Below are 72,089 nucleotides of genomic sequence, written 5' to 3'. Positions count from 1 at the left end.
TGGAATCAGCCTCGATAATTGGAATAAACCTCGATAATCAGAATCGGCGTCGATAATCGAAATCATCCTCAACAATCAGAATCGGCCTCAATTATCAAAATTAGCCTCGACAATCGGAATCAGCCTCAACGATTGGCCTTGACAATTGGAATCGACCTCGATAATCAGAATTGACCTCGACAATCAAAATTGGCCTCAACAATCAGAATTGACCTCGATAATCAGAATCAGCCTCAATAATCGGTTTAACAAAGCGCCTAAGGGAAGGTCACATTGTTGACATTTAACCATCATTGCCCATCAATGTGCACATTTAACCAACATCGCTCCTAAGGAGTGGCCCACATAGAGCCAAACGTATAGTGGGCTCATGGCCTTGCATAAGGGACTAATATACATCGCTATAGGCCTCACTCATGGGCCACATATACACCACAATGGGCCTCGGCACATGGGCCATAAATACATCACATCGGGCTTTATCACACATCATAAAGGGCCATATCCCATGAGCCTCAAATATATCACAATGGGCCTCTACTCATGGGCCCTAAATACATCTCAATGGGCCTCAACCCATGGGCCCCAAATACATCTCAATGGGCCTCAACCCATGGGCCCCAAATACATCAAGATGAATCGCAATAATGGCCCGCACCATCTAGACCATTTGATCCATTTTTAGAAATCATTTTAGAGTATTACCCAAGAATGAATCCTATCAAAAGATCATCTGGACCATACCACAAATAATAGTGGAGATAATGATTTGCACCGCTTAAATTTCCATGGCCCACCATAACGTTTATTTTCCAATCTGTTCATGAGGTCATAAGGACCTGAATTAAGAGGGACATCAAAATTTCATATTGATCCAAAGCTTCTATGACCCCAAACAGTTTTCAAGGGTGGACATTCAATATCCACTGATTTTTGCAGTGTGGTCCACCTGATAGACGGATCTGTCTCATTTTTAGTCTCAAACCTTAAGATGAGCTTGCTAAATGGGTGGACGGTTTGGATGGAACACATCCATCACGGTGGGGCTACTGGCCTCCAACAGATGGACGGCCCTAATATAACACATGAAATAGTGGGGCCTACAGAATTTACTGACGTCACCCACAAGCTAGATGGTTGTGGGACCCATAGCTCTTGATGACGTCAATCTAGCTCAATAGTTGGTGTGAGGTACCTAGCCAAACCATCCAGCAGGTGGGTCCCACATGGGGCCTGCCACGTACACATAAATATGTATAGTATTATATTATTAATATTATTTTATATCTCTTTTTTAAGAAAAATCTCCAGTGTCCAGATAGATGGAGGCCTGGATAGAATACATATATCAATGTGGCCCACCGTCCAAGCAATGGACGATGAGGATCCACACGCACATCATGGTGGGCTGCTGTACTTGTTGACGTGATGTAGTAGTGAGACTCATAGAGTTTGCTACCATTAATACTGCAGCAGTTGTTGCTGATGGGGACCATGTGGATGGATGGAGTGGATTTGAAACACATACATCAAGGAGGTGTCCCACTGTCCAGAGTGCTGGATGGTGAGGATCAAACCCATACATCATGAAGGTGGGTCCCACATCCATCCCACGGACAGACGGCGTAGATAGAACAAATACATCACGGTGGGCCCCTCCACGGCACCGTCCACAGATACAAATACATCACGGTAGGCCCCTCCACCGCACTGTCTAGCAATGAACGGTGCAGATACAGATACATCACGGTAGGCCCCTCCACAACACTATCCAGCAATGGATGATGTAGATACATATAAATCAAGGGGCTCCACTGTCCCAGCTGGACGACTAGATGAAACACATATATCAAGTGGGCCATACAATCATCCCAAAAGAGAGAGAGAGAGAGAGAGAGAGAGAGAGAAAAATCGAATAGTGGAGGGACCCCACCACTATGGGCCCCTCTCGCTTACAATCACATACATCAAGATGGGTCCCAACATATGTGGGCCCTCTAATCATTAAATCCAAACAAAAAAATCACCCACCATTCGATCTCCTCTTCCTTCTTCCCCCTATAGCCTCTAGAGCTCCAAGGGAATGATATCAACGGTCGAGATGATCTTTGGATGGTGAAGATGGGAGGTAGGAAGGTGGGCCACACTTGCTTCTCTCATGGAAGGTTGGATGTGGGTTGCTTGGAGAATGAGGGAGAGAGAGATGAGAAAGAGAGGTTATAAGAGAGAGAGATGGGTGAGTGATGGGTGTACTTGGTTGTAAGAGAGAGAGTTGACTTTGGGGAGGGTGGTTGTACTTGGGATGGGTGTTGTACTTTGACTAGTGATGTGATTGATTTGACATATTTCTCTCGGGTTTGCAAATATGCAATGTTTCCTCAAACTAAATGTGGGCCCACATCTCCTGGCCTAGGTATCGCTTCGGCATGTGAGACGCGGTGTCGAAACCTTGGCGACGACGCGGTCGCTAGGGTACAAGTCTCGGGTCAAGCTGACTCTGAAATACGGGATACGACTCAGGGTTGCGCACAAATACTGGTTACAAATCGCGGGTTGTCGGAATCCGACCGGGAGGACCATAGAAGCCTATGAAATGGTACGGGCTAGGATACAGGTCTCACAGCCCATGAAAATCTCAGTGAATTTTTTGTTTGTGATAGCTCGTGAAAATCACAAAGTGGGTTATTTTTTGATAAGCCTGTAAAAATCACAAAAGGATTTTATTGTGGTAAGCCCACAAAAATCACAAGGAACTGTATAAGGTTGTTAAGTTGAACCCATGAAAACCTTGAAATTCTGAAAGCCAAAATTACAAGGGTAGTAATTTTGAGAGTGGAGTAGGTGTGGTTGTTTAAGCACCAAACCACTATAACACTTTGTGCCTTATGGTGAATGTTTATTTCTTTTTGGTGGTGAATGTTATTTATTTCATTATTTATGGTGAATGTTGTATTTAATTTATCTTCTTTTGCTAGTTTGAAAAATTGATTTTAAAGACATTCGTGAAATAAAGTTGTCCTGCCTAATATTTTAGGTGAAGGTTGTCCTACAAATGATTTGGAATCAAGTTTCAATACTTGGATGATTGAGATTTTATATTGTTTATATATTTCGATTATTTAGCATTGTCTTATTCACCCACCCCCCCCTAAGACATCGATAGCTCATCCTTTCAAGTGGTTTCAGAGCGAGGTTGCTCTTTTTGGGACTTACCTCCTAGAGGTAGATCCAAAGTTATAAGATATTAAATTTTGATAGTTTATCTATTACCAAGACACCTCCCTTTGATGGCTCAAACTATTCATATTCGAAAGTCAGGATGAGAATCTTCCTCAAATCTATTGATGAAAGTGTGTGGCAAGCCACTGTGACACAATGATCCTTCATATGATGGAAGTAGTGGCTGAAAATGGAACCACGTCCATGAAGATGATATGGCTATGTAGGTAAAGAAATTCTATTGAATTTTTAAAAATAAGGAAAAAAAAACATATTTTCAAAAATCATTTGATAAAAGAAAATGAAATTCAAACTATTGAAAATTTAAAACAAAAGACACTCAATGTTTCAACTATTCTGAATATGGGCATCTAGCTTCTAAATGTCTTAAAAAGGATAAATCGAAAAAAAAATGCATGATAGCTACTTGGGATGAATCATCAGAATCTGAAACTAATTCAGAAACTGACAAATCAGACCAGAAAAATGCAAATAATTGAAAGCCTTTATGACTATAGCTAGAATCACTTCTTTAGATGATTGTGAGATGCCTGATTATGAAACTTCAAGAAGTGACTATGAAAATGAAGATGATCTTTAAGATGCATATGATGCCCTATATAGAGAAAGTTATAAGATTGCGGCTAAACTGAAAATTCAAAAAGAAAATTATGCTAAACTACAATTAGAACTTGAAATGGTTATTTTAGAAAAATCTCATTTTTCTGATTATTTTGAAAAAACTAAGTTAGATTTGAGTTTAGAAATTTCTAAATTGTGAAAACTTAAATCTAAAAATGAGATGTTAAAACTTGAATTTTCATCCCTTCAGAGTTCAAAGGACACTTAGAAATATACCCAGGGTGACTGGAAACTTGAAAAGTTGTTTACCTCCTCTCGACGATGTGGTGACAAGTTTGGACTGAGTTATATTAGAAATAACTTTTTAAAATCTAAGGATTCTGCTCATACTTTTGTAAAAGAAAAGTCCTCGAACTCTAAAGCAGAAACTTTAAAAGAGTCAAAGTATAAAAAGAATTACTTCAAAAATATAAAACCCTTTTAAGCCTCTAATATAAAAAAAACAGTGCCAACTGCCACAAATATCAAATAAATAATAATATAAATCCTCCTTTAGTTAATAAATTTGTGGACTTGCTCAAAGAGCTATTGAAATCCAACTCAGGTAAGAATGGAGTATATAGAAACTAGGGAAATCCTAACTCCCAAACACTACGAAAAACAAGAGACCCTCATAAACCTAGAACAATATTGAAATGGTTTCCAAAGGTTAAGTGTCTTGTTACCCACATAGCTTTCAAAGCAAGTGGTCATTTAAGATGGTACCTAGATAGTGGATGTTCGAGACACATGACAAGTAATAAAGCTATACTCTCAAACATTAACCAAATTGATGGCGGCTTAGTTATATTCGGAGATGGAAGCAACTGCAAGATTATTGGCTAAGGTAATGTACAACTTTCCAACTTACCTCTCTTCGAAAATGTTTTATATGTTGAAGGGCTAAAACATAATCTGGGCATATCTCAAATTTGTGATAACAAACATAGTGTAAAATTTTTAGATCACGGATGTGAGATAATTAATGATAAAGGACATGTAATATTAAATGGTCGCGAAATGTCTGAAAATTACTATATAATTAATGACTTCTGCTTAACAAATCATTCATGTTACATGGTCTAAACATACGAGACTGGACTATGGCATCCACGTCTTGGACATGTAAATTATAAAGATCTATATAAGTTGAGCAAAATAGATCACTTATGTGGCTTGCCTAAATTTAAAAAAGATAGAAAATAAAGTATGTGGTGCATGTCAGATAGGCAAGCAAATTAGGAGTAGTCACAAGAAAATGAAATCCTTAGGCACAGCAAGACCTCTTGAACTACTTCATATGGATTTAGTCGGACCAAATAGAATGAAGAATATAAGTGGAAAATTTTTTTTCCTAATTGTAGTTGATGACTACACTAAATATTTATGGGTAGCCTTTTTAAGAGAGAAGTTGGATGCTTTTGAACTGCATATAGACTAAAAAGGAACTATCTGTGATCAAAATTAGAAACGATCATTGAAGTGAATTCAAAAATAGTAATTTTGAGAAATCCTGCAATGAGCATGGAATATTGCATGAATATTCTACTCCTAAAACACAAAATGGGGTTGCTGAAAGAAAAACAGAGTTTTATAAGAAATGTCTAATGTAATACTAAATAGCATGAATTTGCCTAAATATTTATGGGTCGAAGCTGTTAATACTGCATGTTATATAATTAATTATTTTTACATATAACATCTAAAAACAAAACAACTTATGAATTATGATTTAACAAAAAGCCTAATGTTAAATATTTATGAACATTTGGAAGCAAATGTTTATTTTACGTAACCATAAAAATTTGAGAAAATTTGAAGCTAAAAGCGATGAGGAAATATTCCTTGGTTATGCTTTAAACAATCGAGCATACCGGATTCTAAACAAAAGAATTGGGGTTATAGAAGACTCGATAAATGTAGTAATAGATAATCAACACATCACACCCGGTTTTGATCAAGATGATGACGATAATGATATCAGCTTGGTTAATCTACCAGAATCATAATCTAAATCAAATAATACTACGTTAAGGTTAGTCAAAGAACATCCGATTGATCAAATACTTAATGACTCTCACACTGGTGTTCAGACCAAAAGACAACTTGAAAATATATGCAATCATGTTTGCTTCAATTCCCATATCGAACCGGCTAATGTAAATGAGGCACTAGCTGATGAAAATTGGATATTGGCCATGCAAAATGAGTTAAATCATTTTGTTAGAAATGTTGTATGGTATCTGGTTCCCAGACCTTCTGACAAACATGTGATTGGAACCAAGTGGATTTTTAAAAATAAATATGATAAAATAGGTAACATTATAAGAAATAAGGCATGACTGGTTTTACAAAGTTATACTCAGATTGAATGTATTGATTACGATGAAATCTTTGTGCTAGTTTTGCATCTTGAATCTATTAGATTATTTATTTTCATTGCCTGATCTTTTCGGAAAAGAGTTGATCGGATATAAACAGTGGGCCCTATAAATAGTCATGGATTGGCCTTATTTTTAGGACCACCTTGGAAGGATGCATCTGATTGTTGGTGTGGATGTCCAACATAGATTACCATGTGCCCACGAAGCTCGACTTCATGGGAGCTCCCATGAGGTCGACTTCACAACAACTCTTACCTACACACTCATATTAATGGTAGATTTATTTTTTATTTTTTTTAAAACAATATTGGAGTGGAGATTTTAGCGATCCAAGATACCATCCTTTTTCCATCTTCGATGGTTGAATATTATTTTTCTCTTTTTTGGTTTTTTTTACATGCATAGTCATAGGTGACAAGATGGTCACTTCCTGCTTGTTTTTTGGCTTTTGCTTTATGCTTTGGGTGCGGTGCTTTTTGTGAATAAAATTGTAGTCATCATTATTTTAAAAAATAAAAATAAAAATACTAGCATACTAAAATTAATATGACAAATTGAAAGATTAAAATCTCATCGTTTATACTTTTTTTGGAGTGGGAAAATTCAAAATTTTAACATTTATTTGAGGTTTATTATTATTATTATTATTTTGTCCTAACTTTTTGTGCTCTTTGAAGGTGTGCTCTATGTGGGAATTAGAGCAGCTATCATCTCCCATCTCCATGCATAAGTGTTTGGTACAAAATTCAACATTGGAAAAGTGGGAACTTCCAGGTATGAGGAGTTCACTTGATCTTAAGAGTCCTGTAATTAAGGAAATTTATGCAATTTCGCCCCTATATGTGAGTTCTACCACACTATATTTTGGTTTCCTTTTCCTTTATTAATATAAAATAATGTTATCTTTTGACAGTCAAGTTCCTCTACTTTGTAAAGTTTTAATAGGTAATGCACCCATGTTTTCAATTGGAACAGACCTTGACAAACATGAGTCTTTATAACAAGATATTTGGAATCACAATTCTCTCATCTTTTGCATGGGGAGATTAGACATTCTTCGGAAAAGAGTTGATCGGATATCCCCGATTCCAACCATATTTGTTGGATCTGATTTAATGTGAACTTCTTTTCTCATTACTTCCCTTTTTTTTTCCTTACTCATTTATCTTCTCCCCTCTTTTCACTCATTTTTTTTCTTAAATTGTCTCCTCTTCTTTTTCCTCTCTTTTTCTTTTCCTCTCCAAGAATCTAAGACCACTCAAGACAACCCCTGAGCCCCCTTTTGCAAGTGGGTGTGACTTATATAGGCAAGGCTGACAAGAATCGGATTCCCATCATTTGGATCCTGAGACCTCATTCAATTGTTAGTTTCATAGTGTAGGTGACTCCGAGCTTTATGCCGATGTACAATGCTCATTGTTTTAATGTATTTATTTATTTATTTTTGTTATCACATGACAACGCATGGTGCTATGTGTAAAGCTCTAATTGACTGTTGGTTGTAGACAGGAATTAGATTCTCATCGACACCATCTCCCTTGCTTTTTTATTACTCATGTCCATGGAGGTTGTGACGATGCTCCCAACTAACTAAATTAAGTTTCTAGGTGTCCTCATATGTCAACCGAGTATCTTATTTTGAAGTTCGATTCAGTTCCTGCGAAGTAGTTTTCATCATCTCAACAAGGTGTTTACAATTTTATTAGGGTAAAATGGTGTGCCCACATAGGTTTATCAGGTGCTAAAGAGGATTCCACTCTAAAGGTGAGGCCTACCCATTGAAAGAAAGGGTACATGTAAGAATTCTATAAGATGTGCCTAATTGAACAATGGTCTAGATCTAGCTAAGGGTTGGATATTGTGATAGGGTATACCGATGGGCCCCATTAAAGTTGTGATTAGTCTGAACACGTGTAGGGGTGGTATGCTTCAATTGTGTTTGTCCTGATTGGAATAGGGATGATCAAATATTGTGGAGCCTAGAAGGAGAGAAGTCTTGATGGATTTTAAACTCCTCTCTATTACAACTACTTAAACTCGGCTAAGTCACCAAACCTATACAAGTCTAAAGATAGTGCTTCTCTAAGGATGTAAGGAGCGAAAGAAACCTACAATCAGGTATTAAAGATGGCTCTCAACTACTATAGATTTCAGCTCTCAACTAGTATAGATTTCAGTGAGATTATTGAATCCCATCATTGATGCACTGTTCCATTATTTTCATTTCCGTATTATAGTCTACGGTGCAAACTACAATCAGCCGCGGGCTACATTTTTAGGACAAGTTTACTCTTTTTTAACCAATGTTGGACTAATGTTGTGAGGACCAATTATAGACAAACATGTCCATTCAGCACAAGGGAAGGGTTCGAGTACCCATAGGTGGTGAAATCCTGGTGTGAATTCGGGGAGTGTGTGGAGTGCGATGATAATAATAATAATAATAATAATAATAATAATAATAAATAAATAAATAAATAAATAAATATACAGTAGAAACATGAGGGGCTTACGTAGTACTAAAGAAATGTCGTCTAACTGATGTCTTCGTTATATCCAACCAGTATCCGATGAGTGACCTCAAGTTACCTCCGTTGCACAAAATTCAAAATGAAAACTTTGGTGGGATGCAATCCAAGAAGTAATTTGAGAGTGAACCATTGAATGTTGATTTGAATTAAGAGCCCACTTAATCCATGTCATTTGGACCCTTAATCGGATCTGGATGAAGATTGAGGCACAAAATCAATGTGTTCCCCAACTAATGAGTTTAGATTCAAAGGGCTAAAATAAGCTCAATCATCTGATGGACGGGTTGGATGTCGAGATTACATTGCGTCGTAGGCCCACATATGCACGGTACACTGTAAGTTTTCTTTGGGGAAATTGACCATACTTGCCTCGAAATTTGGCCAAATTACCTAGAAAGCTACGTTATTCCATATATTACAAGAAGGGCCTTCTAACATGCTTCCAAAAATTACTTGGACCAAAATGCCCTTGTCCTTGTTTTAGTAGTTGTACGGTTTTTTAGGGAAAAAGAAGTTACGTCGTATTTAATGCCAAGAAAGTGATGCGTACAGAACTCTTTTTTGCGTGCGAGCAAAAACTAAGCTCGTGGGGCTAACATTGATGTGTGTGTATAATCCATGCCACCCATCCTTTTTGCTGTGTCATTTTAGGGCTAGGGCCCAGATATCAGCCTAATCCAGAGCTTGTGTGGGTCACATAATAGAAAATAATGGTGATAATGTAACCCACTATTGAAACTTTTCAGGCTCACTGTGATGTTTGTTAAAAGTGGACACTGCCCAAGTCAGGACTTTTTTGGGCCCACACGAAGCAGGCCGACAAGGTGGACGGAATGGATCACCTCATTATGGGCCTTAAATTATAGTACCAATGGTTTGGTAGAAAGGGATGTGAACACGTTCAAAACCACGATCCATACAACATGACAACCACGACCCATATAACATAGCAACTACGACCTATGCAAACCACGACCCATGCAAACCACGACCCAAATGGGCCCACACTGATGTATGTGTATAATCCATTCTGCCCATCCTTTTTGCCATGTCATTTTAGGGCTAGGGCCCAAATATTAGCTCGATCCAGTGCTTTTATGGCCTACAAAATAGAAAATAATGGTGACTGTTGAAAGTTTCCAGGCTCACTGTGATGTTTGTTAGATGTGGACATTACTCAAGTTGGGACTTTTTGGGCCCACGCCGAGCTAGCCGACAAGGTGGATGGATCGGATCACCCCATTGTGGGCCTTAAACTTTGGTACTAATGGTTTGGTAGAAAAGGAATTGAACACGTTGAAATCCATACAACATGACAACCACGACCCATATAACATGCCAACTACGACCAATGCAAACCACGACCCAAATGGGCTGCAGTTGTATGGATCGTAGTTGTCATGTTATATGGGTCTTAGTTGTCCTGTTATATGGGTCTTAATGGTCCTGTTATATGGGTCTCAATTATATGGATCACAGTTGTCCTATTATATGGGTCGAAGTTATCCTGTTATATGGGTCGTGGTCGCAGTTGTCCTATTATATGGGTCTTAATTATCCTGTTATATGGTCTCAGTTGTATGGATCGCAGTTGTCATGTTATATGGGTTGTAGTTATCCTGTTATATGGGTCGCAGTCGCGGTTGTACTGTTATATGGGTCTTAATTGTCTTGTTATATGGGTCTTAGTTGTATGGATTGCAGTTTTCGTGTTATATGGGTCGTAGTTATCTTGTTATATGGGTCGTAGTCGTAGTTGTCCTGTTATTTGGGTCTTAGTTGTCCTGTTATATGGGTCGCGGTTGCAGTTGTCCTGTTATTTGGGTCTTAGTTGTCCTGTTATATGAGTCTCAGTTGTATGGATCACAGTTGTCCTGTTATATGGGTCGCAATTATCCTGTTATATGGGTCGCGGTCATAGTTGTCCTGTTATTTGAGTCTTAGTTATCCTGTTATATGGGTCGCAGTTGTATGAATCACAATTGTCCTGTTATATGGGTCGCAGTTATCCTGTTATATGGGTCGCGGTCGCAGTTGTCCTGTTATTTGGATCTTAGTTTTCCTATTATATGGGTCTCAGTTGTATGGATCATAGTTGTCCTGTTGTATGGGTCGCAATTATCCTGTTATATGGGTCGCGGTCGCAATTGACCTGCTATATGGGGTCTCAGTTGTATGGATCGTTGTTTTCCTGTTATTTGAGTCGCAGTTATCCTATTATATGGGTCGTGGTCGCAATTGTCATATTGTGTGGGTGTTAGTTGTCCTGTTACATGGGTCTCAGTTGTATGGATTGCAGTTGTCCTGTTATATGGGTCGAAGTTATCATGTTATATGAGTCGCGGTCGCAGTTGTCCTATTATATGGGTCTTAGATGTCCTGTTATATATGTCTCAGTTGTATGGATCGTAGTTGTCCTGTTATATGGGTTGCAGTTATCCTGTTATATATATGGGTCACGATCGCAATTGTCCTGTTATTTGGGTCTTAGTTGTCCTGTTATATGGGTCTCAGTTGTATGGATCACAATTGTCCTGTTATATAGATCACAGTTATTCTATTATATGGGTCATGGTCGCAGTTGTCCTGTTATTTGAGTCTTAGTTATCCTGTTATATGGGTCTCAATTGTATGGTTCGTAGTTGTCCTGTTATATGGGTCGCAATTATCCCGTCATATGGGTCACGGTCGCAATTGACCTGTTATATGGGGTCTCAGTTGTATGAATCGTTATTGTCCTATTATATGGGTCGCAGTTATCCTATTATATGGGTCGTAGTTATCCTATTATATGGGTCGCGGTCGCAGTTGTCCTGTTATGTGGGTCTTAGTTGTCCTGTTATATGGGTCTCAGTTATATGGATCGCAGTTGTCCTGTTATATGGGTCGAAGTTATCCTATTATATGAGTTACGGTCGCAGTTGTCTTGTTATTTGGGTCTTAGTTGTCATGTTATATGGGTCTCAGTTATATGGATCGCAGTTGTTCTGTTATATGGGTCGCAGTTATCCCGTTATATGGGTCGTGGTCGCAGTTGTCTTGTTATTTGGATCGCAGTTGTCCTGTTATATGGGTCGTAGTTGTCATGGGTCGTGGTTATCATATTATATATGGCCCACAATGGGGTGATCTGATCCATCCACCTTGTCGGCCAGCTTCCCGTGGGCCCAAAAAGTCCTGACTTGACCCCACATTGATGCATGTGTATAATCTATGCCGCCCATCCTTCTTCCCATGTCATTTTAGGGCTAGGGGCCAAATATCAGCTTAATCCTGTGCTCGTGTGGCCCACATAATAGAAAATAATGGTAACTGTTGAAACATCAATGGATCAGATGTGGGCCCAAGTCAAGACTTTTTGAAAATAATGGTGACTGTTGAAACATCAATAATAGTGACTTGGGCATTGTTCACTTCTAACAAACATCAATGTGGGCCCAAGTCAGGACTTTTTGGGCCCACGACAAGCTGGTTAAATGGATCAGATCACCCTATTGTGGGACATATATAACATGATAACCACAACCCATATAACAGGACAACTACGACCCAAATAAAAGGACAACTGCGACCGCGACCCATATAATAAGATAACTGCGACCTATATAACAGGACAACTGCGACCCATACAACTGAGACCCATATAACAGGACAACTGCGATCTATACAACTGAGACCCATATAACAGGACAACTAAGACCCATATAACAGGACAATTGCGACCGCGACCCATATAACAGGATAACTGTGACCCATATAATAGGACAACTGCAATCCATACAATTGAGACCCATATAATAGGATAACCAAGACCCATATAATAGGACAACTGCGACCGTGACCCATATAACAGGATAACTACGAACCATATAACAGGATAACTACGATCCATACAACTGAGACCCATATAACTGGACAACTAAGACCCAAACAATAAGACAACTGCGATCGCGACCCATATGACAAGATAACTACGACCCATATAACAGGACAACTGCGATCCATATAACTAAGACCCATATAACAGGACAACTAAGACCCATATAACAAGACAACTGTGAGCGCGACCCATATAACAGGATACCTACGACCCATATAACAGGACAACTACGATCCATACAACTGAGACCCATATAATAAGACAACTAAGACCCATATAACATAACAACTACAATCCATACAACTCTGGCCCATTTGGGTTGTGGTTTGCATGGGTTGTAGTTGCTATGTTATATGGGTCATGGATGTCATGTTGCATGTATCATGGTTTTCAACGTGTTCAATTCCTTTTCTACCAAACCATTAGTACCATAGCTTAAAGCCCACAATGGGGTGATCCGATCCATCCACCTTGTCGGCCAGCTCGGCATGGGTCTAAAAAGTCCTAACTTGGGAAATGTCCACATCTAACAAACATCATAGTGAGCCTGGAAGCTTTTAACAGTCATCATTATTTTCTATTTTGTGGGTTATAAAAGCACTAGATCAGGCTGATATTTGAGCCCTAGCCCTAAAATGACATGACAAAAAGGATGGGCAGAATGGATTATACACATACATCAGTGTGGGCCCATTTGGGTCGTGGTTTGTATAGATCATAGTTGATATGTTATACGGGTTGTGGTTGTCATGTTGTATGGATCGTGGTTTTGAACGTGTTCACGTCCTTTTCTAACAAACTATTAGTACCATAGCTTAAGGCCCACAATGGGGTGATCCATTCCGTCCACCTTGTCGGCCTGCTCCGCGTGGGCCCAAAAAAGTCCTGACTTGGGCAATGTCCACTTCTAACAAACATCACAGTGAGCCTGAAAAGTTTCAACAGTGGGTTTCATTGTTACCATTATTTTCTATTATGTGACCCACACAAGCTCTAGGACAGGCTAAAATCTGGGACCTAACCATAAAATGACACGGTAAAAAGGATGAGCATCATGAATTATACACATACATTAATGTGGGCCCCACGAGCTTGGTCCTTACCCACACGCAAAAAAGGATTCCGTACCCATCACTTTCTTGACATTAAATATGACTTAACTTTTTTTATTTTTTCTAAAAATCTATATAAATATTGAAACAAGGACAAAGGCATTTTGATCCATGTAATTTTCAAAAGCATGTCCAAAGGCCCTTCTCGTAATATATATATATATATATATATATATATATATATATATACACACATACATATATATATATATATATATGTATGTATATATGGAATGACCTAGCTGGTCCACGTAATTTATGCAAACTTCGAGGCAAGTACGGTCGATTGCCCTTTTCTGTCGTACCAGAGGTGCTGGAGCGAACCTCCTGTTATCTTCTTTCTACTGCCTTTGTTAGATATATCTTCTTCTGTCTATACGGATTCCACAGAAGAAACTAACCCCGCTTTCTGCTAGAATGAGCTGGTGGTGGGCAGGCGCCGTCGGCGCAGCGAAGGTATCATTCATCCATCCATCATCATCATCATCATATTTCAATCTCTGTCATTTCTCTAATCTCTAATCCAGACCATGCATTTCCTTTGTCCTTGCAGAAAAAGTTTGAGGAAGGTGATGGCACACGCCAGTATCAGAGCGTGGCCCTGATAATTGGCGTCACTGGCATCGTTGGCAACAGCCTGGCCGAGATCCTCCCTCTCTCTGACACCCCCGGCGGGCCGTGGAAAGTCTACGGCGTTGCCCACCGCCCCCGTCCTCCATGGTCCGCAGAGCACCCGATCGAATACATACAGTGCGACGTATCCGATCCATCCGACGTCCAATCCAAGCTCTCTACCCTCTCCGATGTCACCCACATCTTCTATGTCGCATGGATCGACCGACGCACCGAATCTGAGAACTGCGAATCAATGGCTCGATGCTCCGCAATGTCCTTTAATCTGTAATTCCAAATTCACCCAATCTCCAGCACATCTGCCTCCAGACAGGCCGCAAGCACTACATGGACTCTTTCGAATCTATTAAAAACCCACACGATCCCCCTTTACACGAGGAACTCCCCCGTCTACCGAGCCCCAATTTCTACTACACTTAAGAGGATATCTTATTCGAGGAAGTTGAGAAGAAGGAAGGGCTGACCTGGACCGTCCATCGCCCTGGGATAATCTTCGGCTTCTCTCCTTATAGCCTCATGAACATGATTAGGACCTTATGTGTCTACACCACAATTTGCAAGCATGAGGGGCTCCCGCTACGGTTCTCGGGCAACCATGTCGCGTGGGAGGGATACTCAGACGCGTCTGACGCTGACCTAATCGCGGAGCACCAGATATGGGCTGCCGTCGACCCATACGCCAAGAACGAGGCATTCAATTGCAGCAATGGTGATGTGTTCAAGTGGAAGCATCTGTGGAGGATTCTAGCAGAGCAGTTCGAGGTGGAGTATGTGGAATTCAAAGAGGACCCCGGTTTTAGATTGGCGGAGGCAATGAAGGATAAGGGGCCTGTTTGGGAGCAGATTGTGATTGAGAAGGATCTTGTTGCTACTAAACTAGAAGAGGTTGGGATTTGGTGGTTTGTGGATATTTGTTTCAATCTGCCAGGTACTTTCTTGGACAGTATGAATAAGAGTAAGGAGCATGGCTTCTTGGGTTTCAGGAGTTCCACTTCTTCTTTCTCTTCTTGGATAGATAAGGTGAAGGCTTACAAGATTGTTCCTTGATGTATGGATGGTGGGGATTATGGTATTTTGATGATCGATCATTTGGGTGATTTGGTTTTTCTTTGAACTGTGTTAATAAGGAATAATAAAACATGATTAGCTTGTTGTTTTTCTCTTTATTGCATATGTTGGATTTGTGATTTTTCTGACTTTTGGGCATTTGGATTTTTTATTTTATTTGGCTATTTTTCATTTTTTTTAACACATGTTTTTTTAAAACAAGATTGAAGGAAAACATGTTCTGTGGATTCTCTTCCCTTTGGCTTGTGATTGACCTTTCATTCAGCTTGTGGTTGAGCTTGAGCAAGTTCAAAAGTTTTAGTATCCTTTTAAAACAGAGCAGCATGTGTTGATGTTCATGAACAAATGGTTTCTGGACGAATGAATTTTTGTCCATCGGATTGTCTGTCTCGGTGATGCTGATGAAGGAATGAATTTCGGTACGACTGGAAACATAATAGTTGCTCTATCATAGTCGACTCGCACATTTCTTCATTGGCACCTCATCTTGGGCTTTTCTCTTCCTTCTGGCTTTTCATTAAGCAGTGACAAAGTGAGAGGATTAAGATTGAGCAAGGAGACTTGGGAGAATTCTCCCTCCTCTTTGGTAGGTAAGCCATGTGAAAGCTATAATTTATCATACCTATATGTATATTTAAATTAGATTTTTACCTTTTTCTACAAACATTCATATTTGATTTTGCTTGTAAGGCCTAACTTGTGTCTGTCATGCACATGGCCCATGTCATCACCATCAATTTATCCTACCCACTGCATGTGAAGATTTAAAAATGTTTTTGTACTGCCTTGTTTTAATATAGCAGCCTGTTTCAGCCCATATATCATTGCATATATGGGCTGAATTGGGCAGTGTCAAAGTAATCTGGTAGATTGTTTGCCAGCAAAGTTGTATCCAACACAAGATGTTTAGATCATATTGTCTTGGATAGGCTGTGAGGCCCGTATCCTACACCGTACCGTTCTGTAGGCTTCCGCGGTCCTCCCGGTCGAATGCTGGCGACCCACGACGCGTAGATAGCATTTGCGTGTATCCCTGAGTCATACCCTGTCAATCTGAGTCGGCTCAACCCGAGACTTGCACCCTTGCGACCGCACCGTCGCCGCGTCTCGCGCGTCGATCCAAGACCCAATCTAGGTGATGTGGGCCCGCATTTATTTTGAGAAAAACGCCACGCAAGTGAATTTCTACCAAATGTCAAATCAATCCCATCAATCAATCAATTAAGTACAAGCAACCCAACCCATCCCTCTTACACCACCTTACCCAAAGTCAACTCTCTCTCTCTCTCTCTCTCCACCCATCCCTCTCTCACCCAACATTCAACCCAACCCATCCCTCTCTCCTTACATCACTCCTCTCTCTCTCTCATTTCTCTCTCATTCCAACCAACCCTCTCATTTCTCTCTCATTCCAACCAACCCAAGGAGAGATCCAACGTTCAAGCACCCCATGAGAGAAACTAGGTGTGGCCCACCACTAGCTTATGAGCCAAGGAGTCCAGAGAGTCTAGAAGCTTTGCAATCGGTGGGTGATCCAATGTTGATTTTTGTTTTAAGGGCCCACTTGTTGTGGGACCCACTTGATGTATGCATCGTATAAGGGAGGGCCCAATAGTGGCGATGTCCCTCCCCTTCACGTTTCTTTCTTTCTCTTCTTCTTCTTCCTCTCTCTCTCTCTCTCTCTCTCCCTATCCCTATTTGAATGGCCCACCTTGGAGCATGATATTATCCACGTCGTCTATCACCTGGCGGTGGAAAACCACCTCCATGTAAGTGCATCCAGACCATCCAGGGCTTAGACATTGGTGTTGATTAAAAAAAAATATATATATTATATTATATGTGGTGGGCCACACGTGGGACCCACTTGATACAGAAGCAAGTTGGCTAGTGTATCTCACAGCAGCTATACAGGCCACACGTGTGGATCCACACCGTCCAGACCTTGGACGGTGGTACCCACCACGTTGGATGTGTTGTATCCACACTATCCAATCCTGGATGTGTGTACCTGGACGCTGACTTGTAAGGAAATAAATAAATATATATATATATATATATATATATATAATATACATGATATATATGTATATTATGTGGGCCCCACATGGGACCCACCTGCTGTGGAAAGCAGATTGTCTGGTGTATGTGTACAGTAGTAATAGCTGCTGTATCAATGTCTATATGTTTTGTGGGTCTCGCATGATGAGGTATGTGTTCATCCATACCGTCCATCTGACGGTGGACCCCACATATGATGTATGTGTTTTCATCCGTTCGTCCACCTGGATGGAGCCCACTGTGATATATGTATTTTCATCCATACCATCCATCACGGTGGGGACCCAGCCACATAACTGCTGGGTGACGACAGCAAGTTTTGTAGGTTCCACATGACGTATGTGCTTTAATCATGTCGTCCATCCATGTGGGCCACACTAGCTAAATAGCTGATGTACTGACGTCAGCAGTGGGCCCGATCATGGGTATGTGTTATATCCCAACTGTCCATGACGGTGGCCTGCACCACGTGTGGTGTACCCACCGTGATGTGTGCGTTATATCCAAACCATCCATCCACTTCATGATCCCATCTTAAGGCTTGAGATTAAAAATAAGACAAATCTATCAGGTGGACCAAACTGTAGAAATAATGGAGGAGTGAACGCCTACCATTGAAACCCTTTTGGGAGCACAGAGGTCTTGGATCAGTATGAAATTTGTTTTTCCTCTTAATTCAGGTCTTGTGACCTTAAGAACATATTGGATGGAAAATAAATGTTATGGTGGCCCTATGAGGTTTAAATAGTGGAATCATTGTCTCCACTGTTATTTGTGGTATGGTCCAGATGATCCTCCAATGTGATCCATTTCTTTTTGGTTAATGCTCTAAAATGATCTCTAAAATTAGATGAATGGTGTAGATATAATGTAATGTATGGGTCCCACCTTAATGTGATGTGTATTGGGTTCGTGTGAGCGGCCCATTGTGATGTAATTGCAGCTCGTGTTTAAGGCCCATTGTGATGTATATTGGGCCCAAGTGATGAGGCCCATTGTGATGCATTTGAGGGCCAAGCGCTGCGGCCCACTGTGATGTGTATTAGGCTCATGTGATGCAGCCCATTGTGATATATTTGAGGCCCAGATACTTGGCCCATTGTGATATATTTGGGGCCCAGATATGAGGCCCATTGTGATATGAGGCCCTATTGTGATGTATTTGAGGCCCATGGGACGTGGCCAAATGTGATGTATTTACGGCCCATGTGCCGAGGCCCATTGTGATGTATATGCAGCCCATGAGTGAGGCCCATGGTGATGTATATTAGGCCTTTGTATGAGGCCATGGGCTCACTATACGTTTGGCTCTATGTGGGCCACTCCTTAGGAGTAATGTTGGTTAAATGTCCACATTGATGGGCAATGATGGTTAAATGTCTACATTGTGAACTTCCCTTAGGTCGATTGTCGAGGCCAGTTATCGATGTCGATTATTGGTGCCGGTTATCGATACCGATTATGTGTATGTGACAGCAAATCATCATGATACATGCCCATACGTATCATCAGCATGTTTGTTATGAGATGTGATTGACCATTGCATATGTCATTGGGCAGGTTGTTATGGGACTCCCTGATAGGCGGAGATTATCTCACATGAGCGCACGGTATGCGCAGGATTGATGCATGAATGAATTGTGTGACTCGTGTATCTTGCATTGTGTGTTGTGATTACTATACGCCCTAGCGACATTAGAGCCGTACCCTCCATAGGCATGTTGTGGATGGCCAGATGGGACATCGGAAATCTGTTACTAGCATCGGGGAGTCATAGATGTTCCTGGGTGAAAATCTCTAAACCTCCGTGGCCAGGAGATGCCCCAACGTCTAGACTGAGTGGATACATGAGCACCTGAGTACCGAATATCAGTAGGCCGCATCTCCCACTGTGTCGTGGTCGGTTCGGAAGGGGTTATGTCCTTACCCGCCCGAGGGTAGTGGGCATAGCTAGGCTGAGTTTGATCAGCTCGTGATTGGGTTCGTTATCGACGTGCCGGGTAAATATTGGCTGTGTCATGCCCCAAACTCGGAAACCGGGTTCACAAAATTCCTGATCGCCAAATCCAGTACCGACAGCCTCCTAGTACCCCATTCTTGGCTCCCAGTGCGCGTATGCCAGATTTCGATCCTAGGATCCTACAAGGAGGATTTTTCAACGTATATTTTATCTCGTAAGAAGCATAACCACAAGTTTACCCAAATCACAAAGGCAACATCATATCACATATCCACTAATATAAACATTTGAATACAATGCTGAAAGGGAAATGCACATATATCGAAAATCAAGCTCCAGAAGGTTACTGCACGCTCTAAGCTCCACGCTGCTGCAACCTAACGCCACCTGCACGCATCTATTGTCACGCCCCAAACTCGGAAACCGGGCTCACAAAATTCCCGATCGTCGAATCCGGTGCTGACAGCCTCCGTAGTACCCCATTCTCGGCTCCCAGCGTATACACGCTAGATTCCGATCATGGGATCCTACAAGAAAGATTTTTCAATGTACATTTATCTCGTAATGAGCATAACCACAAGATTACCCAAACCATAAAGGCGACATCATCATCACATATCCACTAATATAATTGTTTGAATACAATACTGAAAGGAAAATACATATATAAAATAAATCAAAGCTCCAGAAGAATGCTGCACGCTCTAGGCTCAATGTTGCTGCAACCTAACATCACCTGCATGCATCTATCGTGCATAAGCTTATAGAAAGCTTAGAGGGTAGTGTAAGTTTATGCACAAGATAAGTGTTAAGTATTCAACGCAATGACATAATCATACAATGTCGAAATAAGCGCAAGGTCATGAATCATACATTATCAGAATAAGCGAAAACTTACTAATAGGCCCATAAATACCATCGATCTTATCCAGGTTATGCGACGCAGAAATATAATAAAAACAATATCATATACTGATGAAGCAATGTAGATCAACTATGCAATGCAGAGATAACAAACCAAATATCAGATGTCGCTGATGCAATACAATATATAAATCCTGATGAGTAAAATAAACAGCGTCAGTCATACCATATGCTGCGGATGTAATGCAACATGGGCCTATCAAGCGCCGAGAGTATAATGCAATATGTAAATCCTGCTAAGTCCGTCTAGGCCATATAAGTGCAGAAACATAGTAACCCAAAATGCTTAGTACTGTGGATGCAATGTGACATGCGATGCAAATGGAATGACTATACTGGAGTGTGAAGTTGGGATGATAGTACGTAGTATCGCAGGCTACGGGGTTCACTGCAAGGGACTCCTATCCAAACCAGTCCCATACCTAAATTTGGATAGCCAGACTCAATGTGGTAAACTCCTGATCTCAGGTTAGTCATGCGCCCAACCGAAATCCTTGCCATGCGAAAGTACACGTAACAAATAGTTATGTACCACCAGCCCGAGTAGATAGTGAATGAATGAATAAATATGCAATTCCTGCTCAATAAGTCCACATATCAGTACAGTTACTCTCCGAGAAATCACCGGGGTCTATTACACTCCAAACCAGATTGCCGCCCCATCGCGCGCAATAAGGTGAGTGGAAGAGACCTCACTATCCGCCTGCCAATATCGGGCCCGGCTCGTTGATAGCGGACCCATTCCTCGAGCTAGTCAGACTCAGCCTAGCATTGCCCCCTCCTCTCGGGCAGGTAAGGCCGTACCCCCTTCCAACCGACCACGACACAGTGGGAGACGCGGCCTAACGGTATACAGCCCTCATGCGCTCATGCATCCACTCGGTCTAGACGTTGGAGCAACCTCTGGAACCAAGAGGGTTTAGGGACTTTCACCCAGGGATATCTATAGCACCCCATGTAGAACAGATTTCCAGTGTCCCATCTGGCCATCCACGAAATATCTGTGGAGGCTACGACCCTGATGTCACTAGGGCGTACAGTAATCACAACACACAATGCAAGATGCATGAGTCATACAATCCAGTCATGCATCAATCCTGTGCATACCGTGCACTCAGGTGAGACAATCTCTGCCTATTAGGGAGTCTCATAACAACCTGCCCAATGACATATGCAATGGTCAATCACATCTCATAACAAACATACAGATGATGCGTATGGGCATGTGTCATGATGTTATGTGGTCACATACTCATAATCGGTATCAATATCGACATCGACAATCGACCTCGACAATGTGGACATTTAACCAACATTGCCCTCAAGGAATGGCCCACATAGAGTCTAACGTATAGTGGACTCATGGCCTCACATAAGGGCCAAATATACAACATCATAGGCCTCACTCAAGAGCTTAATACACATCATAATGGGCCTTTCACATGGGCCTAACATACATCACAATGGGCCTCAACTCGAGTCGCATATACACCATATAGGCCTCGACAATCGGCCTTGACAATTGAAATCGGCCTCGACAATCGAAATCGACACTCGAACTTGGCCTCGACAATCGGAGTCGGCCTCGATACTTGGCCTCGACAATCGGAATCAATCGATAATCAGAATTGGCAAATCGGTCACGTCAATCGGAATCGACAATCAGCCACGACAATTGGGATCAATCGATAATGAGAATCGGCAAAACGGTCACGGCAATCGGAGTCGGTAATCGGTAAATCGGTCATGGCAATCGGAGTCGGTAATCGGTCATGACAATCAGAATCGATTGATAATCAGAATCAACAAATCAATCACGGCAATCGGATCGATCGATAATCAGAGTCGGCAAATCGGCCACGTCAATCAGATTGATCGGTAATCAGAATCGGCAAATCGGTCACGAGAATCGGAATCAGTAAGAATGGGCCTAACAAGGCCTAAGGGAAGGTCACAATGAGGACATCTAAACACAAGGGCCTCATACACAACACAGTGGGCCGCATACTATCTCAATGGGCCTGATACAATTATAATGGGTCTTGCACAAGGGTCTCATATACATCAAGTGGGCCGCACCGATGGGCCTTATATACATCAAATGGGCCACACCACATGGGCCACACCAACGGGCCTCATATACATCAAGTCGGGCCTCATCATATGGGTCGAAAATATATCATAATGGGCCATGTCCCATGGGCCTAATGCAATCATAATGGGCCTCACCACCTGGGCCTTACACATCAAGTGGGATGCATTGCATGGGCTGCACCAATGGGCCTCATATACATCAAATCGGGCCGCATCATGTGGCAGGTGAGCCCGGCACAGCAGGTGGGCCTTATGAATCACAGAATGGGCTCCACCAGCCGGATATACTACGCATACATTACAGTGGGTCCCGTGGATGGACTGTATAGATGAAACACATATATCGTGTGGGACCCACGTCCCTGTATAGGACGGCATAAACAAAACACCAACAGCATAGGTGGGTACCATATAAACAACATGGATTATACAATACATGTAACACGGTGAGTCCCACACATGTGGCCCACCAGAGTTTTGAATCGGCCTCACGTGAGGATACAGAATACGTACATCAAGGTGGATCCCATCGTCCGCTGCCACTAGACGGTGGAGATCAAATACATCAGGGTGGGGTCCACGCGTATGGCCCACCAGAACTTTAAATCTGCTTCATATGGGGTAGAAGGTGTGGATCAAAACAGGTGGACGGCATGGATGTAAACTACCTTCATCAAGGTCTGTCCCACCTTCTAGCCATCTAGACGGTGTGTATAAGACACATGTGTACTGAGGTGCAGTCCACGTCCCACGTGTAGACATCACACACCAGGTGTGGTCCCACGTCCACCAATTGTACAGCATGGATGAGACACGTGCATCACGGTGGATTTCCACCGCTCAAGTATCTGGACGGGGTGAATACCACCTACACATTGAGGTGGGGTCCCACCGTCCTGGCTGATGGACGGTGTGGATAAAACATACACATCGTGGTGGGGTCCACACACGTGGCACATCAAATATATAATATAATATATATTATAATATATATGACACCAGAAGGGAGGTCTCCAGCGTCCAGGAAGAGATGGACGGCTGGGATAAAGAATACATGCATTAAGGTGGGACCCACGTAGCAGTGGCCCACCACATCATTGATATAATATATTATATTATATATAATATGTTGATATTATATATATATATATATATATGTATATACATACGTGTGTGTGTGTGAAACCGTGTGGGTGGCAGCGTCCAGTACAAATGGACGGCATGAAAATAACATGTACATCACGCTGGCCCCACTGCAATGGACGCACGGACGGTCCTGATTCATCACATACATCGTGGTGATGTCCCTGTGCATGTGCTGGACACAGCACACTACACCACGTTGATTTCCACCGTCCAGATCACTGGACGGTGAAGATTAAACACATATAGCCTGCGGGTCTGGCCCACCGGATGAAACACATATACCAAAGGGTGGGTCCACACGTGTGGGACCCACCAGCCATAACATTTATTAATATATTATATATATAAATATATTTTACAATGCCAAGGTCTGGACGTCCACTGTCGGACGGTCTGGATTTCACATAGATACCATGGGGGACCCACCATTTGGATGGACGGTGTGTGTGAAATACATACATTCAACATGGTGGGTCCCACCGCAAGGACGGTGCAGATAAGACCCATAAATCACTGTGAGCCCTACACGCTGCAGGTGGACGGTCTGCACAAAACACCTGCATCACGGTGGCCTTGCACCGTCCCAGCTAGTCCAGCAAATGGACGGCTGATTACACACATACATCATGTTGTGGCCCTCCTTCCAACCATCTGGATGGTAGGGATGCAAAGCAAGTGGACGGCATAGGTGGCAAATGGATGGACAGCGTTGATAAATCACATGTACACGTGGTTTCCACATACGTGTGGGTCCCACGGTAGTTGTCCAGCAGCAGACAGGTGGTTTTGAACAAAAACATACCTCATGTTGGGATCCACGGATCTGGATGGTGTCACGGGGAGGGATGGCCCACCGTCCAGATGATGGACGGCGCAGATAGAACAGATACATCACAGTGGCCCTGGATAGCATCGTCCAAATGGACAGTGCAGATAAATATATCAAGGTGGGCTCCACAGATCTGCTAATGGCGGCTGGGGTCCACATGACCCAGATGGATGGTGTGGCGCCGTAGGATTAGAGGTGGGTCCCATCGTCCAGTCATCTGGACGGTGTGGGTAGCCGGTGGAACCCACGGAACTGCTGTTTCAATATAGCGGCTATGCAGCTGGTTTAGTGATCCAGCCAATCTACTTCCTAAGGTGGATCTCACGTGCATCAGGGCCCACCGAATATTACAATATAATAATATATATTATATATATCTCCAGCTTCGAGGTCCACTGGACGGCCGGCTTGGATGCAAAGTATATACACCACGTGGGGCCCCTTTGGAGGGACGGTGTTGGATATAACCATACATCAATGGTCGGCCCTACCCAGTATGTCCAAATGGATGGCTGGATGGCATGAGTTCATCACAGTGGGCCACACAATCATCACACAAAGAGAGAGAGAGAGAGAGAGAGAGAGAGAGAGATTGGATGGTGGAGGGACCCTGCCACTACAGGTCCCTCTTTGATTCAACACATACATCAAGATGGGTCCCACATTTGTGGCCCTTAAATCACAAATCAATTAAGAAAATCACCCACCTTAGATCTCTTCTTCCTTCTTCCGCCAATGCATGCTAAAGCTCCAAATGAACAATTTCTACGGTTGGGATCAAACTTGGATGGTGGAGATGGGAGATAGAAGTGGGCCACACAAAGCTTCTCCCATGGAGAGCCATGGATGTGGGTTGCTTGGGAGGAAAAATGAGAGAGAGAAATGAGAGAGAGAGGTGTAAGAGAGAGAGAGAGAGATGGGTGTGATGGGTGAAAAGGTGAGTGATGGGTGTACTTTGTGTAAGAGAGTGTTGACTTTAGGGGTTGCTTGGGGATGGGGTGATGTGTACTTGACATGAGAGGTGATGTGTGATTGATTGATGGGATTTGATGTGATGTTCTCTTGGGTTTTGCAACAGTGCGGTGTTTTCCTCGAACTGAACACGGGCCCATATCTTCTGGCCTAGGTATCACCTCGGTGTACGAGACGCGGCATCGGAAACGCGGCGACGATGCTGTCGCTAGGGTACAAGTCTCGGGTCGAACTGACTCTAAAATACAGGGTATAACTCAGGATCGCGCGCCACTGCTATTTACGCATTGTGGGTGGTCAAAATTCGATCGGGAGGACCGCGAAAGCCTACGGAACGGTACGAGCTAGGACACGGGTCTTACGGCTCTACCCACCTAATAAAAAATTTCGTCCTTAAAATTTAAACCAAAATACAACCAATACAGAGCTCTCAAAGGGAGGGAAATCTTATCACAAAACATACCAACATAATCGAACACCTAAGAGATGGGGATAACACCCTCGAATCTTTACTTTTTACTCCCAAGACGCGTCAACAGCATCATGATGACCCCACTGATCCTCGAATCCTGGTCAGAAACAATTGAAACTGAAATACTATGCAGCCTTATAATCTCATCGGTAGGGAGCTATGTCTGAAAGTTTCTAAGTTATTCGAACTTGGGGATCTAACCATTCTAAGTTCTCAACAATCATATTGTGAAGGGTAGCTATCAGGAGACATGTGATGTTATCTTCAGGTATTCCCAAGTTATGCTCTGATACCAATTTCTGTCACGCCCCAAACTCAGAAACCGGGCTCACAAAATTCCCGATCGTCGAATCCGGTGTTGACAGCCTCCGTAGTACCCCATTCTCGGCTCCCAGCGTATACACGCCAGATTCCGATCATGGGATCCTACAAGAAGGATTTTCCAATGTACATTTATCTCGTAATGAGCATAACCCTCTCTCTCGATCTCCCTCTCCCTCTCCCTCTCCCTCTCCCTCTCTCAATCTCCCTCTCATTCGATCTCCCTCTCCCGATCTCAACCCTCTCTCTCGATCTCCCTCTCACTCTCCCTCCCTCTCTCGATCTCCCTCTGCCTGCAACATCCACCATCCCATGATAGTCCCCAACACATGGGGTATTTAACATTGTAGAAGCAGCAACAGCAGCTCCATATCTATCGTCCATGGTTGAATGGGGAAGACTGAAGGGAGGGAGTGAGTGCAGCAGCAGTAGCGTGTAGACTAGTACACCCAACCCCTTCTTACAGCATTTGTTGCAATATTGATAAATCCCCTATTTCCCTGCTTTAGAAAACCATGAAGGTTCTAGTTTACCATATTATCTCTTTTCGGGAAGTCTGTTTCCTCATTTGCATTTTCAAATCCCGGTTCCTCAATTGACATGACACTACCAGTGTAGGGAAAAGATAGAACTCAAACATTCAGGATAGAACAACTTTCAGCCAACTGCAAGTGACGGTTTGATTGAGAAATTACCTGTTTTAGTGCTAATTATGGTCTAAGCTTTTTATTGAAAACTATGGCCTATGACAATAGCATCTAAGGACCATTAAATAGAAAATAGAAGAATAATGTCTTTTGTAAGGTGAAGACAAGTAAAACAATATTGGAAAATCAATAATCAACACAACCAAAGCAATTTTCAGTTGAAAAGCAAAAACCAAATCCTGTTTTCTTATGTCTGTAACATCTCTGTAGTCTAAGGATGAGAATATAGGCTAATTAGTTAGAGCAGTTCTATTTATTTTTATTTGATACTTGTTTGAGACTTGACATCACACAGATGTTTGGGAAGAGAATGCATTAACTGGTTGTGATATTGGTTTTGATGGAATGTTTTTTCTTTCTTTCTTTCTTTCTTTTTTTTTTCCTTCCATCTGGCGTCCATTTATTTCATAAACTGTGGCCCATCAGACGAGGTAGATCAAAAGCTTAAGGGAGGGTGTGTCTGGCCTTCGGAAGCCAAAAGCCTTGTATTTTACAGTGGAGTTATTTAATACTCTGGCAGGACACTTGATGCACAGGCACTCAGAATTGTACACGCGCCATGCATTAACTCAAATCAAACTGACTAAGCTGTGTAAACAACTGTTTCTAAGACGTAGTCTCAAAATCAAATTCGTTGAACCATCCTAACCTCAGATTTTGTTGAAATAGGATCATTTAGATATTTTCATTTATAACCATCCAATCAATGTCAACCAATTCGATAGTCACATAACCAAATGAGTATAATGTTTAATTCATGATACATCTAGATGCGACCCGTTACTTAGATAGTTTAATTTTGAAGTACTTGTAAGCCACTTATGCAATTTCTAAGTAATTTTAAAATGCCTACGTATCATCCATCGCACTAGCCAGAGTATCGAAGTTACTTCCCTATTTTATTACATGGAAAATGGACCATCTCATCACATAACAAATACAAGCATGGGTCCTTGGTTTAGTCATCTAGTCCTTCAGCTCCTTTGTTTTTTCCGTAGCATAGTTTTTTATTTTTTATTTTTTTTTGTCACGCGTGGAGATACAAACATTGTTGCTCATTGTCAATGAGTGCATTTGTATCAGGGAAATGGCTCGATAGAATGCAGCCACTTCTGGTTCAAATCATTAGACTCTCTCTGCATGTGGACCCCGGTGTGGTGCAATGAAGGACATGATGAGGTCGATCACCGTCTCACTGAGATCTTTGGAAACAAAATTACAACTCTTTAAATAAGGATATCAAACTCAGCACGAAGATTTAGACTGACTCCAACTCAAACACCCTAAAAAATGTGACTTCAAGCTGGCAACTATATCCGATTTCATCCACTCTTGCTTCCGCTTGTGGGAAAATTGGATCTGTTTTACTCTATATGGCTGGAAATTGTCTTGGGTCTTGGTTGTGGATATACTCTGACAATGCACTTTGGGGTTGGGCTTCTAGTTTTTGTCTGCATACAATATTCATTTTTTGTCTTTTTTGCTCTGGCTCTGGTTGGTATTACAAAAATAAGAGAAACATATGCACACATAGTTCAAATTTCACTATCATTTATGCCTGTGATCTTTTTCTTGCCAGATGCCATGGTTCCAAATGTCGTATGAATGCATCATGTCACATGTTTTGTATTTATTGAAAGTACCTTTGATATGACACACTCTGATGTTTTGAAACTAGACAAGTGCCACATTTGGCAAGTGTTCAACTGGAGACATATTGAATGAAGAAGAGTGATTTTTTAATTTTTTTTTTTTTTGCTATCAAGACTTTTGCATCAACAGGTAAAATGTAGTTGTGTGGTATTTGAATTATAATTGCAACACAGGTATTTTGCTAATATAAATTTGATGTTCTTTAATGTAGGCTGCATCACTACCAAAGAATTGTGTGTACTATGATGAGATCTCTTTGGCAAAATCCAACTGAAGCTGAGCTCCATCTCTTTATTATTATTTTTTCTGTTGTCTTTTCTGAAGAATTCTCAACGTCATGCTTAATTAAAAATGATGGCTCATATATGACATTTTCAACTTGAAACAGAGCTGCTTTTGTGAAATAGATTGAGGGGTTATCTTTTACTTGATTGAACTGATTGATTACTATTTGCAGCTAAGCATATTTATCTTATTGGTAAATTGTACAAAGCACAAAGCAGTTTTCTACATATAGTTTCTTGTTTCTACTCTTCACTATATGTGGTCTTAATCTGTCGTCAATGGCATTCAAGAACTTAAAGTAGGATTCAAGCCTGAACTTGGTTCTTTGAAGTATTACAATGGTTTGTCACATGGATGTGAAATAGCTCCTTGCCAGTACAATACATATGTGCCCAATTTTGGAGTTCAGAATAATACATATGAATTTGCTCTGTTTTACAATCTTTATAATCTTTTTATGGAAATCTGGACCCATGCATTGTTGGGGAAACTGAAAAATGGTTTCAAAGACTTTTTGTTCTTCTTCTCAGGTATGAAACTTCAAGTTCTTGTTCTGTTATTTATTTATTATTTTAAATTTCTATAGTTTGCTGACATATCATGTTGTCCAACCACCAGATTTTCACAAGTGCCTTTATTGTTCATTATAGTCCTCGAAATGGTTTCCATTTTGAAGTCAATGATGAATCTTCACCTATACAGGTACCTACTTCTTATGACAGTTCTCATGTACTCATCTGGATTTTGTTATAACTGTATCTCCTCATTGCTATCATGGAACAATTGTAGGATGATCCTCGTCTATATGATGACAATGTTGAACAATGCATAAATGATTTCATTGATGCTGCTAGGACTCAAGTAAGAATTTTGTGTACTCTTCATATGAAGTGTCTTAGTGGTTTCTGATAAGAGTACAATGCAGCCCTGCATTTTATTTGGATTTGATGAACAGGCAAATGTGACACATACAAATCACATCATGTGGACAATGGGTGATGATTTTCAGTACCAATATGCTGAATCTTGGTTCAAACAAATGGACAAGTTTATCCATTATGTTAACAAGGTAACACACTAGGACAAAATTCAAACTACCCTTCAATCTTGGGTGCAAACTTGGAAGTAGTTCTATTCAACTTTAGAATATTGTTGCTTTTCTTCTTCTCTCTCTTCTTTTTTTTTTTTTAAAAAAAAAAAAAAAAAAACTATAAGAGCCAATATATGACCAAAGAATGTAGGTATAGAATAGTCATACAACAGATTAACATTACATTTGTTCTTGTTCTAACTTGGAGTTAATACAAAGAATGTAATTTTTTTTAGCAGTTGAAGTTCTGTGATATTTGGTGGAGGTATCCAGAATGGAAAATCATTGTCTACCACTGATTTTTATATAACTATTAACTTGTAGGCAGTTATCTATTTGGATGGTGATGGTTGCAAGTTAAGAAGTGGACTGGTGAAAATTGAGGAAGGTTTAACTCTTGACACGTTAATTGCTTATGATTCATGTGATCTTTGGTAAGTACATTTCTTTGACAAAGCTTCCTAGAAACCAAACTAATGATAATTGCCAACCCTTAAACTCACTGACACACATGCCCATAACAGCAAGATGACTCTCATGCACCATCTCTGCAAAGTAACACCTTTCATCCAAAGTGATGCTTTTTCTTCCACTAGGCTATTAGGCAGCAGTCTTTGAAATATAATGTGAGCAATTAGTCTTTTCTTTCAGTTTTAGCTGGCATGTACATGTACATTTTCACATACATGTCTACTTATTTGGGCTGTCTATGAAATATAATGCCAACAATTAGTATTTCATTTCAGTTTCAGCTGGTATATGCTTATTAGATGTTGTGAACAAAAGCAGAGTTCGTCATCATTGTTCTTCTATACTATGATTAGTTATTTATTTATTTATTTTAATTTTTTAGGGTGCAGCTACATGCAGAAAGAAAGAGAGTTGGGTTTCAATAGTGTGCAACAATGCCCACTTTCTCCTATGTTGTGGCCCACTCGAGCTTTAGATCTGCCTTATTTTTTGGGCTGAGACTGTAACATAAACTGGATGTGATGCAGTCATCATAGTGGGGCTCACAGTGTCTTTGTTGCACGGCCCCCTCATACCATGCTCATGTGTGGGCTACACACAGAAGAAGAGAAGTGGGAAAGGGCTACTCTCATCAATGAATTGAAAGGACAAGCTACCCTTCAGTTGAAGGGTCAGCCAAAATATGTGTGTGTGTGTGTGTGTGTGTGTGTGTGTGTGTGTGATCCCCATCAAATGGATATATAGCTATGCATTTTGGCTTAATGTAGACAATTGCTGTATTTCTTTTCTGTTTATTTGCTGGAGACATAGAATGGTTAGAATCTTTAGATTCTGTGAAATTTTTATGCAAACATCAAATGGATATAGAGCTATGCCTTCGCAGGCTCGGTTGGATAGGAAATGTATCTTTGATCTTTGAAGTTCACACCAATTTTCATTTGTGTAAATGTATCAAACAGAGAGACTTGTTTTGTGCCAGTGATGAATGTCTCTGTACAAGACCCATGTCAGCAGGTGAATTGTAGCATCTAAGAAGGCTTCACTCTTCCTTTTTATTTTATTTTATTGTAAATGCATGGTTTGCTTCTCTATATTTAGAGTGTTATTTTATAGTTAACGACACTGCCAACTTGTTTCCGTGGCATTGATGCTGTTAATCTTTCAATAGCAAGGAAAATGTTGATCCAGAATATATTTCCACTTCACTTTCTTGGCTCGCTTTTTTGAAATTTGATCCAACTTTATCCAGGTCGTCAACGTTCCAGAGAAGGGAGGTCGTAAGCATCCTCGAAGTGACAATATTCAGGTATTTCTGCACCAATGTTACGAAATAAGTGTGAATGATCCTGTGCTGCACTAGATATGGTAGCTCTACTGCCAGGTTTTTAACAAACAGACTTATGAATCTCTTATTTAGATATTTTTAGATAGATTATAATTTTTTTTTGGAAATACAATTAATTTTAATCTGGAAATTATAGCAAATGGACCAATAAAACCTATAAGTAATTTAAGGGATTTGTGTCTTTGTGGCAATCAGTGTTTCAAAAATGCAGCCTGAAAAATAAAAATAAAAAATCAGTTCTCTTTCCAAATAAAAAAGCTCAAGATATTTTCATTAAGCTTCTGAAGACATTTCAACTTGGCAGGGGATGTTCATGTCATCAATGACAAAGTTGCTTAAAAACAAGAAGGTTTCACCAGATTCCATAAACTCCATTCTTTTGGCAGGAATTAATTTTCAAAGATCTAGCTTTTATTTTTCAAGTTTTTTTTTTTCTTTTTTTGCTTTTTCTTTTTCTTTTATTTTTGGTGGGAATTGAAGCTGCTTTCATAGTTTCAAGGCAGCAGCAAGACAGTGGTATTACTCCCCGACTTGCTGATGTAGACATTCAAGAGCATGCGTTCTTAGAGGAAAGATTGCTCCCTGAAGGTAGATAAATTACTTGAAAGGCATAAATGGATTGCAGCTGAGAATATAAAACCCAATGGATTGCGGTTGAGAATATAGAGCCTATATCCAAAGTCTGGTTGGACTGATCCATATATTTGTATAGAGCCTATATCCAACACAGCTTTGTATGTTAAAGTTAACATTCAATGTGGGGCCCAATAGGCTGAACATATCAAGTCTGAGATATTAACTGTTATGCTTATTACAATTAATCAAATGGGTTTTATGTGCTATGCTTATGTTCAGGGAATTGATCTGCCATTGTATTTTACTGTTTGGTTGTGTATCGCTCCATTTACTTTCTTGTTCATACTCAAAATTTTACAATGCCAAACAGCTTGTTAGTTAGGTACATAAAAGGCCATCACATTGTGGAGCTCTTCATCTGCTTGACGGACTTCATTGAACTGAGTATGTCTTAATTTTCCTTTCCTAATTCTACTGTTGTTCCAAAAAGGCAAAAAGGCCATTCATCAGCTGGGATTTATTTTGAACGTGCTGGCCCAAGATGCAGGGTGGTAGGCAAGATATGTATTCTAAATGTAAGCTATTGGTGGTTATTATTATTATTATTATTATTATTTTTCTTTAAGAGTTCTAGATTAATTTTGTTGTTCTTTGCAACAATGTGATTGCACAGCCCATTCAATTTCTTAGTTAACTTTTGCTATTTTTAGGTGAAGGCATCAGACCATTCTTCTAATGTAAATTCAAGAACTTTTTCTGCTGAACATTCAATAGCATGATAATCATGTCTTGATTTCAATGTCAGGATCTTTGGCTTTATGCTGCATTTGTTTAGATTGATTAATGCTTTTGCTTATCCATGAATTAACTTTCATCACTTACAGTAACTATAGTATTTTGGTATTTTCTCTTTATTGTTGTTTCAGTAACTATAGTATTTTGCTTTATGCTGCATTTGTTTAGACTGATTATGTATTTTCTCTTCTCAGGCTGCTTGGGTATTGTTGACAATGATGTCGTCGAGCTAAATTATCTACAACGACAGGTGTGTATATGAATTATGCTTTTTACTTGCAACTTCACTTTCAATTCTACTTCTTTTAAATCATTAATAGATTTCATTGATGGAAGTGAGAGCCAACCTTATTGCTATTGACTCTAGGAATTTTTACTTCTGCAAGAAGTTGCTCGAATCATTTGCGTCCTCTTCTGTATAAAGAGATGAATGTTATAAGTAGCCAATTCTACTTTCGATTTTTTTAAAAAGGATTTTGGATGTCATAATTATGTTTATAAGTAGCTTTTCATCAATGTTTTACAAGGAGCTGTGCTGGTTAAAAGTTTGGCTGCCAAGGAACCATCTGCATGCTGGAATTTCTCACTATCTTTTTAACGAATTCTACCCTCTCCTTATTCCCATTCTCCGCTTCCTCTTCTGTGTAGAGAGAGATGGCTTGGAGGTGCCTTCTCACGCAGGTCAGATTCACCATCTGAATAGCTTTATTTTTTTGAATCTGTTCAATGGTTTTTTTTTCTTCGTCGTCTTGAATCTCAAACCCTTTTCTTCTTGTTGCCGGTTCGCCCTATTCCCTTTTTTTAAAAGATTTTTTTTTTTTTTTTAGGTTTCAAGGATTTCTACAATTTTCTCCCGAAATCCCCTTCTTTCCATCGTCGACAGATTTTTCTTTCAATTTTCTGTATTTCTGCTTTATTCAAATGGATGGATTTTCAAGGTTTTCTGATGTTTGGTTCTTACATCGGTTCTCTTGTTAGTCTTTATGCTTCAAGAATCTATTTTTTTCCTTTATTATTTATTTATTTTTGGAAATGAGTGTTGATGCAATCTGGACTTGCCGTTTTTGGTCTTATTTGGATTCTATTCGATCAGTTGTGATCTTGTCTAGAGCATTGTTTGTTTGAATTTCTCTTTCTTGATTAAGAAAGTTGTTTTGATGAAAGCATTGATGGTCTGGATTTGAAAAAAGAAAGTTGAAAGATGTGAATCTGGGATCATATGCTCAATTAGAGAGCCTGTTGATTGGATGTATGGAGAAAATTGGCAGTTTAAAAGAATTGATCAACACATGGCCCACTGTTGAGCAAATATGCCTAGTTTTTGGGCCATGGCTTATACATGGTGGGTCACTGGAAAGAATTCAATAGAACAAGCATCCTTTCTTCAACAGCATTATGAAATCTAAACATTTCGTTCGAGAAGATTGTTCTATAGGCTGCCGTACTGCTGTAAAGGGTGTTTTCGTTGTGTTAGAATGTACAAGTGAGTTGAATTGTGCATCCACAAATTTTAATGATGTTTGCTGGTATTCATAATGTCAAAGTAGCCCCTGGTGTTCCTTTCGGGTCCAACATGATGGTAGCCCAACTTGGATTTGGAGTCCATACCCTTGATGTGAATATGATGGAAGGAAATCACAATTGGTTCCTTTTGATTTTGTTAGACTGATAATTGCAGTTCAGTTCAATAGTGCATCCAAACACACCCTTAATCATGTATGCAGTTCCATTAGTTTCACATGGGGCATTCTCATGTGGATTTATCGACTTAGTGTATTTGGTAGGTTTGGGAATTTGTTTTATTTCATTGTAAATTTAATCCTTTTTGTACTACAACAGGTTGCAAGACAACAACGATGGGACATGCCACATTTGAGTGGACTGATTTGTGGGGGATGGATGAGAAGACATTGAAGAGGAGGATTTGTAGCGGATGTTATATCTGAAGGCAGTGATCATTCTAGAAAAGAGCAAGGAATTGTTGGATTATAGAAGCTTGGAAATAAAATGTTGTGTTGAAATTGGAAATTGGAATTGAAATTGAAATGTATACTAGAAAAGAAGGAAAAGATTATAATGTGTGTGAATCATTCTATTGTCTTTTTCTTCTATTTGTGTAATTATCTAGCATATAATACAAGTAGATTACATACCCCACTCTCTCTCTCATACAATGAACGAAGGGGTTTAAAATTGTTCTTAAAATTCCGTCATAAAATCTGATAGTTGGCAACATTAATAAGCATTCAAAACTGTTTCTAAAATTGTGCCTAAATGTGACCTTTGACATCAGAACGGTTTAAAACCGTTCCTAAAATTCCGTTTCTAACAATTGAAATGGTACCCAAAACGGTTCCGAACCGTTCTTGTTTTTCTGCGACGCCTCATTTAGGAACGGTTTAAAACCGCTCCCGAAGCATTTAGGAACAGTTTTAAACCGTTCCTGAATGATGATTTTGGTGTAGTGACACGTGATTATTGTAATGGGTGTGAAGAGTCGGGTTCTGGTTAGAATTTTCGTGCGGACCCGATGGATGGTTCAGATCATTGATCCAATCTCAGATGGTGAGCCCACATTTAAACGGACGGACGTCTGGCTTCAAACGCGGGTGCAGCGGGAAAATGGGTAAAAATCTTATTTTTTTGGTTTCTAACGGGTTGGCTTTGGTTTGACTAGGGGCGAGGTCTCATGTATTGTGGGAGCACACTATTCGTGTATCCGGGAGGTTTAAAAGTGGGGTCCAGGTGGTGATCAGAGCAAATCCACACCGTTCATTTGTTTTGGAAGGCTCAATTAGAGCATTTGATCAACTATCAGGCATATTCAAAGCTCAGGTGGGTCATATCAAGTGTTTTGAGTGTTTTTCAAAGGTCGATATGTTCCAAGTCTGATTCCCACTAGAGTACAAGGTTTTCGGGATTTGTTTAAAGGATAATTAGCAATGGATTTAGTGATCGAATGACTTGATTATAATAGTCAATGTTGGATTTCCATATTGAGTGATGTGAGCCTAACCATAGATGGATTTGATGATACACGCCAGCAGTTCCATGATGATTGCATTAATTCAGGGGTACTTTGAGTACAAAATTAGGGGTTTTAAACGGTATGTTAAGTGATCCAATAACTGGATGGCTTGGTCATCGACATTAGAGTTTTCTAGTTTGATCTGAGTTAGAATTCGTAGCTGATAATCTGGTTTACTTAAAGTGTTCAGGTGATGATTGAGTGTGGATCATAAATCTTAGTTATTGTGGCTTGATAAGCGGCGGGTTTGATGATCAAGGGTTTGTTGTTTAACGATGGATGATTTATTCCACTTATCGAGAAGATAGAGATCCTAGATGACGTGTTAGTCTTACTTGAATTCAATGGAGGGATGATCCAATCTATGGATGACGATTGCTGGTTGGGACATCAGGTTGATGTACTCTTCGGTTGAAAGGTCAAGGGCTAGCTCGAAGTACCTTGCAGGTACGTTGTGGTTGTCATAGCCTAAATCTAATGGTCAAGATGGTTAGATTGAGGGTAGTTGGATGGAGGTGTGTGGTTCAAATTACATGTGTTCTCACACATGTATAAAATTATTTAGATCTTTATAGTACACCCGAGTGTAGAAATTATGGGGTGTTACACCTGCCAATCACTGGTAGGTCGCTCAGGTCCTCATGCCCCGCGCACTCAGTGTCTGCCCACGTGCACCCACCCACATGTGATCATAATAATGGAGCGTCGTAATATCCCCCACCGAGGACAAAGCTGAGTCTAAGTACAATAAGTGGCTTCCTTAACCTCTCTATCCTACAATAAACTGGACTTCCCTATAGGGCTTAATATATATACAAGGTAGGCTCCAAGGTGTAGGTACCATGATGCTGTGCTTTCACATACTCATAATCGGTATCGATAATCGGCATCGATAATCGACCTATACAATTGGCCTCGACAATCGGAATCAGCCTCGATAATCGGAATCGGCCTGGACAATCGGAATCGGCCTTGATGATCGAAATTGGCTTCGACAATCGGAATCAGTAATCAGCCTAACAAAGTGCCTAAGGGAAGGTCATAATGTGGACATTTAAACATCATCGCCCGTCAATGTGGACATTCAACCAACATTGCTTCCAAGGAGTGGCCCACATAGAGCCGACCATATGGTGGGCCCATGGCCTCACACAAGGGCCAAAATTACATCACAATGAGCCGCTTGTATACATCACCATACACATCGCAATGAGCCGTATACATGTGCCGAAAATACATCACAATGGGCCTCATCCATGGGCCAGAAATACATCATAATGGGCAGTACACACGGGCTGAAAATGCATCATAGTGGGCCTCGACACATGGGCCATAAATACATCACATTAGGCCTTGCCCATGAGCCTCGAATACATCACAACGGACCTCGCCCATGCGTCTCGAATACATCACAATGGGCCACAACCCATGGGCTGCAAATACACAGTAGGTGGGCCCTACACATGAGCCTAATACAATCAAGTGGGCCTCATACCTGGGCCTTAAATATATCTCAATGGGCCTCAACCTGAAAAGGCCAAGCTATATGTCCTAGAGGGGGGGTGAATAGGACAATGCCAAATAAAAACTTATAACAACGGAATAATAAAGAAAATGATAGCCAAATTAAATAATAATGCAGGAAAGAAAAATAACCTCAAAATTCAGATCTTGAGAGGTTGATACAAAGGTTATTCTAAGGACAACCTTACACCAAAACAGATTTTATGGTAGGACAACCTTATTTCTAGAAAGGTCTTTGTATCAAGTCTCAAATCGAAGAGGAATACAAAAACAAATATGAACTGAATTGAAATAACTTGTAATTAAAGATGTATTGTTCTAGGGACAGCCATACACCATAAAAATGGCAGGGCAACCTTGCTGGAACAACTTTCAAAATGAAATTGAAAAACAAGCTTATAAAGGAATAGCAGAAAGTAAATTCTAAGCTATTACAACATTCTCACAAAGCTTGAAATAATTACAACATTCACCACCATACATACATCTCACAAAAAGAATAAAAACAATTAAAAGAATAAATCAATCAACCACAACTCAAAGGATTTATAGTGGTTCGCCTGTGTGTTCACTAACTGTTATCCAACAGCCACACAAAAAGCTACTCCACTCCTAATATCCTCACACAGGGGATATTAGCGTTCACTAACGAATAGGTTTTCCCAGTTCACCCAAAACCCTTACAATTGTATCTTTATATGTAGGCTTACACAATTAAAAAAACCCCACTTATGAGTTTTCCTGGCTTTCCTCAGATAACCAAAATAACAAGATTTTTTCGGCAAATCTTGAAAGAAACCAAAATAATAGAAAGGAATTTACAATATGTAAAATACCTGAATATCTTCTTCGTAGCAGCCCGGTAGAACCAAATCAAAGTAGATGATTGAATGTCCAAGTTCAATGTCCAGTACTCGATTACAATGGTTCTAGTTCTAATAGATTTTAAATTAAACCAAATAGGGCTTGCCTTAATTGATTTTGATTCCAAAGAAAGGGAATAACAATTCCTCTTTTCAAATCAGATTGGAATATACGAAACAAAATCAATTAAAATAAAGCTAAGGAAAGAAGATATTAAATAAGCACACTTAGCTTAGATGGAGCACAAAATTATCGCTCTGAAGTTCGACGAAGATTGGCTTGAATCCTATAATTAAATCGATGCTTTCTTCTAAGATTCGAGCTCTATTGAGAGGTGAGACGATCAGGTCGTCGACTGGTCTAGAGTGCTCTCCGACTAGTCGAAGCTCTAATGAGATATTTGAAAAATCCGGCGGGATTTGCTTTGACCGTTCTACGATTGGTCGTAGCTCCTACGACCGGTCGTAGGTCACCTTCGACGAGTCGTAGGTCCTGCAAAGGTTCGTTGGACTTTGAGTCGTAGATTCTACGACGGGTCGAAGATGCAGAAACACTGTTCCTACGACTCGACAGATTCCGTGCTAGTCGAAGGCTAAAAGATTTTATCCGGAATTTGTAACAAACTTACGATCGTCGAGGAATTTCTTAGATCGGTCGAAGTAAGTCTAGGACTAGTCGAAGCAGACCTAAGACTGGTCGAAGAACAGACCAATCACATGTAAAATAACATTCGGTTTATGTATCCGAAATGACCTACTTCTAAGGTCATCCTATTGTCAAACAAACCTCAATCATGAAGTATGGACATTGAAACAAGAGACCATGAAGAATGAGCCTTGAAGTCTTGATGTAGATTAAACCTTGAAGTAGCTCAATCATGAAAGTGGCTTGAGTTTCAGCTTGAGTCTTGAGTTCAGCTTGAGTCTTGCCTTGTACTTTCTTTTTCTTTTCAGCTTGAGTCTTGTGAGCAGTTCTTGCATTCAAGAGTCTTGTCTTGTGATCAGTTCTTTCATTCAAGATCTTGAGTCTTGTACGTGAGAGCTTTGCTTGATGTGAGCTTAGCTTGTTCATGTATGTTGATCCTTGAGAGAGCTTCACTTATGCAAGTTATATATAACAGAGTATAATAGTGATTTTGGCACTACAAATTTGACAACAAACAGGGATATAAACTATAGCACTTACACAACCCATGGGCCCCAAATACATCTCAATGGGCCTCAACCCATGGGCCTCGAATACATCACAATGGACCTTGCCCATAGGCCACGGATACTTCACAACGGGCCTAATACACATCACATGGGCCGTATTACATGGGCCTTATATATAACAAGTGGGTCGCATCACAAGGACCACATATACATCATATCGGGTAGGAAATACGTCACAGTGGGCCACGACATATGGGCCGAAAATACATTATAATGGGCCGCAACAATGGGCCGGAAATACATCACAATGGGCCGCAACAATGGGCCAATACACATCACATCGGGCCTCACTCAAATGGGCTGGAAATATATCACAATGGGCCACGTCTCATGGACCGAAAAATACATCACAATGGGCCACGTTCCATGGGCCGAAAAATACATCACAATGGGCCACAACCCATGTGCCTCAATACATCAAGTGGGTCGCATCAATGGGCTACACCAATGGGCCTCATATACATCAAGTGGGCCACATCAATGGGCTGTATCACATGGGCCTCTACCAGATGGACAACTAGTATATACAATGCATATATCATGGTAGACTCCATCGTTGATGGCCAGCAAGAACGAAACACTTACATCATACGGCCCCATGCCCTGGTGTAAATATACAACATATACCTCGAGATGGGCCTCAAAGGCACCGTCCAGATGGATGGTGCACAAGTAAAATACATACATCATGGTGCATTCCACAGCACTGTATCATCTAGATGGACGGTGCACATATAGAATATATATATATATATATAAAGGTGGCTTTCCACACACATGGCCCACCAGAGGGTTGCATTTGCCTTGGTTTGGAATGGTGTGGATACACCACACGTGCCCAACAGGTGGGGTCATGATTTGGCTAGTGTAGGCTAGAGCATGCATCATGCATGGGACCCACAAAACTGGCAGATGTCAACTACAGCAGCTTATCGCTGCGTGAGGTATCCCAGCCAATCCGTATCCACTGTCCATGGATTGGATGGTGCGGATGTAACATATGATATTAAGGTGGGCCCCACACGCCCAGAAATCAGATGGATGGCTGGATTTACAACACATACATCAAGGAAGGCCCCACCCAGCAAAATGTTTTGATGGACGGTTGGATGGAACAGATGAACGACGTGGATGTAAAATACATACACCATGGTAGGCCACGTGGGTGGGTGGTGTAGATTAAAACACTTAAAATATGGTGGGCCACGTGCTACCAGCATGTGGATTTGGTGTGGCCCCACATCCTCAAATGGACGGACAGTGGGAATTAAACCCATACATCACGGCGCACCCCACACCTGCACCGTCCAGATGGACAGTGTGGGGATTGAATACATACATCAAGATGGGTCCCACCTCTCTTGATGACGTCAATACAACAGCTATACAGTTGTTGTACACATACACCAACCAATCTGGTTTCAAAGCAGGTGGGTCCCACCAGATATATATGTATATAATATATAATGTGTACTATAATAATATTTATTATTATTATCAAGCAGCCCAGTGTCTAGGCCCTGGACGGGCGGCCTAGACAGGAGTAACGTACAGGTGGCTTTCCACCGTCCAAGGATTAGATGGTGGATGAAACACTTACATCATGGTGGTCCCACATCCAGTGGGCCACACGTGTTGGATCAAGATGATACTTGTTTTTACCTCTGTCCAGGCCTAATCACTGGACAATATGAATCATACATCAGGGTGGGATTTCCACAGTCCGGATGATGGATGGCATGGATAATATCATGCATCAAGGTGGGCCACAATCCATCACAGAGAGAGAGAGAGAGAAAGAAAAAAGGAAGATTGGATGGTGATGGAGGGACCCTACCACTATGGGTCCTCCATGATTTCAATACATACATAAAAAATGGGTCCCATCACAAGTGGGCCTTCTAATAGAAAATCAACGGTGGATCACCCACCTATTGGCCTCTTTCTTGGTCCGATGGAACGCCGAACTCCTTGGTTTCAATCTTGATGGAAGATGATGAAAAATGGAGGGTTGAGATGGGAGATGAGAGGGTAGGAAGTGGGCCACACTAAAGCTCCTCTCATGGAGCTCTCTTGCTTGGACGTTGGGTTGCTTGGGGTTTGCATGAAAATGGAGAAAATGAGAGAGAGAGAGAGAGGATGGGATGTAAAGAGAGAGAGGGATGGGTGAGTGAGTGATGGGTGATGTGTACTTGACATGTAAGGGATGGGTTGTAAGAGAGAGAGTTGACTTTGGGGATGGTGTTGTACTTGACATGATGTGATATGGTACTTGATTGATGTGATTGATGAGACATTTTCTTGGGATAGCAAATGCGCAACGTTTCCTCAAACTGAACGCGGGCCTACATCTCCTGGCTTGGGTATCGCCTCAGTGTGCGAGATGCAGCATTCGAACTGCGGTGATGGCGCAGTCGCAAGGATACAAGTCTCGAGTCAAGCCAACTCCAAAATATAGGATAAACTCAGGATTGAGCGTAAATGCTATCTACGCATTGCGGGTGGCTGAAATTTGAACAGGAGGACCGCGAAAGCGTATGGGACAGTACGGGTTAGGATACGGGTCTTACAGGCTGACTACTGGCTAGGCAGATAGTGAGGTCTCTTCCACTTGCATGGTTGCGCGTCCATTGAACGACGATTGCATGTAGAGTGTACTAGATCACGGTGATGATCCCAGAGATGTACAGTACTGATATGTGAACTTATTGAGTAGGAGTTGTATACTCATTAATTCATTCATTCACTATCCACTCAGGCTGGTCGTGCGCAACTATTGGTTACGTGTACCTTCGTAATAACTAGGATTTCGGTTAGGGCGCGCGACTAACCTGAGATCAGGAGTTTATCACATTAGGTCTGGCTATCCAAATTTAGGTATGGGACTGGTTTGGATAAAAGTCCCTTGTGATGGACCCTATAGATTGCGATACTACGTACTATCATCCTGACTTCACACTCTAGCTTGGTCATTACATTCGCACCGCATATTGCATCCGCGACATATGGCATTTTGGGTTGCTATGTTTCTATATTTCTATGGCCTAGATGACCCTGACGGTATTCGTGGACTCGGTATTTGATATTTGGTTTACTATGTCTTCTCATTGCATAGCTGATCTACATTGCTTCCTCAGTGCATGATATTGGCTTATTATGTTTTTGCATCGCATAGTCTAGATAAGGTTGTTGATATTTATGGACTTACCAGCATGTTTCCACATTACTCTTATATTGTACAATTTATGGATTGCCAGTATTTTCATTTACTCTGATATCTATATGCTTGGCACGTGCATCGCACACACTTACACCACCCTCTATGTAACGTCTCGAAAAAATCCGTACAAAGACCCGAGTACCACCTCAGGCAGAAATCACTAAGGACCGAATCCTGTAGAAACGTAGACGAAAATTAATTAAGTACTAAACTAAATAATCAGTAGAATTAGCTTGACTCACTATCTATACGAACTGCAAGACCCAAAACTATTAAAATCCCTAACTCAACATTACCTAAAAACCTAGGAGTAATCTCAAAACCCAGTTGCTCTTGGGAGCGCATTGAAATTCTGTATCGGACCTGGACCACGCGTCAAAAGTCCGATGACCGTGAAACTATAGGGTTATGACTGCCTTACTGAGTTTGACAGCCATCGCGGGAATCAAGCCCAAATAGTATCTAGGAACGCACAACTTGAGCCCTGAGCAAAGTGCATGAGAAACGCGAATATCTTTCAAAAATGAACCAGAACTTAAGTGAATTGGACCATTCGCGTACAGGAAAAATTGAAGACTTCAGACTGTCAGTTTCTGACCAAACTTTACCCATGGATTAGGGAAATTTCCCTGCACATGTCAATATACTTGTGGCCCTGATCGAGTGACGATGACCATTGAACTGATACAGGTCCTCCACGATCGATCCGCTAATCCAACCAGATCAAAATCATAATATAGACTAGATCCGTTGTTAGAGAACTTACTCTGTGACATAGACAGATAATGGACCTCCAGATGAGTCTCGTTTGTCCGAAACAGACACCCTTTGGCTATAACCTAAGTATACCATGGCCCAGGGGTCATTTGAACCAGTTCTGGGCCTATTTAAGGACCTTAAACCACCCCATTCCCATTCCATACGAATTTTCTCCAAACCCTAGGAGAGAGAAGAGAGAAAAGAAGAGAAAAGAGTGAGGAGAAGAGAGAGTTTGGGAGATCGAGGCGGTGTTTCTCTCTTGCGACTACTCGCACTAGATTGCCTCTACACCTAGCTACGTGAATCTTTCCAACGACGATTTGGGTAAGAAATCCTAACCCTATTCTTTCTTTAGGAATCCAAATAGAGGAATCAACGGAATAGCTAACCTGTTTCATGATTTAGGTAGCCGTTGTACGGTAGACGGGAACGTAGTGTACCGATGAAAGGTGCAGACTATAAACGTTTAGGTTATGGTTTTCAAGGCTTTCAATGTTAGCAATGATTTATGTCTGACTTGATTGCTGCCATATGATCTTAGTTATGATGTATTCGATAAACTATACATGTGTGTGAACTATGTCAATATATAATGCATTCCATGTGTTTGTTGAAATGTTTGAATGAAAGTGAAATTATGATTTATATTTGCCATGACTATTAACCTAGAATACATGTTTGTTGTGTGTATGACAACCCCTTTGTGAAAGGATTTGCCATAATATATGCTATAACTAATTTAGTTTATGTATATAGTATTATGTAGTCTAAGTGTTTGATAAAATATTTGAATGAGAAATTATTTGATAAATCTCTTCCAACAAGAGTGTTGAGATGGGAGTCTCAACTACCTTATCCATATTTGTAGTTTCCTTCATATAATGTAAATTGCTGCTATGTGATTTATGGATGAAATGCATATGTATAGTAACACGTTCAATGTATGTGATAAATTGCTCAAATGAAAATTATGTTTAAATCGTTTGTTATATGCTGTTATGATTATCACATGTGTCTACTTATTGCATTTGAGTATGATTGGGACTACTACGTAGTTCAGGCAATCGGTAGCGGTTCCCGATGGAGTGACCGGACTAGTTTCGCCACATTAGATACGTTCGATGAATCCAAGTCGTACGCTGATTGTTGACAGTGGTTAGGCCACGTGGAGTGCTAATGCATTCCATGTCGATTAAGTCAATGTGCGCTCATACCAATCGCACTTGTCAAATAACCTAATTGGCCTATTGTGTATTTTCCATGTATGGACGCGACTGCTTGAGTCTAAGGTACCACTTACTAATGTAAAGCCCGTTTAACCATGGTACCAAGATCCGCTAAGACTCATGAGCCGGGCATGGTGGTGTATGGGACACCGTGGTCGAGCTATTGGCCTACACTAGGGTGACGATCCCCGTAGTGACTAGTGAGCAACCCAAACTCGTGAGCCGAATATGGTGGTGTATGAGACACCATATTCGAGCTATCGGCCTACATTCAGGTGACGAGCCTCCCGTAGTGACCTGGAGTATAAACTAGGCCTACGCTGAGGTGACGAGCCTCTCCGTAGTGACCTCAAGTGTAAACTCATGAACTTACCTATCCACTACTTTTCATCAGGGGTGATGCCCTAAAACTTGCCTATCGTATGTGATTGACTAGGATTGACGACCCTAGATGAATCATTGTTTGGGTAAGTGATATAAAGGGAGGTACCTTAGCTTTCTAAATCTGTTGTATGAATAAGCCTAATTAAGTATTGGCTAACACGACCATGCACTGCATTACATGTGCTTTGGCGAGGAAGTGCATGTTTAGGGAGTTTGCCATGTGTGACCGTGAGATGAAGTCACTAAGGGAGTGCAGGTGAGGGAATGCATCATTACAACATAACATTCCTGCATTAACAAAAGTACTTAGGATATGATTGTTGCATTGCTTTATCATTATTGCTTGACTGAATTGATAACATGTTAACTTTTGCCTTATAGTACCACTGAGTTGATCAATTACTCTCACTCTGGGATGGTGTTTTAAAACACCAACCAGACTCTGATTTAGATGCAGGTTGTGATGTGCCTTATGCGACGGAGACGGATTTCTCTGACGAGGAAGAGTTCTCTTACATGCAACTCTTAGGCGGGTCTATGTAGATCTAGAGTTGCGTTGTCGGGATTATGGGACTATGGATTAGTTGAACCTTTACACTTGATATTTTGTAAATTTTGGAACCATACATGTATTTATTTAACCTGGTAATATACTCATACTCTGGGGATTGATAAACACTTACATACTTTATATATTTATCTCAGTCTTCTGCTTGCTTAATTACATTAACTCTGGAGTATGATATGTTATTTTAGTGTAATCCCACTCATGTTTAATGCACTAATATGAACAACATCTAAACATCATTATCTATGTTGCATAAGTGATGCGTTGGAACTCGGGAGTTGAGCTTTGCTGGACCCCCAATTTTCGGGGCGTTACACTCTAAGCTTTCTATAAGCTTATGCACGATAGATGTATGCAGGTAGCGTTAAGTCGCAGCAGCATTGAGCTTGGAGCGTGCATCTATCTTCTGGAGCTTTGATTTTTGATATATGTATTTCCCTTTCCGTATTGTATTCAACTGTTTATATTAGTGGATATGTGATGATGATGTTGCCTTTGTGATTTGGGTATACTTGTGGTTATGCTTCTTACGAGATAAATGTATGTTGAAAAATCCTCCTTGTAGGATCCCATGATCGGAAACTGGTGTATGGGCACTGAGAGCCGAGAATGGGGTACTAAGGAGGCTGTCGGCACCGGAATCGGCAATCGGGAATTTTGTGAGCCCGGTTTCCGAGTTTGGGGCGTGACAAAGGCCATCTAAGAACTATCTACCTCGTGTTGTCATTGACTTAATATTGTTTCCTTATTTGTAATACATCCTAAAATAGAAAATTGTTAATGTAGAAATCTGATTAGCCTCCTTCTGGACTTGTTTTCCTGTACAAGGAATGGACAAGGAAGACCTTGGCTAGATCAGGGGACCCTCTGATGCCTAAGTCAGGAACAGGATTTGGGTCTAGTTGAATATCGAGGGTTTAGGGCTAAAGATAGTGTGTCGAATCTGGTGCTGACAGCCTCCGCAGTACCCCATTCTCGGCTCCCAGCGCACATACGCCAGATTTTGATCCTGGGATCCTACAAGGAGGATTTTTCAACATACATTTATCTCGTAAGAAGCATAACTACAAGTTTACCTAAAACAAAAAAGTAACACCATCATCACATATCCACTAATATAAACATTTGAATACAATGCTGAAAGGGAAATACATATATCAAAAATCAAAGCTCCAGAAGACCGTTGCACGCTCTAAGCTCAACACTACTGTTACCTAATGCCACCTGCACGCATCTATCGTGCATAAGCTTATAGAAAGCTTAGAGGGTGGTGAAAGTGTGTGCACAAGGTAAGTGCCAAGTATGTAATACCATGCCATAAATCATACAATATCGGAATAAGTAGAAATATACTAACAAGATCATGAATAATACGATATCAGAGTAAGCGGAAATATATTGGTAAGTCCATGAGTGCCATCAGTCGTACCAAGGCTATGCGAAGCAAGGCATGAATGCTAACGGCCATATCAATGCAAAAACATGTCAACCCAAAATGCTAAATGTTGTGGATGCAATGCAATATGCAGTGCGAATGAAATAACTAAGCTGGAGTGAAGTGAAGATGATAATACGTAGTTTCGCAGGCTATGTGGTCCATCACAAGGGACTTCTATCCAAACCAATCCCATACCTAAATTTGGATAGCCAGATTCAATGTAGTAGACTCGTGATCTCAGGTTAGTCGCACGCCCCAACCGAAATCCTTGCCATTATGAAGGTAGACAACAATTAGTTGCGCACCACCAGCTTAAGTGGATATTGAATGAATGAATGAATGAGTATGCAACTCCTACTCAATAAGTCGACATATTGGTATGGTTCCTCTCTAGAAAATCACTGGGGACTAGTACACTTCAAACTAGATTGTCGTCTCATCGTGCGCAATAAGGTGAGTGGAAGAGACCTCACTATTCGCCTTCCAATATCGGGCTTGGCTCATCGATAGCGAACCCATTCCTTGAGCTGGTCAAACTCAGCTTAGCTTTGCCCCCTCCTCTCGGGTAGGTAAGGTCTCACCCTCTTCCAATCGACCACAATACAGTAGGAGACGTGGCCTAACAGTATACGACCCTTATGTGCTCATGCATCCACTCGGTCTAGATGTTGGAGTAAGCTCTGGAACTAAGAGGGTTCTGGGACTTTCACCCAAGGATATCTATAGCACCTCATGTAGAACAGATTTTTGATGTCCCATCTGGCCATCTACGATATGCCTGTAGAGGTTACGACCTTAATGTCGCTAGGGCATATGGTAATCATAATCACACAATGCGAGATGCATGAGTCACACAGTCCAATCATGCATCAATCTTGCGCATACCATGCGCTCATGTGGGACAACTCCGCCTATCAGGGGTCCCAAGAACAACCTGCAATGGCCAACCATATCTCATAATAAACATGCAGATGATGCGTATGGGCATGTATCATGATGCTATGCTGTCACATACTCATAATCGGTATCGATAATTGGGATAGATAATCGGCCTATCAAAGGGCCTAAGGGAAGGTCACAATGAGGACATTTAACCATCATTGCCCATCAATGTGGACATTTAACCAACATTGCTCTGAAGGAGTGGCCCATATAGAGCCAAACATATAGTGGGCCTATAGCCTCACGCAAGAGCCTAATACACATCACTATATGCTGCATCACATGGGCCTAATACACATCACTATGGGCCGCATCACATGGGCTTAATATGCATCACTATGGGCCACTCACACGGGCCTAATACACATCACTATGGGCCGCATCACATGGGCCTAATGAACATCACTATGGGCCGCTCACATGGGCCTAATACACTTCACTATGGGCTGCTCACATGGGCCTAACACATATCACTATGGGCCACTTACACGGGCTTAATACACGCCACTATGGGCCGCATCACATGGGCTTCAAATACATCACAATGGGCCCCATCTCATGGGCCTAATATATATCACAATAACATTGGAGATAATGATTTTCACCGTTCAAATTCGTGGGGCCCACCACTTTATTTTCCGTCCAACCTAATCATAAGATCACAAAGACTAGGATTAAGAGGAAAAGCAAATATCATTTTAATCCAAAGCTTCTGTGCACCCAAAAAGGGTTTCAAGAGTAGCCGTTCAATCCCCCACTGATTTTTTATAGTGGTCCACCTGATAGACAGCATGGATATAGAATAAATACATCAATGGTGGGTCCCACACAGCAGGGATGAGGCACTCTCATAACAGGAAGGTCCCACCGTCCAGGATAGATGGACGATATAGATATAAAATAAATACATCATGGTGTGGCCACCGTCCAGATCTGCTGGACGGTGTAGATCTAATAAATACATCAATGTGGACCCCACCCACACGTGTGGGGTGGGCCACATCTTGGATGGATGGCTGTATAGAACACATACATAAGAGGTGGGTCCACACGTGTGGCCCACCTCAGCTGAGAATCAAGCTTATAATTATTTTCCTTTAAATGGTCAGTAGCAGTTGCTGCTGGATGCCTGACCCTGGACGGTCAGGATCAGGTGGGCCCGTGGTCTGGTCAACCTAGATGGACGGTCTAGATGTAATGCATACACATGTAAGGTGGGCCCCACACGCTGTCATGGTGAGGTCCACGTCCAATGGATGGATGGTCTGGAGTAAAACACATGCATCAGGGTGGTGCCTACAAGGGCTTCAACTGTGGACATCATTATCTCCACTATTTCCTACTATGTGGTCCACCTAAGGTCTGGATCTTCTCACCCAGGCCATAAAACGATTTGGAGAGATAGATGGACAGTGTAGATATGATACATATCTCATGATGGAGGCCCATCGGACATGCTGGCAACCATCCAGCAGTCACATGCTATTAGGACCCACTGTCCACGTGTGGACAGCGTGGATATACAATACATATGTCTAGTGGGCCCCACCTCTACACGTGCATCACGTGTGGGGTGGGCCCCACACGGACGGAAAGTGGGTGAGCAGCATGGTCAAACACACACATCATGGCATGGTGCCACCGTCCATGGCTTGGATGGTGGGCCGTGTATTTATCATAGCAGGCCCCACATCCTATGAACAGTCAGAAAAGTCCGGTGGGTCCCGTGTGGTGGCACGGCGTGGATCAAGTGGGCCACATGCATCACAAGAGAGAGAGAGAGAGATAGAGAAAAAGAGAGAGAGAGATCGGATAAGGTGGGAGGAGCTCCGCCACTATGAGCTCCTCCATGATACGATGCATAGATCAAGATGGGTCCCACAACATGTGGGCCCTCAAATCATAAAAAAATCAAATGATATAAACACCCACCGTTAGATCTTGGACTTCTCCTTCCTCCGATGCATTCTAGAGCTCCAAGGGATGCATTTTCAACGGTTGAGATGATCTTTGGATGGTGGAGATGGGAGGTAGGAAGGTGGGCCACACTAGCTTTTCTCATGGAAGCTTTGGACGTAGGGTTACTTGGAGAAAGGAGAGGGAGAGAGATGAGAGAGAGAGGTTGTAAGAGAGAGAGAGATGGGTGAGTGATGTGTGTACTTAGTTGTAAGAGAGAGGGTTGACTTTGGGGAGGGTGGTTGTACTTGGGGATGGGATGGTTGTACTTGACATTTGACATGATTGATGAGATTGATTTGATTAGAGATTCTCTTGGGTTTGCAAAATGCGCGGTGTTTTCTTGAACTGAACACGGGCCCACATCTCCTGGACTGGGTATCGCCTTGGAGTGCGAGACGTGGCATCAGAACCGCGACGATGGCGCGGTCGCTAGGGTACAAGTCTAGGGTCGAGCTGACTCTGGAATATGGGATACAACTTAGGATCACGCACAACTGCTATCTACGTGTCGTGGTTCACCAGAATTCGACCGGGAGGACCACGAAAGCCTACAGAATGGTATAGGCTAGGATACGGGTCTCACATAGTGTGTACCTTTCAACATGGGAGGCCTTTCTATTTATAGTTGAGGAGAGGTGATAGTATGGAACAGATTTCCCTATTGAGTAGGGGGATCCTTCGAGATCCTCGGAGAGGATCTTGGGATCACGATTGTGTCATGGACGAATCCCGTGATCTCCAGAGAAGATTTCAGACCTATCTTCCTTAGATAAGGTCAGGTCATCCGGAACTGACGTAGAGATGTTAGTCAGAGACCCAGCTTAATTGGATCGACCTTCCCTTGAGGTTGGACCAAGGAAATGGCCTCGTACTGGAGACGTGTCGAGTATTGTCTAGGGACACAAGGGAGCTCATCCACGTATGTCAAATAAAGTGATGGCCTTCCATTTATGAAGAAGGTCCTTGTGATGTCCAATTTCTATAGCCTTTAACTTCTTCATAAGTCCTGATAGCTTCTTCCCATTACTTTTGCACCGGTCTACCAATCCAGCGAGAAGTAAAGGATCTGGGCCATGCCAACCTTGAGTGGGACCTCAAGTGCCGACCTAGGTCGAACCGACCTACACGCTTAGTCGGGTGACTGGGCTTCCTCGAGGTTTGTAGTACTTTTTCCATCGAACTCGATCTCATCCCTTGGGCTTTGGAACCTTTTGTTGAGTTGGATACTTGGGCTTTTGACCTGACCTTTTGTAACGCTCTGAAAATCAGGGGTCGAGTAGAAGTCCAACTCCCGAGTTCCAACGCATCACTTATGCAACATATTTAATGATGATTAAATGTTGTCTGTATTAGTGCATAAAACATGAATAAGATTAAGCTAACAGTAAAATATAATCCAGGGACAGTTGTAATACGCATGCGAAAGACTGAAACGAATATGTATAACTTTATAAACCAGTATAAGTCCCCAAAGTATGTATGTATTGCCAGGTCAATAATTACATGTATTGTTTCAAATTATAAAATGTTAAAAATATAATAGTCCACTACAAGTATAGCCCTGAAGCCCCGTCGATCAGAACGGCCTATATGAATCCACTTGAATACTGCATATATGAGAAAGCATCCTCATCGTCTACGAAGTCCGCCTTTGCCTCATCAGTCGGGTCTCCATCTGCAACTAAGACAGGGTCTGGTTGGTGTGTACAACACCGTCCCGAAATGTGGGAGTGAGTGATCAACGCAGTGGAATAATAAAGCAAAGGTTAACATGTCATCAATTTAGTCAAGCAGTAATGATAAAGAAATAAAATCAAATATTCCTAAGTACTCTGGTTAATGCAAGAATGATATGTATAAATATGATGTATGCCCTCGCCTGCACTCCCTCTGTGATCTTCATCTAACGGTTGCGCATGTCAGTCACTTCCTCAGTGCTCTGCCCAACGCTAAACGGTACATGCAGTGTGGTGCACGAACGTAATTACCAAGTTCTTATTAGTCCTTTTCATACAGCAGGATTGGAAAGCTAAGGTACCTCCCTTATATCAATTCCTAAATGGTGATCCATTCTAGGGTCATCAATCCTAGTAAATCTCATATGATGATATGGTTCTAGGTTGCTGCAAAGGGCTTGTCACCTTATCAGTGCAGGCCTAGTTGTACTCTTGTTGCTACGTAAGGGCTCATCACCTCTACGCAGTCTTAGGGTACGCTCGAGGTCACTACAAAGGGCTCGTCACCTTATCAGTGTAGGTCGACAGCTCGAATAAAGTGTCCCATACCACCATATTCGGCTCACGAGACTGTGTTGCTCACTGGACACTAAGGGGAGGCTCATGTAACGCCCCGGTTTTCAGGACCCGAGTATATGACCCGTGTCCCAAAAACCCGAGTGTTAACTTTAAAGGATGGTCAAATTCGAGTGTACATTTTTTTTTCCTTCATCAGAGTAAGCAAATGAGCGTAGTGTGGACAAATCGACATAAAGGAAACTTTCATTATCATTCAAATTTACAAGAAGCTGCCCATAATGACTTATACAAACCAATGTCTCCAAAATTAACAAATACAAGAATTACATGATCTAATACATGAGAAATAATAGAAAGCATATAAATATAAGCCGCAAGACCACGCAGCTCCTCCAGGTAAATACAACCATGCATCCCTGGCGATCGTACCCTGCTCCTCATCAAGCCTGAACATACATTTCACTAAAGCCACCTGTATTACCTGTACGGTTGTATATTTGATGGATGAGTGGCCAACTCAGTGTGAATTCCTCTCAAGATTACACACTACCGCATTAGGTAAGAAATAGTATAAAACATCCAGACAACCAAAACAGAGTAATGCAATCTTATTAGGTGCATGGATGCATGAATGCAATCATCGACCCGGGTAAATCATCCGGACGGTCGGAGCCCCAGGAAAAACATCCAGACAGGCAATGGGGTCGTCACCCAAAGATGTGAGTGGTCATCAGCGCAACACGCAGCGTAATCGTATGGGCATGAGTGATCCAAGTCATCATCATAAATCGATCGGCTGGTCATTAGCGCAACTCGCAGCGTAATCGCATGGGCATAATGATCCAAGCCGTCGTAGTATGCCATGCATGATTAGCCAAGTCATTATTAGTCCATTCACAACCAGCCAATTTAGATAAGCTCAAAGGTCACTACGGGGAGCACATGGCCCAGCGTAGGCCGACAGCTCGGGCATAGTGTCCCATTACCACCATCCCCGGCTCATGAGGCTACCATCTTAGGATGTTTAATGGAAACCCGTCGACTAGTGGCCAATCATATTACAGTATATGGGGCTTACCATCGCATGGTTACATAGTATAAAACCTCGAACCCATATAGGGAAAATATCAGAACAAAGCCACATAGGGCGATATCAAACAAGCCACATAGGACAATTATAAAAATAGGCCTCATAGGGCGAGTGTCAAAACCATGCGATAAAAGACCATCCTTGAAAACCATTTGGACACAATAACCCTGGATGGTAGGCCCACATCAATGATCCATTTAGACCACTACTCAATAACCACTAAGTCGAAGGTCCATTTTAATCACAACCAGTCGGTTTACATCCCAAGCATGGGTGTACATTTATAAGTGGGGGTTTCCCACTAATGTACCAGTTTAAAGTCCATAAGCAATACACAAATAATCCACAAGCATGAACAAATATACAGGATGAACATTAAGCAGGTAATATAGCAATTCAATTTCTACCAGCTAACAAATGTGATTATAAGAGAGAGATATCAATTATAATTTTTAATGAAAACTATAACTTAAGCCAATGAGAAGATGGAAAGCTCAAGGGGAAGAATCATCACCTTATACTTTGAACTGCCTACCAGTGTTGCTAGAGAATGCATGTTTCCTTAGAACCAATCCCTATCATAAACCAGGAACTTGTACAATTAGATCCAAGTCCTACACTTTACCTAGGATTTAAGATGATAGCCTAGGGTTACCTCTTAGTGTTTTAGTATAGAATTAGGGCCTTCATCCTAGGTTTTAATGCTAAACTTAGATTCTAGGATTTGAACCCTAGACGATGCATTCCGTATAATTTAATCTTAAGAATTACAAGATAATTATTAATGTTGGTGTTATAATCTATATTAGTTGGCACATTAATAATGATGGTTCACAAGCTCGTATTTAAATACACCGATATTATCCATCATCCTTATAATGACTAATAATCTCCTAAGTAATATGAGTAATAAAAAAAATAGAATATTTACTATTGGTGATATAATAGGGATTAATGCTATTAATTATACTAATTCCATAAGAAAAATTATAAGTACTTTCTGATGCTAACAGTCAATAATAGTGAATCTAGCCATGATACTAGACACTGTGATCTACCATGAGTTATGAAGTTCTATAATTAGCTCAAACCCAACACACTATCGATATCCAGGGTATTGACCTAGAGTTTAGATTACTTAGCTTTAGGATTTTATCCTAGAGTTTAGTTCTAGGCTAGGTTTCTTAGGGTTTGAACCCTTCTTGGTGTATTATTAATTTTAGAGTTAATCTAACAATTATGAAATATTTATCAATGTTAATATTATAATTAGTATTTGTTAATAATCATTATGATGACATCATTTAATGCAATCCACTATCATTGACAAAGGTTTAAGAATGATAAATGAAACACTATGATTTAATAATTGAAATTTGTTTATCATAACTAGTTTTATCCTAAATATCTTACTAGCGGTTAATCGTTGGTAATATAACCAACACTAATAATGACATTGTTAGCAATGATAATGATGCATTGAAACAAATCTGGATTGGGGAAACAGATGGACTCACCTAGTTGACTCGGTTCGAGTCGAGTTGACTCGACTCAACGCAACGACCATGTACACACACACTCTCTCTCTCCTTCATTCTTTCTTTCTTCTTTTCCTTCCTTTCTTTTCTTTCTTTCCTTCTTTTCTGCTAGAGAACTCCGGCAAGAATCTGGACTACACCAGATCTGCCCAACTCGCACAGCAAGCTCCACCGAGTTCCAACCGAGTTCAGGTGAGTCGAGTTGGCTCTCTCTTTCTCTCCTTCATTCACTCCCCTTTCTTCTTCTATTTCCTTCTCCTTTCCTCAAACTCATCCAGCAGGGGCCTGGATCGAGTTGACTCAGATGCAACTCGTCAACAGCCTAAACAAGGCCCAGCAACTCGGTCAGTTGGATATGGTGCCGTCAGCCGCACCTCACCATCACCTTCTTTCTCCTTTCTTACTCTACTCCATATCTCATTCTTCTTCCTGTCTCCCTTTCTCTCCCCTTCACTCGTCAGTGTTGACGAGAACTCGGCCAGCAGTGCGACTCGGGTCGCGGCTCGGTTTGGGTCGGGTCGGGCTGCACAGCAGCCGCACTCTCTCCCTTCTTCCTCTCCTATTTTCGCTTCTCTCTTCTTCTTCCTTTTCTCTATCTCTATCTCCTTCTCCTTACATCCTCTTCCTAATTCCTTGCTGCTGGAACGTCCAGCAACAGCAGACAAACCCAGCCTGGCTCGGACCGCACTTGGCTCGGATCGAGTTGTGGTGCAGCTGCCTGGTGCAGCAACCCACCACGCACCTTCATCTTCCTTTCTCCTTTCTTTCTTTCTCCCTTCGCCATCACCAGATGGTGAAAGCCGAAAAAATGACATCCCGTACTGCGCTGACCCGGTTTTGAGCGGTGGAGAAGATGAACGCCATTAATGGCGGATCTCCAATGAAGGCTTCTTTCTTCATTCTACCAGTTGTGGATTGATCTAATGGGCCCCAGGAAGCTTGGAGAATAGAGAGAATGAAGCTCAGATGAGTTTTTCTCGATGGGTTCGGAGGTGGAAGGGAAATGGCTGGTTTCATGGTTGTGGCTGCGAAAATGGAGGGTGAGCTACGGTCCCTCGATTCGCACGCCTTATATGCTTGCCCTGATCCCTCCTAAACCGTCGGATCAATAGCAAGTGGCCAGGATCTCCTCTGGCTGAAACCGACTCCAAAACAGTGGGTGGGAACCAAAACAATCCCTGGTTTTGCAAGGAACGCCCTAAGCAAATGGATGGCTGAGATTTCCTTGTCTTGAACGGTGGAGATGCAAATTTGGGACGTTACACGGATCGCCCTCGTGGCAGCAGCGGAATGGGATTTCCATTTTTAGCAAATTTGTGTTTGTAGGGACGATTTGCGCCGGTTCCTGTGTGCATGTGGGTGCACACCATCAGGTGGAACCACCTAGAGTTTTGTCAGGGATGAGGGATGCACACGATGGACGGTTTTGATCATTCATGGAACGATCATATGGTGGGCCGTGATCCAAAATAGGGGATGCCTATCCGTCCGCTGTTTTCAAACAGAAAGAGAGGGAAAACTTCCCTTTTCGGTGAAACACGGGTCAGACGGGTCTGACCGAGCCCATTGGCTCCGTGTACAGCGGGTGCACAGCCTTGGTGCACACACGACCCATTAAGTGGGGTCCACCATGATGTTTACGGGAAATCCACTCTGTCCAAAATACTTGGAAGCCCCATCTTGGGGTCCCGGGGCCATTGATCAGGCTGACCCAAAGTCTGGATGGGCCATATCAGGTGATCTTTGGTTTAATTATGGATTCCTGCTGATCAGCTAGTCGGATCATCTTGAATTTTAACGTCAATGGTTGAAAAGGTCTAAGGGACCGTTTGTATGTCTTTTGTAATGATTTACTAACTAGATATTAACATAAATGCTAATGTTAGTATTATTATTACATTAGTACAAACTATATATATCCTTATTTATTTCCCTTTATTATTATCCTTATTATCATTATTATTATTATTATTATTATTCTCATTATTCTCATTATTATTGTTTTCTAAAGTGTTTATCATGGTTTGCATCTCCTTTATTTACCGTAGGGCTTGATAAGAAAGATTTAAATTTGTAAGTGGGCCATACTTCTAAATGTATAGGTTATTTTACTATCTATGAAGATCTGATGGTCAGATCATTACAAGATATAATCCGTGGTGATCCCTTGGGTTCTCGGCCTACTTTAGGTAAAAATCATCGGAGAGTTTAGAAATCAAGTGACCTAATCGAAATAATGAAGTGGTGCACATCTGTGGGAGTTCCTAGAGTTAAGTGAACAATGGATCTGTCGATCCAGACCTTAGGGCATAGGATAGATGGCTCGATGTATGGATTGGGACTATTCCAACGGTTGGATTTATACTAGAATGAACGTGATCGCTTGTCTAACATAGGTTTGTATTTACACCAAGTTAGGTTACACAATAACACCCGAGTACTGGAAAGTACGGGGTGTTACAGCTCATCACCCCAGCATAGGCCGACAACTCGACCACCGTGTCCTATACCACCATGCCCGACTCATGAGTCTTAGCGGATCGAGGTACCAAAGGTTTAAAAGGATTTTCACTGGTGAGTTTGGTACCTTAGATTCAAGCAGTAGCGTCCATACATGATGAACATACATTGGGTCAATTGGGTTACTTGATGAGCTCGACTAGTACGAGCGCATATTGAGTTGACCGACATGAAGTGTGTAAGCACTCCGTGTGGCCTAACCACTGCCCACATCCTAAGTACGGTTCGGATTTATCGATCACGTCCTATGTGGCGAGACAACCTCAGCCACCTATTCAATGCTTGTTACCGATTGTCCGGACTATTCCGTAGTCCCAAATACATTCAATTATAATAGATAATCATACAAGTTAATCAGAATAGTAATGGATCAACAATTCCAATCAAACAAGCATGTGAGCATTTGATGGATTTCAACTTAAACATGAATTCACACATATGTCGTCCCTAAGTAAAGCAGATAAAGAATATAAGTTACATGGAGGAAATCATACACATTGTTAAGGTAGTTGAGAATCTCTTCTCAACGCCCATATAAAGTACAATTTATTACACACTTGTTCATTTAGACATTTCTACAAACACTTAGACTACACATTCCAACATACATGACGTATGTTAGTGATAACACGTCTTAGGGCAAATCCTTTCGCCAAGGAGTTGTTACACATACAACTAGCATATACACACGACAATTAATCATGGCAAACACACGTTCAAATTCCATACGTATACGACCTGTTCTACAAATACATGGAATACACTAGACTCCATATAGTTCATATATATCTAAAACGTGAAACAAACATCGCATTTGGCATGTGAAATAGCACCCACATCAGTAATAAACCATTAACCGACATTGAAAGCCTTGAAAACCCTAACCTATACGTTTATAGTCTGCACCTTTCACCGGTAGACTCGTAACGAACTCAGTTTTAAAACTAAATCTTGTCTACGACACCATAATAACCTATAACAGGGAATAGGTTAGCTAATTCATCTAATATGCTAGTCGAAAATCCTAAGACAAGTTAGGGTTAGGATTTCTTACTTAAGTACGGAGTCGGAATCGCCTGTATAGCGATACAGAAATGGTGGTTGAGTGTGTGGAGTAGCGGGATCGAATCCCAGGAAGAATCTCCAACTCTCACTCTCACTTTCTCTCTTTTCCCTTCTCTTTTCTCTTCTCTCTCTCCTAGGGTTTCTCAAATTCTTATGAAATATGGGAGAGAGTATTTAAGGTCCTTATATAGGCCCAGGTTTGATGGTAATGGCCCCAGGGCCAAGGTATACTTAGGTTATATCCAAATACGGACCATTCCGGTCCAACGGAGCACTTATGGTGGCCCCTTTTCCATGTGCAGTCAGACTGAAGCTCCCTGACTATGGATCTAGATTAGGCTGAGTTTTCGTTCTGATCAGGTTTGCAGATCGACTGTGGCGGACCCGTTTCAGTTCAACGGTCACGGTCACTCGGTCAAGGTCACAAGTACACCGACATGTATGGGACATTTCTCCTGATCCGAGGGTGTATTTGGGTTAGATTCTGATGGTCTGAATCGTTATATTTGGCCCGCAAGTGACACGACTCAGATTACTTAAATTCAGATTTTATTTCTAAATATTTTCACGTTTCTCACACACTTTATTCTGGGCTCAAGTTGCACATTTCTAGACATAATTAAGACTTGATTTCTGAGGAAGTTGTCAAGTCCAGTAATGCGGTCATAACTGTATAGCTTCGCGGTCATCAGACTTTTAATGTGTGGTCCAGGTCCGATACGGAGTTTCAAGATGCTCCCGAGAGTAACTGGGTTTTGAGATGGATTCTAGATTTCACGGTGATGTAGTGTCAATGATTCTGCACGTTTTGGATCATGTAGATCATATTTAAAGTGATTAGTGTTAATTTCACAAGTACTCTAGTTTAGCATTTTCTAATATTAACCTAATTTCTAAAGGATTTGGTCTTGGGTGATTTCTGCCTGAGGTGGTACTCGAGTCCTTGTATGGATTTTTTCGAGACGTTACAATTTACCTCCCTTAAAGAAAAATTTCATCCTAAAAATTTGTACCTTTTTGTACTCCTCGAGAATCTGAGGGTAGTTCTTTCGAACCTCGGCTTCTGTCTCCCAAGTAGCCTCTTCTTCTGTGTGATGCGTCCACAGCACTTTCACAAGTGGAATAACCTTGCTACGCAGCACATGCTCCTTACTGTCTAGAATCCACGTCGGTTGCAGTATATAAGTAACGTCCTCGCTCAACTGTACCTACTCCCATTTGATAATGTGGGAAGGATCGGGAACGTATTTCTTCAGCATAGATACATGAAATACGTTATACACGCCCGCAAGTGGTATGGGGAATGCAAGGCGATATGCTACCGCCCCCACTCAATCAAGTATCTAGAATGGGCCAATGAATCAAGGCGTAAGTTTCCCCTTCTTGCAAAACCGAAGGACTCCCTTCATATGGAAAACTCTGAGGAATACATGGTCTTCGACCTCGAACTCTAGCGGTTGCCGCCTCGTATCGGCGTAGCTCTTCTGTCTGCACTGCGCTTTCAGAAGTCGGCGTCGATAATGTCGACTTTCTCTGAAGTCGCCTGAACTAACTCCAGGCCAATCAAGCTCTTCTCGCCAACCTCTGCCCAGCAATGCGGTGCTCTGCACGGGCGCCCATACAAGGCCTCATAGGGAGCCATGCCAATACTCGCCTGAAAACTGTTGTTGTAAGCGAACTCTACATAAGGAAGACAGTCATCCCAACTGTCCTTGAAATCTAGCACACAGGCTCGCAGCATATCCTCTAGAATTTGATTCACCCGTTCCGTCTGCCCGTCAGTATGTGGGTGGAACACGGTACTGAACTTCAACTTCACACCCATCACTTCCTAGATGTAAGTCTAGAAGATAGATGTAAATTGCGTGTCTCGGTCTGACACGATCTCCAAAGGAACCCCATGCAAACGTATGATCTCCTTGATGTATAGCCTGACCAACTCGTCTGCAGAGTTCGAAACTCTGATAGGGAGGAAATGAGCCGATTTCGTCAATCGTTCCACGATCACCCAAATGGAATCATGTCCCTTCCTCGTCTTCGGTAGCCCTGAGATGAAATTCATAGAGATGAAGTCCCACTTCCATTCTGCTATGGGCATGGGCTGAAGTAGTCCAGGAGGTCGGCGATGCTCTGCCTTGACCTGCTGGCACGTGAGACAACGCGACACATAATCTGCTATGTGGGCCTTCATGTTGTCCCACCAGTACGACCTCTTCATGTCACGATACATCTTCGTACTGCCTGGATGCATAACCATCCTTGAATCGTGAGCGGCCTCAAGAACTTCCTTCCTTAAGTCAGGGATGTTCGGGACGCAAGGCAGCCACGATAACGTAAGCCCCCATCCATGCCATCTTTTCATTCTGAGTCCTCATCGGCACTAACCTGCTCCCTCATCTTTGCCAACAGCTCATCGTCTGCCTGAGCTGCGATAATCATGTCATCAATGAGGGGTTATACTCGAATATGTGCGATGCTCTCATACGACTCCTCCACCTTGAGTTTCTTCTCGAAGTCTCTCACGAACTCTACCTTGTCCCACTCTGCTACCATTAACGGAGCCGCAAACGCCAACGCCTTCTTGCGGCTCAACGCGTCTGCCACAAGGTTGGCCTTACCTGGATGCTAAGAAACCTCGAACTTGAAGTCCTTCAAGGTTTCCATCTATCGTCGTTGCCTCATATTCAGGTCCCGCTGGGTGAATATGTATCTGAGGCTCTTATGATCGCAAAAGAGCTCAAACTCCTCTCCGTAGAGGTAATGCCTCTAGATCTTCAAGGCAAAGATGACGACAGCTAACTCCAGGTCGTGCGTAGGGTAGTTTTCCTCGTGTTTCCTCAATTGTCGAGACAGGTAGGCAATAACCCTGTCCTTCTGCATTAAAACACCGCCCAATCCGACGCGAGACGCATCCGTGTATATCGTATACTTGACCCCTTGCTCTAGCAATACTAGCACAGGGGCGGACGTCAGCTTGTCTTTCAACTCCTGAAAGGCTACTTCTGCCTTTTTATTCCAGGCGAACTTCAGATCCTTCCGTGTCAACTAAGACAAAGGTCTAGCTATCTTCGAGAAATCTCGAATGAATCATTGATAGTAACCTGCCAGACTAAGGAAACTCCTCACCTTAGTAACTGAACCGGGCTACTTCCAGTCCTGAACTGCAGCTACCTTAGCGAGGTCCACAGCTATCCCTTCCTTGGACACCACATGTCCCAGGAACTTGACTTCTTCTTTCTAGAAGTCGCATTTCTTGTATTATGCAAACAACTAGTTCTTCCTCAGAGTATCCAAGACTACTCGCAGGTGTTCCTCATGTTCTTCTCGACTCTTAGAGTATATCAGTATGTCATCAATAAACACAATGACGAATCGAAATAGAAATGGTCGAAATACCCTGTTCATCAAGTCCATGAACACAGCCGAAGCGTTCGTAAGGCCGAATGACATTACGAAAAACTCATAGTATCCAAAACTAGTCCTGAAGGCCGTCTTCTGCACGTCCTCATCCCTGACGCGCAACTGGTGATACCCCGACTGCAAGTCAATCTTCGAGAAATACTTTGCCCCCTTCAACTGATCAAACAGATCATTTATCCTGGGTAAATGATACTTGTTGTTTACCGTTACTTGGTTCAATCTGCGATAATCAATACATAATCATAGAGATCCATCCTTCTTCTTTACAAACAACACGGGCGCTCCCCATGGAGACACGCTCGGTCGTATAAAGCCTGCATCCAACAGATCATCGATCTGTTTCCTCAGCTCCTCCATCTCGCATGGAGCCATGCGATAGGTTGGAAGAGATACAAGTGTCGTACCAGGCACTAGGTCGATGGTAAATTTAATTTTACGCTGAGGGGGTAGTTCAGGTATCTTCCTGAACACGTTTGGGAACTCTTAGACCACAGGAGTGCCCTCAAGCGCTGGACCATGAGCGTTCTCTAGCATGGAAGCATAACAATAATGCGATAGGGCCAACTGACCTGTACTGGGAATGTAAAGGTCGTGCCCTCTGGTCCGTAAGCTGTCACCACTCTACAATCACAGTTGATCTCTGCCTTCATCTATGTGAGCCAATCCATACCAAGAATGACATCATAATGATGTAATGGGGCGACAATCAAGTCGAGGAGCATTGTCCTACTCCCTACATCTATCGAACACCCCTTACAGATCTTGGTAGCATTCGAGAAAGTTCCTGTGGCGGTAAGGATTCTCACCCCATCTATAGGACTAGTTTCCAACCCTAGCCGCTTGACTGTTGTGCACGATATGATAGAGACAGTGGACCCGATGTCCACTAATAAAAAGACTGGAGTACCTTGGATATGTGCCGTAACATCAAAAACCATGGGTGGTGTGGGTGCTGCTCTGATGCTTCAGCTATAAGTGAGTGCACTCGAGCCTGCTGAAAACGATTAGGCTGAGGTACCATAGGCCGTTGAGGTGGCCTAGATCGAGGTACAGGTGGCCGAAATGATGGATGAGTTGGTGCCGTGCGTAGAGGTGGTGTCGATATAACTTGGGGAAGCAGGCGGTTGACCCTCTGGGGCAGTGAGAAGCCGCTATCCCTCATCCTGGTGAAGCAGTTCACCTCTGTGTGGCCTGGCCTCTTACAGTAGGCACACCACACGTCAGGTCACCTCATAGGGGCAAGTGAAGCCATCAGCCTCGGCGGTGAATCTGACAACGGCCTTTTCCTGAGAAATGGTCTGCTCTGAATATCTGGTAGCGGCCTAGGAGCCATCGGTGCTCGCATACGAGACTGCCTGTCCCCGTCCTGGTCAGCCCTCATGGACATGCTCACTAGCTAGAATAGCTAGGTATTCTAGCGCAGCACATCTTCGAGCGAATATCTGGTCGCAAGCCCTTAGAAAAATGCCACATACGCATCGGCTCATCTGCTAGAATCAATGGGGCGTACCTGCCCAACTCTGTAAACCTGTTCTCATAGTCTGCCACTATCATCCCTCCCTGTCGGAGGTGAAGGAACTCACTATCCTTCTCGTGGTGATAGGTGATGGGATAGTATTTCTTATGGAAGCGGGTCTCAAAATCAGCCCACGTCCATACGTGTCCAATCGCAACAGTACGGAGGACACTATCCCACCATAAGCTGGCCTCCTTCTCGAACATGAAGGTGACCAACTCCACCTACTCAGGCTCTGTGCAGTACAGCGGCCTTAACATCTTAGAGATGCGGTCAAGCCAATACTCGGCCTCCTCGGGTCTGTGAGTCCCGTAAAGGTAGGGGGCCATAAGCGCTGAAATCGCTCAAAGTGGCCGCTGGCACCTGCATTCCCAGCAGCAGGTGTAAATGGAGCAGGCGAAGCCGCACCCATGTCCTGGGCAAAAATCCCCGCCATGGTAGCCAAAAACTGTTGCTGCTGCTGTGCCTGCTGCTGCTGTTGCTGTACTTGTTGCTACTACATCAACAACATCATCTCTCCAACCTATTAGTAGGGGGAGCTGACTGAGGTACAGATGGCGTCGAGAAGGACGCACGGTTCTGCTCTAGAACCGGTGGCACAACAGGTGTAGGCCCATTGGTGGGGCCAGTGGCCAGCTGAGAATCCGGCATGACATCAGAGGGAAACGGGCCCGAACTGGGTTTCCTATGGCTATCGCTTAGGGGAGGTGCCCCGTCAAACGAATAGCCAAGAGTGAGCCGTGTCATACTCCGTGTGGCCTTAAGTGGCATTCCCTATATACAACATAGGGTGCAACCCAGGTCAGATTCAGCATGCCCAAAACCTCAACCACACAGCATTTACACACAGTTTAAAGAAACTTCATGCATTTCATTTACCAAAATTGTCACAATACATGAAATATGAAATTACATGAATCATAACAGGTAACGCATATGAGCCATTACAAGTAAAGCTGTAAACATTAAGACAACTAACAAACACAAACACACCATTTACCTATGATACTACTAAGCTCTTAAACATTGAAACACTGACGTTCTAAGACAACAACAAAGCAAACTACTGGGCAACGACATGGATGACTAGACATCCGAGTCTGACGACGGAGGGGCGCCCTTATCCTGCAGGCAACATAGGATAGCTTTCAAGGTGCGGGTCATCTTCTTAAACTTGTGCTTCACAAGGGCCCGGACATCGATAATCTCCTATAGCAAGGCAGCCTGGCTCTCCTTAAGTCGAGCTAAGCAGGCTTCCCGAGCAGCCCGATTAGGGTTATGCTCCGTTGCCATAGGTGGGGAGCTCTCATCCGTGTCCTGAGCCTCCACTTCTTCTTCCTGTTCTTCTTCTATCTTTTCTCTGCTTTCCTCCTCGCTTTCGTACTCTTCACTAGCCATCTCGTCCTCACTCTCATCGAGTCGGGCTTGCCGCTGTCATGGCCCGATTTCCATCTGATTGAGAGTAGTCTCGTTGACGTAATGGGTCGGCACCGACACTTTCGCCCTAAGTCTATAGCCAAACTCACGTGTAATCTTGCATATGAGTTGGCTGAATGGGAGCGAATCAGATGCTCTAGTGGAGCGTGCGGTGAGAACTATCTGTCGTAGAACGTGCGTAGGCATGTAAAATTTCTCTCCCTGCCCTACTTGGTAAAGGAAATCTACCATCAGACGGGTGCACTCGCTGCGGTTGCTCCACTTAGGATACACGTTGTACGTGAAGATGTGGTGGAGCAGGCGAAAGTCATTAGTCATATTGGTCACTAGGAGGCTATTGTTCGGATTCTAGTGGGCCAGTTGTCCACAAAGGAATCATGTACGGCGGTCCCTTTCACGTACGCTCCTCAAATTCTTCTCGCTTGCATGCACTTCTCCAAGTGGCATCTTCATAAGTCGAGCTATCAACCCAGCATCAATTGTGGCCTCCCGATCTCTACCTATTGGGATCTTGAACTGCAAGGGCTCCAACGTAGGCTCTCGTATGTGGGCGTAGAAGGCTTGGACTATGCCCAAATTTACGTGGTACTCACCCTCGAACATAGGACCCCACCCGGCCTTAACCAGGCGGTCCATCACCAGATACTGTCTAAAGAGCCTCTCATCCACATGAGCTTCAAAGAGGACCCTACGACCCTGAAATCTCCCATGAGACATCCGTCAAGAGGATCCTTTCAAGGGGAGCCTGGGGATCGAGCTCCCGCTTGGTCCGTATCTCCCGATCGACATTAGCACTAGTAGGGCACCTCTAGGCCTTCTTGAACGGGTAGGGCGGCTAGGCTCGGCCTCATCCATAGGATTCCTCTTCTTCCCCATGAGAGAAAGAGGCATGGAAATCGAGAAAATGGTCATAACAAGCTTGAATAAGGCCATGGAAAGGGAAGAAATTAGGAAAATGGGATGGTTGAATTGGCTCCCACAGCTTGTTGAAGCACACAATGGTATTTGTGTGTTCAAAATGAGAAGGAATGAAGAAAGTAGAAGAGGGGTTGTTAGGCTTTGGAATGTTGAGCTACAAAGAAGATTTATAAGCTCAACAAATGGGAAAATAAGAAGATGGAAGGTAGGTTTAGATGTAAAGGGTGGAGGTGTGTGGGTGTTGAAGAAAAATGATGAAATGGGTGGATGAAGGGGAGATTTGAGAGAGAAGCAAAGGTTTTTGAAGTAAAAGGAAAGCTTGGAGGGGTAGATTATGAAGAGGAGGTGTGTTTGGAGGGTTTAAATCTGACCCAACAAACGTCAATGTGACACATAACACTTTAGGAGTGTTGGCCCGCCCTTCCAGGCCCACTAGCCGGTGAGGCCTCGCGGAACCGGCGAGGTCCTCGCCGGTCGTTGGACATTCTGGCGATGCCTCACTGGTGGGGTGAGGTCCTCCTGCCCCTTGGACTCCAAAAACATGTGAGACCCATCCTGGGTCCCCCTGAAAATGTTCCGTTTGGCCCCCAACTCCGTTTTGAGTTGTTTCGGGTCATTTCGTGTAATTTCTGATGTAACCTCATATTTTCTTGATTGTTGAAGACTGGGATTCGGTAAATCATGGTCTAAACTCGTTGATTGATAGTCTAGGGATGATTCGGGGTCACCTCAAATGATCACGGATGTGTACAGACCCGATCTCAATGATCATTTTTGGTAAATTTCGCCAATTGGTGAAATTGGACAACCTAAGCTTGTTTCTACACTTTTCTTGCACCCACCTAGGTCTAAATGTGTCAGTGTACGTCGTATGATCATAACCCAGGTCCGGTTTAATCCAAATCATGCTTTGATACCAACTTGTAATGCCCTGAAAATTGGGGGTCGAGTAGAAGTCCAACTCCCGAGTTCCAACGCATCACTTATGCAACATATTTAATGATGATTAAATGTTGTCTGTATTAGTGCATAAAACATGAATAAGATTAAGCCAACAGTAAAATATAATCCAGGGACAGTTGTAATACGCAAGCGAAAGACTGAAACGAATATGTATAACTTTATAAACCAGTATAAGTCCCCAAAGTATGTATGCATTGCCAGGTCAATAATTACATGTATTGTTTCAAATTATAAAATGTCAAAAATTTAATAGTCCACTACAAGTATAGCCCTGAAGCCCCGTCGATCAGAACGGCCTATATGAATCCACTTGAATACTGCATATATGAGAAAGCATCCTCATCGTTTGTGAAGTCCGCCTTTACCTCATCAGTTGGGTCTCCATCTGCAACTAAGACAAGGTCTGGTTGGTGTGTACAACATCGTCCCAAAATGTAGGAGTGAGTGATCAAATCAGTGGAACAATAAAGTAAAGGTTAATATGTTATCAATTCAGTCAAGCAGTAATGATAAAGCAATACAATCAAACATTCCTAAGTACTCTGGTTAATGCAAGAATGGTATGTATAAATGATGCATGCCCTCGCCTGCGCTCCCTCTGCAATCTTCATCTAACGGTCACGCATGTCAGTCACTTCCTTAGTGCTCTGCCCAACGCCAAACGAAACATGTAGTGCGGTGCATGAACGTGATTACCAAGTTCTTATTAGTCTTTCTCATACAGCAGGATTGGGAAGCTAAGGTCCTCCCTTATATCAATTCTCAAACGGTGATCCATTTTAGGGTCGTCAATCCTAGTAAATCTCATACGATGATATGGTTCTAGGTTACTGTAAAGGGCTCGTCACCTTATCAGTGCAGGCCTAGCTGTACTCTTGTTGCTACGTAAGGGCTCATTACCTCTACGCAGTCTTAGGGTACGCTCGAGGTCACTACAAAGGGCTCGTCACCTTATCAGTGTAGGCCGACAGCTCGAATACAGTGTCCCATACCACCGTATTCAGCTCACGAGACTGTGTTTCTCACTGGACACTACGGGGAGGCTCGTCACCCCAGCATACACCGACAGCTCGACCACGGTGTCCCATACCACCATGCCTGGCTCATGAGTCTTAGCGGATCGAGGTACCAAGGTTTAAAAGGATTTTCACTGGTGAGTTTGGTACCTTAGATTCAAGCAGTAGCGTCCATACATGGTGAACATACATCGGGTCAATCGGGTTACTTGACGAGCTCGACTAGTATGAGCACACGTTGAGTTGACCGACATGAAGTGCGTAAGCACTCCGTGTGGCCTAACTACTGCCGACATCCCAAGTACGGCTTGGATTCATCGATCACGTCCTATGTGATGAGATAACCTCAGCCACCTATTCAATGCCTGTTACCGATTGCCTGGACTATTCAGTAGTCCCAAACACATTCAATTATAACAGATAATCATACAAGTTAATTAAAACAGTAATGGATCAACAATTCTAATCATACAAGCATGTGAGCCTTTGATGGATTTCAACTTAAACATGAATTCACACATATGCCGTCCCTAAGTAAAGCAGACACAGAAACAATTTATTACACATCATTAAGGTAGTTGAGAATCTCTTCTCAACGCCCATATAAAGTACAATTTATTACACACTTGTTCATTCAAACAGTTCTACAAACACTTAGACTGCACATTCCAACATACATGACGTATGTTGGTGATAGCACGCCTTAGGGCAAATCATTTCACCAAGGAGTTATTACACATACAACTAGCATAAACACATGACAATTAATCATGGCAAACACACGTTCAAATTCCATATGTATACGACCCGTTCTACAAATACATGGAATACACTAGACTCCATATAGTTCATATATATTTAAAATGTGAAACAAATATCGCATTTGGCATGTGAAATAGCACCCACATCAGTAATAAACCATTAACCGACATTGAAAGCCTTGAAAACCATAACCTATACGTTTATAGTCCGCACCTTTCGCCGATAGACTCGTAACGAACTCAGTTTTAAAGCTAATTCCTCTAATACGTTAGTCAAAAACCCTAAGACAAGTTAGGGTTAAGTTTTCTTACCCAAGTACAGAGTCAGAATCGCCTATATAGTGATACAGAAATGGCGGTTGAGTGCGTGGAGTAGCGGGATCGAATCCCAAGAAGAATCTCCAACTCTCACTCTCACTTTCTCTCTTTTCCTTATCTTTTCTCTTCTCTCTCTCCTAGGGTTTCTTAAATTCGTATGGAATATGGGAGAGAGTGTTTAAGGTCCTTATTTAGGCCCAGGTTTGATGGGAATGGCCCCAGGGCCAAGGTATACTTAGGTTATATCCAAATATGGACCGTTCCGGTCCAATGGAGCACTTCTGGTGGCCCCTTTTCCATGTGCAGTCGGACTTAAGCTCCCTGACCATGGATCTAGGTCAGGCTGAGTTTTCATTCCGATCAGGTTTGCAGATCGACCATGACGGACCCGTTTCAGTTCAACAGTCATAGTCACTCGATCAGGGTCACAAGTACACCGACATGTGTGGGACATTTCTCCTGATCCGAGGGTGTATTTAGGTCAGATTCTGACGGTCTAAATCATTATATTTGGCTTACAAGCGACACGACTCAGATTACTTAAATTCAGATTTTATTTCTAAATATTTTCACGTTTCTCACACACTTTGTTTCGGGCTCAAGTTGCACATTTCTAGACACAATTAAGACTTGATTTTTGAGGGAGTTGTCAAGTCCAGTAATGCGGTCATAACTATATAGTTTTGCGGTCATTGGACTTTCGATGTGCGGTCCTGGTCCGATACGGAGTTTCAAGATGCTCCCAAGAGCAACTGGGTTTTGAGATGGATTCTAGATTTCACGATAATGTAGCGTCAATGATTCTGCATGTTTTGGATCTTGCAAATCATATTTAAAGTGATTAGTGCTAATTTCACAAGTACTCTTGTTTAGCACTTGCTAATTTTAACCTAATTTCTAAAGGAATTGGTCCTGGGTGATTTCTGCCTGAGGTGGTACTCGGGTCCTTGTATGGATTTTTCTGAGAAGTTACACCTTTCTTTTGTGGGTTGGTCCATTTTCCCCGTAATAGTAAGCCCCCCTACTTCCAAGTCCGTAGAACGGGCTTGAGGAGTAAGTTGGACCTGGTCAGGTCAGAGTATGATTGCTCAGAATGTCGGGTTGTCTTACCATTAATGTTGAATAAGGCAGTAGGTCCAAGTATTGAGACGTATCAGTAATCATGGTACGACGCTGTCGAGGTGGCTTGCCATGGCTCGAGGTCACATGGGCTATCAGGGCACCTTTTCATTGCCGAGCGAATGAGGTGTTAACGTGTGGCTTGATCTCGGTCGTGGAGTCATGTGACAAGTGGGAGCACGTCGCATGTTGAAACGGGAGAGCCGAGGAGCCGCTTTTCGGTTGTACATTGATTGGGAGCAATAAATGCTTATACACATGGCTCCCCTATAAAATGGGATACCTTAATCATTGGGTGGGGTCATTTGCCTCCTTGCTTTCTTAAACTGTTTCTTCTTCCTTAGCATTAGACGAATCTCGACGACTCCATCTCCGGCGAGCATCACAGGAGGCACCGCCCCTCGGTGAGCTCCGTTTTCAACTTCCCCTCCCTTCCCTTTTATTTTCTTTCTTTTTCTTCTCCATTTTTGGCATTCTTGGGCCGACAACCAAGCTGAAAACTTTAGGCTCATGGGAGGGGACCCCAGGCAGTGATGGCTGGGCAGAGAATCTACGCCCTCTGTCGAACCCACCATCACCCCTGATAATGATGAGCGATGTCGATTTCTCGAACGTCGCAGGTTTCACAAGTCCTCGAATGGTCCTCGACGAAGTGGCCCGCTAAGACCAAAGAGGACTTCCCGACAACGGAGGAGAGAGTCCCTGTCAAAGGAGGAAAAGGGGCCTGTGGAGTCCATTTTGAAGGAGGTCAGCCTGGTGTGAACACTAGAAATCGGTGCCCACGCTGATTTGAGGTTATTTTTTATGTGATGTGGCCTGATCTGGATTTATGGTGCAGTAGACTTGGAGTTGCCACTAGCCAATTAGCTCAAAATCCCGCAGTTGGTTAAAACATGTAGAATCTGTAAAAGTCAGAGAATCCGGAGACTCTTTTGCTTTAAGTCGACTCCTGATCTGTGACCTGAAATTTTGACTAAGGGACCTCAGTTATAGAGAAGGAAGGTGTTAGGCACCCTCTCTGCCCAACGGATGTACGGTCTCTATTTCGTGTGGTAAGCTGATCTTAGGGGATAAAATGATAGGATATGAAGTAATAAAATGAAACTAGACAGACTTGGATTTATAATATGATAGGGTCCGGAATTTTGGCAAGCCGCATAATATACGTCCAAAGAATGTCCAGAGAAGAAATGAGGTTAATAGAAGAGGTAATGATGCTAGAATATTATGTACGAGGATTAGACTACCATGAGTTTCTAATGTGATAGGATCTGGATTTCCAGCAAGTCACAGAGCATATGTTCAATGGTAACCTAGAGAAACAAGGGGGTTAAGAAGGAAAATAATGATGCGATTGATAAAATATGAATGCTAACGATGATTGCATAATCTTTGACTTGCACTTGAAATGGCTTGGATGTTTGGGTGCACCATGGTTGGGAATGATTGGCCTAAGTAGGACTGTGAGGCTAAGAGATAGCTGGAGGAGGCTAGATGGGGGGCTAAAAAAATGGGAGCTTCATAACACAAGCACTCCCTCTCACTCTCACTCTCACTCACTTTCTCTCTCTCTTGGTTTTTTTGTTGTTGTTGTTATCGTGGAATGAAGAGAGGAGTGAGGTATTTATAGCCCCTTGGGATGGCTTTTATGTAATTCAAAGGTTTATGAAGGGTAAATGATGATGTGACAGTTTTGGATTGGTAGAGAGAAGAGATATGCCACATGGTACTTCTTTATATGCTAAAAGGCTTGGTAATATGGTAAATAGTAGGGATTCTGGGGTCCAACAGATCAATATGGTTGACTTTTGAGGGGAGCAACAACTGTGAGTTCGGGGCCATATTTGTCGAGGTGGGGTGGTAATCGGATTACCGCCC

The 72,089-nt window shown here is 42.3% G+C and overlaps 1 protein-coding gene and 1 pseudogene across 7 annotated transcripts; both read left to right on the top strand.

Annotated features, from left to right (window-relative positions):
• Positions 1-14,108: 14,108 nt before the first annotated feature.
• On the top strand, positions 14,109-15,551 carry LOC131219028 ((S)-8-oxocitronellyl enol synthase ISY1-like; annotated as a pseudogene).
• A 13,331-nt stretch (positions 15,552-28,882) lies between these two features.
• On the top strand, positions 28,883-34,205 carry LOC131219026 (alpha-mannosidase-like). 7 transcript variants are annotated; one of them, XM_058213990.1, is made up of 9 exons: positions 29,094-29,574; positions 29,662-29,733; positions 29,828-29,941; positions 30,287-30,396; positions 30,487-30,517; positions 31,393-31,447; positions 31,699-31,739; positions 33,344-33,399; positions 33,677-34,205. In XM_058213990.1, the coding sequence occupies exons 1-8, from the start codon at positions 29,473-29,475 to the stop codon at positions 33,380-33,382; spliced, it is 564 nt and encodes a 187-aa protein (XP_058069973.1). In that variant the 5' UTR covers positions 29,094-29,472; the 3' UTR covers positions 33,383-33,399; positions 33,677-34,205. The 7 variants fall into 7 exon arrangements, 5 of the variants coding, with proteins under 5 accessions (XP_058069971.1, XP_058069975.1, XP_058069973.1 ...); XM_058213989.1 differs by having other exon boundaries at positions 29,096-29,574; positions 33,344-33,403; positions 33,680-34,203; XR_009157967.1 differs by having other exon boundaries at positions 29,106-29,574; positions 31,683-31,739; positions 33,344-33,403; positions 33,680-34,203.
• The last annotated feature ends 37,884 nt before the right edge of the window (positions 34,206-72,089 follow it).

The sequence above is a fragment of the Magnolia sinica genome, chromosome 11 (assembly GCF_029962835.1).
Source record: "Magnolia sinica isolate HGM2019 chromosome 11, MsV1, whole genome shotgun sequence".
Lineage (NCBI taxonomy): Eukaryota > Viridiplantae > Streptophyta > Magnoliopsida > Magnoliales > Magnoliaceae > Magnolia > Magnolia sinica.
Note: the sequence above shows the minus strand (reverse complement) of the source record. Positions and strands in the feature narration are given on the sequence as shown.

Excerpts from the sequence above, each read along its gene's own strand:
- LOC131219026 (XM_058213988.1), top strand. The coding sequence starts at position 29,473 with ATGTTGTCCAACCACCAGATTTTCACAAGTGCCTTTATTGTTCATTAT. Across the intron at positions 30,518-31,392 it reads TCATGCACCATCTCTGCAAA|AGAGACTTGTTTTGTGCCAG; the intron begins GTAACACCTTTC and ends TGTATCAAACAG. Across the intron at positions 31,740-32,082 it reads CTCGAAGTGACAATATTCAG|GGGATGTTCATGTCATCAAT; the intron begins GTATTTCTGCAC and ends TCAACTTGGCAG.